The sequence below is a fragment of the Brassica napus genome, chromosome C5, assembly GCF_020379485.1.
Source record: "Brassica napus cultivar Da-Ae chromosome C5, Da-Ae, whole genome shotgun sequence".
In the NCBI taxonomy this organism is placed as follows: Eukaryota; Viridiplantae; Streptophyta; class Magnoliopsida; order Brassicales; family Brassicaceae; genus Brassica; species Brassica napus.
In genome coordinates, this window is record NC_063448.1 from 25,148,913 (window position 1) to 25,221,001 (window position 72,089).

Below are 72,089 nucleotides of genomic sequence, written 5' to 3' on the forward strand. Positions count from 1 at the left end.
GACTGAATTTACACGGGGGAAAGTGTAGTTTAAGTCTGGGGGGAGGTTTATTGATATTAGTTTCATGAGTCTTATTTAAAATGTTTTCAAATAAGTTTTATCGAGTCAATAAAGGGACAATGAACTTATTGATTTTGCTTGTTATCTAACCACACCATTCTAGACTTACTAATGCAGATAGCACTAAGATACTAAAGTGGATCAACCTGTCAACTATTGTTGGGGTCAAAATCGGTCACGACGGAATCAAAGTTTAAAACTCCCCGAAAAATATTTCTCGATTTGTGAATTTCGTATAATTTTTATTGAAAATATTATACGACGAGTTATTAATATTGTTGGGGTCAAAAACGGACACGACGAAGTTAACATCCAAATATCCGTAAAAATCAGCAAGAACTTTTTTACGAAAAGTAATCTTCGTAAAGAAATCTTTACGAAGAACTTTGCGGTGAAATTTTGCACTAATCTCGGTTGATTCATCGAAACTAAACACCCATAGTCCAAGAACACGTTCATAAAACGTCAGAAAAGGATCCAAACAGATTGCCACATAGCGACCGGTCCGTGAACGAGCTGGTCGCTACGTAGCGACCGACCAAACCCCACGGTCGGTTGCTACGTAGCGACCGACCAAACCTTTCGTACGTAGCGCCCGATCCAGCGCGGACCAGGTCGCTACGTAGCGACCGAACTGTCTCGGACATCGATCAACGGGTACGACCCAAATCTGTGCATTCTCGCTTGTTCCTCAATGCTAGCTCCCATGTACCGCATCCATATCATTTCTCACATCATTCCGATCAAAGTTACCGTTGAAACTTTACGATAAAAACCGCGAGAACTTGTTTTTGTCGAAAAGAAAATCGTAACAAACGCGACTACAAGCCCACTTACGATTCTTTAAGAATGAGCTCGTAGATACTATGACGGTTTATGTTTTTATTTTATTAAAACAAATATAAAGATAAGTTTCCGCGGATAAACATGAAGATCGGAAAAAATGGAATATCTCCGTTTTTCACTTAAGACGGCTTAAGGGCAGGAAGAAGAAAGTTAAAACCGACCTTGGAGGAGTATATAAGGAGTCCTAGGCGAGAGGCACAAGGGAGAGAACTCTCGGCACTTAGAAACTTTGAGGCATTATTCTCGACATGCTCTGTTTTTATGACTGGCACCCGATTACCAGACGAACGCGCACAAGCAGTTCGATCTCTTGGTTCACTCTTGAACTACGTTCGGTTTGATCCTCGAAAGGGGTACGTAGGCAGCCTTTCATAAGGTTCAGTCAGAAATCAATCAAGATCTAGCTGCGACTCAACTAGGTTTAAGGTTTTAGGTTGCTAGAAATAGGTAATTCGCTGACAGCTCTTGCGGCCAAAGCTTTTATAATCTCTTGTAATGATCGCAACGCTTTTACGCGGATTCGAAATAAGATCTACCTTTTCTATAAATTTGTTTTGTTATCTTTTCATATTTTCCGCATTTATTTGGTCACTTGTCGTTGGCTCTCGCAGAGAATCCATGACCTCAGGGAAAGTTAGGGTTTCCTAACTTTCCTCCGATTATGGAGATCGACGGTGTGAATTTTGGTTCCCACAGTTTGGCGCTAGAAGGAGGGGGAGGGGTACGGATTACTCTAACTCATAGCCGCAAAACGCTTGATCAAAACAATATCTGGAAATACGAAAGATAAAAACGCAGTTCGCAACAACGCTGGTAAGACAACTCCAGCTGCCACTGCGCCTATGGCCAACGCTTACACAAACGCCATAGTTCTTGAGAAAATCGAAAAACTTGCTGCGACTTTTCGCCACAGGAAGTGCAATGAAACGAGCTCACAATTTCTCTTTCTAAACATAAAGGGAAACGATAAATCTTATCAAACCCCGTAAGTTTGGCTCATTACCGAACTAAAGAAATCTCAACATATAAGGGTTTTACCAAAACACGTTTTCCAAAAACCTTTTGGAAAATTAAAACTTCCTCTCCCCAAAACGGCAGAAAAACCCTAAGTTAATCGCGGAAAAAGGAAGCACAGCAAATCGGGTACATAACTCGCCGCTGTATTTCTTCCGACTATCTTGTGGAAAAACCCTAGGTTAGTCGCGGAAAAAAAGGAAGAACAGCAGATCAGGTACATAACTCACTGCTGTACTTCTTCCGAATATCTTTTTGAAAAACCTTAGATTAGTAGTAGAAAAAGTAAGCGCAGCAAATCGGTTACGAAACTCCCGCGGCTGTACTGCTTCCAAATAACTTACGAAAAAACGAAGTTGATTTCTATAGAATCACTCGAAACCTAAAACGGCTGACGAAGACTAAATAAAGCAAAACGGGAGATCGTATCCCCACCGCTAAAATGTTTTCCGAAGCCTAAGATTTCGTAAGAATTCAAGTATCACTTTCATAGTAACAAACTCCGCGAGTTGTTGATGTTTGTCACCTAAATCTTACTTCGGAGAAAACTACTCGAAACTTCCACGGATCAATCCCACAGATAAGAGAAAAACTTCTGACTAAGTTTGGTTGCAATAATTAACCTCGTGACGGCTCTCGTACAACCAAAACTTGAAAACCTCTTTACGGAACAAATCCCGTAAAAATTATGCTCGACAACATCTTGCGAAATAACCTTCGTAAAAATTAAGCTCGACAACATTTTACGAAACAACTTTCGTAAAATTAAAATCGATAACATTTTGCGGAATAATTGTCGTAAAATTAAACTCGATATTATTTTTTCGGAAAAACTTTCGTAAAACTAGAATTGGCAACATATGGCAACCTTCGAAAATCTAACAACGATCATAGAAAAAGAGTCTTGGATAAGGAAAGAGATGGAGCGAAATTCGAGAATCAAAATTCGCCCAACCGCCTGTCTTCACGGTCTCACCATCCTTCCTCTCACGCCTTGATATGTGGCCAAAACCTCATCACCTGGCGAGTCTTCCTGATCATCCTTGGCATCTCTCGATCATCCCTGCAGCCAAACGCGGCCAGGAAATCAGAGAAGTCCAGGAAGAATTAATATTCTTGCTATTCGAAGTGGGCAGACAGAGACAAAATGAGAAGGGCAAATGAGCAAGTAAAACGGAGAAGAGGCTAACCCGAATCTTCGAGAGAACTAAGGTATTTCCGACTTGAAATTTTTGAAATCAGAATTGGAATTTTCGTAGGAAATTACTAAGAAATAAAAACGCCTTTGAGCTGCTATAGAACTTTAGGGAACTTAAAACCTAGGTGGATAGTATAGCGAACTAAGTCATAGGCAATTTTCCTGTCTCGATATATCATTCCATAACTATTCAGCCAGATCTTGCAAACTGATCTAAACTCTCCAAAAATCGAGAAACGATCGCCACGCATATCCAGCTCGCTTCCTAAAGAGAAAAAAACTAGAGACACGAACGTCGTCTTAAAACCGATTCGTTTCTAGCGATTTTCTTAAAACCGACATATTCCAAGTCGTCAACCTGGAAACAACCAAATCACAGTCCCAGTGTCGTCTTTAAATCGTCCCGGATTATCGATCATTCCAAACCTCGGAAGAAGAAACGTACACAACCCTTCAAAGTATCGGTTCAACCGTTTTCTTTCGTAAAAAAAAGGGGAGTAGGTATCTATACTATACTCGTATACTCCCAAACTTCAAAAGCTTTTGCAAATCGTCAAGAAAACGCTTTCGTCAAAGCAAATCGTCCCAAGTAGGCAAACAACAATCTAAAATTCGTCTAAACGCTAGCAACATATCCAGACGATCATGAACATAATCTCAAAGACTATACAGCATTTCTTGTCGCAATCATGCGTATAGAAAACCTGTACCAATATCAAACTGAAACTCGACGATTAGCCAAAGTCTTTAAGCCCTTTCCGGCTTTATAAAGCCAGTTTCGTTTAAAAAATTTCTACGAGAAATCTTTAAGCACCAAAGCATTTCTTTCAGTTTCCGTTGTACCAAGTGAGTCACGGAAAAGCATCGAAAACATTTGCGATGAAGAAAACTCGAGAATAGATGTAGCATCGTGCACATTAAAAGGAACACTTTCTTCCCGATCGTTGGCTAGATCTACCTCTGGTTGACCAATTCTTTCCAGAAACGAATGTGTCATGAGAATCCTCTCAAAAAACCTATGAAAAACGTTATGCAACTATATCGTAATGAAATAAACTTTGGTAACACTCCATGAGTAACTCCAAGCAACTTTCACCTAAGATCGAAATCACAGCAGAAACGTTTCTCGTAAAATCCGCAGAAACAACGCTACTTTGACATATATATACATATCACCGATTTACAACCTTCGTAAAACCGGTCCCCATTACTTACGCGAAAAATCCTTCGTACAATCAGACCAAGTCTTACGAAGAAACTTTCGAACGTTAACATAACAGGTTTTATGAAGAAGTATGTTTTGTAAAGCAAACACAAACCTGTAAGATCTGATTTTCGATGATCAATCTAAACTTTATCTCTTCGCATTACGATCTAATAGATCTCATTTTTAGCCATGCGGCCCGCTGGCTTCTGCCTTTCTTTTCCCTCGGTCACATCCGAGAAGGCAGTCATCCCGCCGCTGACTCCACACTGGTTATGTAGCAAACCTCTTGGGCTTCGTCTTCCTCAGACAAAACAACTTGATTTTCATAAAACTATAGGTCACATTATACAAAATATTCATCTTATAACTGAAACCTAGAGCGGAGAATCGTTTCCTATGACTATCGGCCATATTAACACGGATAACCCCGGCAAACTTGGCCTATCAATCTCGACAAGCGCTCTTTGGCCCTCGGTCAATTACGCCTTCCAGTAAAAATCCGAACTAGAATTCGGCATCCCCTTTAAAGACAATCGTAAACTAACATGACCTAAATGTTAACACGAATGTACCACGGTCTGATGCATGACCTACAACGTCCTTGGCTATCGGAGTGAAGACATCCTTCACGCCAAGCCAAAGTATTTGAGAAACCATCACTCCATCACTTAACGGCTAAACGACTATCCGCGATTTGTCTAAAAAAGTCATGTGACTATCAAGAAAATAATTATCGTATAATCCATAGTCGGAAATCATATGATAAATTCTTCGTAACAAAACTTAGTCCTAACAACCAAACGGTTAACGGAAAACCTAAACTTGTCGACAATCGACCAAGTTCAATACGTTCCACCGATAACTTTATAGTCCGCTATGTTTTACCCGTAAAATGCGGCATGTAAGGAAAACTCGTAACAGAGCTCCTAGAGCTCTACGAAACATCCTCAAATGTACAAGAAAAATATCTCGGAAAGCCAACACCGCACAAAGCACTACAAAGGAAAACACTTCTTCCTAGGGACAAATTTACGGGACCCCTCGGTCCAAATTCCTCGATCGCAAATAAAATTATTAGCATCGAATAGGAACAACAATTTTGGCTGCGAACATCTGTGGACAAACCTGAATGTTTCTCAAACGCAGGGTTAAGACTAAAACATTGCAATATCGCGAAACATCTTCAAGCCCACTCGAGCACAAAACGCGGCATACGAAAGAAAAATCAATCTTCAGCATTGCGAGACGTCGCAGACGCCTGAAAAACCATTTTTCGACAAAATTACCTTTCTTGATAAAGGCACCTTCTTGGAAGACCAAACAGTCATACATACTAACATCTTTTCAAACACGTATTATTCATGGAGACTCAAAAACGGTAATATCTACCGATAAGTTTGTTGCTGATCACAACAGCAAACTCTTAACGTCCTAAACAGACTTAGCCATCTCGTAGAGATAGCTCTCGTACACCCGACACAAGGGTAATAGCGCTATATAAAAAAAATCCAAAATTTTGGTCAGCACTTTCGGGAGACTTAAAAATTGTCCTCGAAGAGATGCTCGATTCCTACCACACAAGTCATGTAAGCCGAGAACATATCGCGGACTTTAAATCGGGATGGAATCAGGTCGAAAACGATACAGGAAACGTAAGCCGAAGTAGTCATCACACCCCCTAAAGCCGTGATTAGACCTAGGTCTTCCCCTAAACCCAGAACACTGGTCTCTAACATCTCTAGGAATAGTATCAAACACCCTGGTAATATTCGAGCATCTTCAGAAATCCCTCAAGTTTATGCACTGCGGAAAACTCTCGAAACAGATCACGAATATAACAGTTCACACAGAGTTAGATTACGAGATGACAACTCGTAGTCTTCCCTCTACACCAATATCAAATTCCATTTTCAGCAACATGCCTGATAACCTCTACACGACATATAAACTGGACCGTAAAGGTCTCACTGGAAAACAGGTCTTAAGAATCTCAACTCCAAGCCGAATTACGAAAGGCTTGATCCCTTCGACAAGGGTACGTAGTCAGCCTTCACAAGGCGCAGCCCCAATCTTATCGCATTCTACTCTCGGAGGAATGAGAAGACCACTTACGACAGATCTTTTCAACCATTAATTCCGCCTAACTTTCCTAACATGCCTAACTTGCCAAGCCACTCGCTAGAACCTCACACTAAAAGATCACAATTCTAACGAGCTGGAGGGCTAACTATTGGGGTCAAAATCGGTCACGACGGAATCAATGTCTAAAACTCCCCGAAAAATATTTCTCGATTTGTGAATTTCGTATAATTTTTATTGAAAAGATTATACGACGAGTTATTAATATTGTTGGGGTAAAAAACGGACACGACGAAGTTAACATCCAAATATCCGTAAAATCAGCATGAACGTTTTTACGAAAAATAATCTTCCAAAAGAAATCTTTACGAAGAACTTTGCGGTGAAATTTTGCACTAATCACGGTTGATTCATCGAAGCTAAACACCCATAGTCCAAGAACACGTTCATAAAACGTCAGAAAATGATCCAAACAAGGTCGCCAAGTAGCGACCGGTCCGCGAACAAGCCGGTCGCTACGTAGTGACCGACCAAGCCATTCGGTCGGTCGCTACGTAGTAGCGACTGACCCGCGAACGAGTCGGCGACCGACCCGCGAACGAAGCGACCGACCAAGCTACTCGGTCGGTCGCTACGTAGGGACCGACCAAGCCATTCGGTCGGTCGCTATGTAGCGACCGGCCCACGAACGACCAAGCCAGTCGGTCGGTCGCTACGTAGCGACCGACCAAACCTTTCGTTCGGTCGCTACGTAGCGACCGATCCAGCGCAGACCAGGTCGCTACGTAGCGACTGAAGTGTCTCGGACATCGATCAACAGGTACGACCCAAATCCGTGAATTCTCGTCTGTTCCTCAATGCTAGCTCCCATGTACCGCAGCCATATCATTTCTCACATCATTCCGATCAAAGTTACCATTAAAACTTTACGATAAAAATCACGAGAACTTATTTTTGTCGAAATGAAAATCGTAACAAACGTTTCATGTCGAAAGACGGCCGAATGAGGTCTAAAACGCGACTATAAACCCACTTACGATTCTTTAAGAATGAGCTCGTAGATACTATGACGGTTTATGTTTTTATTTGATAAAAACAGATATAAAGATAAGTTTCCGCAGGAAAAATGTTAAGTTTCCGCGGATAAACATGAAGGTCGGAAAAAATGGAATATCTCCATTTTTCACTTAAGATGGCTTAAGGGCAGGAAGGGAAAAACTAAAACCAACCTTGGAGGAGTATATACGGAGTCCTAGGCGAGAGGCACAAGGGAGAAAACTCTCGGCACTTAGAAACTTTGAGGTATTATTCTCGACATGCTCTGTTTCTATGACTGACACCCAATTACCAGACGAACGCACACAAGCAGTTCGATCTCTTGGTTCACTCTTGAACTACGTTCGGCTTGATCCTCGAAAGGGGTACGTAGGAAACCTTTCATAAGGTTCAGTTTGAAATCAATCAAAACCATTTTCATATCTTTTCCGTCTTCTGTTATCGAGCTGCGACTCAACTAGGTTTAAGGTTTTAGGTTGCTAGAACTAGGTAATTCGCTGACAGCTCTTGCGGCCAAAGCTTTTATAATCTCTTGTAATGATCGCAACGCTCTTACGCGGATTCGAAATAAGATCTACCTTTTTTATAAATTTGTTTTGTTATCTTTTCATATTTTCCGCATTTATTTGGTCACTTGTCGTTGGCTCTCGCAGAGAATCCGAGACCTTAGGGAAAGTTAGGGTTTCCTGACTTTCCTCTGATTACGACGGTGTGAATTTCGGTTCCCACAACTATGTTACACTTGCTGAGAATGTTTGAAAGAACCAAAGCTAACCTCCAACCTAACTGAGCTCAACTTTGCTTGTCTTGGGGCTTGGTATACATGAGATCGGATTCTTCAAACAGGTCTGGAAGGTAAAGCCTTGTGTAGATATATCACCCTCACTCTCTCTATTTCGAAATTTAGTATTTACAAAAAATATATATATATATACATATATATATAGTTATAGATAATAATTTAGGAAAAAGAATTCGAACAGGACTTAGTGGCTACAACCATTAAGGTTTGATTGATAAGAATTCTATAGGTAAATGATTAGAACAGGACTTGGTGTCTACAACCATTAAGGCTTGATTCACAAATAATCCTAGGATATAGGTCAAAAAGAAGTGAACAGGATTTGGTGGCTAAAACCATTAAAGCTTGATTCATGGAAGCATGTCCAATCTTGGTCAATGATTTTGCAATAAATCAGATTTTGACTGAGAGAGAAATTAGTAGAGAGAGATGAAAGAAAACTCATATTTACCTGCAGGTCCAGACACTTGTTTGAGCATCCTTGCATCATGTGATCGATACTCCCAAGGTAAAGCTTACACTTTTATTTATGCAAGAAATGAGGTTGGTAGAAGGGATTGTCAAACATGATTTGCTAAGTTGTTGACTAGGTGAATTTAGTTGCTAGACTAGGATATGGTATGGTGTGCTTCTGAGACTAGGATTTCCTAAGGTGATGATTTTGAGTTTTAAATTTTAAATCTGTGAGTCTCTGCTGTTTTCAAACCTCTTTTAGAGAGACTGCCTGTATGTTTTGCTTGAGGACAAACAAAAAAGTAAGTCTTGGAGAGTTGATAGGCCATGAATTTTACCCACTTTAGACATGGTTTATAAGTGTTTTAATAACTAATTACTATATTCTAGAGTCTATTTAGTATATTTATAGGTTCATGAGTGTTTTGGAAGAAAGTGAAGATTTTGGAGATAAAAGGAGAAAGCGTCTGAGCTGACCGTCGAGCAAGACCAGCGGTCGACATTTAGAAGAAAATCGATCGATGCACACCATGTGACATCGATTGACATCGAAGCGCAGAAGCCCATTTTGGTCCAAGCCGACTTAGAGCCCAAGACTTCATCAATTTACAAGATTACCCCTGACGAGTTTTAACCTAATATTTATAGCTTGCCAACATGTTAGAGGCAAAGTGTGCTTTCTTGTTTTCTTATTTTCACAGCAAAGGTTTTCTATGATTTTAGTAGAGTTGGAGAGAAGATCCAAAGAGATTTGTGATTGGAACTCCATTATTATCTATCTATCTATGCAGTTTTCTTACTTTATCATTGATGTTATGAATTGCTTAGCTATGTCTGAGTAGCTCTATTATTAGGTTTCGGGTTTAAATAGGTTACGAGGGATTAGACCCAACTATAGATTGCTAGTTGTGATATTCATCAGTTGGATTGTCGTTAATGCATGTTTCTAGTTTAGCTAGCTAGAACTTGACCTAGGAGTTGTAGACTCAAGTTATCACTTGCATCTCACCCTGAATCCGTCTTAATTGAGCTAGGATTGCTAGAGTAAGGCGAAAGCTGATCTAGGAAGCCTAGTGAGCATTATTCAACCCGTGCGTAAAACTTGACTAATGCTCGTTGATTGATATTCTTATAGAATAATCGATCGACGGTGCGAAAGGTGTATCTGTCGATATTCCTCTAGAATCATCAATCGACACTTCATCTGGTCAATAGAACAAACCTAGAAAGCGAAAGTCGATCGGTTTGTTATAAAGAGCTTGATCTCTATAATATAATGCATACAACTATTAAGCATCTATAGGATTATAATCCTGATTACATGAATAGAAATCCTAAGTCTAGCTACTTTATTTAATTGTCAAAACCCAATCAAATCAACCGAGCAACTACCTTGCTCACAACCTGTTTATTTACATTTAAAGATAATCAACCTAGCTTAATCACTCTGATTAGATTTATTAGGTTCCCTAGCTCCTTGTGGATTTGATCCCTAAGGACTACAATTAAACCTCTTCTTTGAGAGAGTAATTCACTCCCTAGGGTAATTTGAGTGAGATCAATAGAGAACAGTCAAATGCGAGCTTGAGTAAATCAGTGTAAGTACTGGCACATCGCGGATGTTCCATTAGTGGTAAATGTTTGGATGCTGGAATCTGCTTTCTACCCTCTGGACTTATCTGCAATGTTGTTGTGGGTTGATATTCGAGGAATACCAAACTATCTCTATTCGCATAAGAGCTTGAAATGTCTGTCTAGAGCGGTGGGTCATTTTGTGAAACTGCACCCAAACACATAACGATGTATCAGACTGGATGTTGCTCGGGTTCTAGTTGAAGTGGATCTTAATAAGCTATTTGTGGAAAAGATTTCCTTTAAGAATAAGAGAGGGAAATCGAAGCTAGGGGCATAAGGGAGTGGAGTGTAAGGGAAAAGGAATACATATTATGAAGAAGATGATAGAGGAGGAAATGTGTATGAATTTTACTTTGGTTCATGTGGAGGTTATGAAGGAATCTAAGCTAGTGGCCAATGAAACTTTTGACTTGATTCCTGAACTCAATGCTATAACCCCAGTTCAAGCAGATCCTAAGGAACCGACGAGGGAGGGTTCCCGAGGATACAACTCTCTGAGCCTACTACAGAGGTATTTCTAGCTGTAAAGGTAGAGCATTGGTCTACAGTGTATGGTAAAGTTTATCTGTCTATAGTCAGTGTTCATGACTTTAATCAGGCTGAGGGATCGAAGACCATTGGATCTCCGCCACGTTTCAATCCGTTGATTGGGATCGAGGAGGATAATGAGGATATAGTATGTGCTCAAAATTAACCTTCAAGCTACTCTCTCAAATAAGAGGTTTGATGTAGTACTTGAGGATCATACCCACATAGACTATATCTTTTACACGATAGACTATTGGTTTCAGACTAAGCTAGATCAATAATAAAAAACGGTAAATAAAGCAATAAATAAATAGAACAGTTGTAAACGATAAGGAGGAAATGCTAGATCTAAGGATTTATTAATCAATAGATTCAAAACACAAATCAAGCATGCTAAAGGTTTTATATGTTTAATTCTAGAAATCAAATTCAATTGTAAGATATCCAACTCTCGCTGTGAGTCTACATGCTTAAATCTATATTCATACTCTCGCATGTAAATACTGAAAGAATGTTGATCGATACACTTATAAAGTGTCGATCGATACCTCTTTCAAACAAGCGTTAAGCTCAAATCGATCTTATTCAACTAAATTCCTAGACCAAATCTCTATTTCTCCTAGGTAATCCATCAGAGTCCGAGTTCGGTTAATTTATTGCACTCTCGTGCTTCTCAATTGTCCTATGATTATAGGTTCAAGCAATTAGTCACAATCTCTTGTTATTCCAATTATTTTAGATCCTAGTATTACAAGCCACCCTGGTGTAGAAATCTATAACAACCATAGCAATCCTAGCAGATTATCATTTTGACATTAAGCTCATGAAATCCCTAAATATAACAGGAATTCTACTCAGACATGAAAGCGGAAACATAAATAAAAAATTGAAATAGAAATCATATATAAAACCAGTGGAGTACCAATTAATCTCTAAAGGAGAGTTGATATTCTCTCCAAACCTTAGAGAAAACCTAAAGTAAGACAATAGAATAAAGCTTAGCTGTCAACAATGGATTAGAAAACTATAAAAATAGGTATCAAGTCGTCCATGAGCATTCGGGTAATTTGTGGTGACTTCTGGGCCCATGTCGGCCATGAAAAGAATTGGCCCGTCTTCTGGCATCATTGTCGTTCAACACCAAGGTATTAGTGTCGACCGACACTTCTTAATATCTTCGACAGCTTCCTCTCGCGAGTTAGACAGATCACTCTTCAGTAAAATGGGCATAACTTCAGATCTAACCGTCGAATGGAATTCAAACTTGAAAATCTAACTCAAAGCTCTATATTGTGTCCAAATATGAGCTCAATCGCACCATGGAAAGGCTTCCATCCATAGCTAAACTTCTAATGCATATGTGCAGTCATGCACCAATAATAGCTCCAAAATCACAAAAATTCTCCAAAACGTACATAAACCTAAAAATACTCTAAAACAGACTCCAAACACATATAATAGACTCAATAATGGACTTATATCATGGTATAAAAATGGTGAAAACTTTAGTATATCAGACAGTAGAGGAGGAATGCCAGGACATAGAATAAGGGGAGATAACAGAGGAATGAGTGACTGCGACCCTTTGTTCTGCCTAAGTGTGACAAAGAAGAAGAACAAAGGAAAGTGGGAGGTAGCCATGGGAATTTGGTTATAGGTTTGGTTTTTTCGTTTCTTCAGGTTTAGGATATATTTGGATATTTAGAAAATTTGGTTCGGTTATTTTGATTTTCCGTTTGGATAACAAAGTTGAGAACCAGTTAATATCCCAAGTAATTTAGGATCCCACTTGGTTCGGATTCGGATCTGATTTTCGGTTAATTCGGATTAAAATAGAAAAATTGATTTTTTTTAGATTAGATATCAATTTTCGGGTTTTCAGATAAAAAAATTGGATAATTTGAAGAATTTTTAATTATTTTAAATAAAAATATTCTAATAATTTATTTTTTGCGTATTTCGATATATAAATATTATTTTAAATTATTTAATTATTTTAAAATTAAATATAGTTAATATTTATACAAACTATATTATTAAAATTCGGATAACCATTTGATATTTGATTTAGTTCTGGTCCTTTTTTTTTTGGTTCTAAGAATATAGGCTCCGATCGGATAATTAATAGGGTCCAAACCAAACAGAAATTTATTTTTTGGTTAGGTTCGGTTCTTCGGGATATATGTGTCCATGCCTAGTGGAAAGATATGTTCATTGAACCCTCCATAGCGAAAGCAATATCTCAGCTTCGGGTTTAAGGTTCGGTTTTAGGTTCGGGAGCAGTCGACTTGTGCGGATAAGAACGCTTCTTCGTTCTTGATTTTACACGCGCATCTTTTTCTCTCTCCTCTGCTCTTGCCTTGCTTCTGCCACTCTCTCTCCTCTACAAACTGGGGATCGAAGAGAATCAGCAAGCTACTACTGTCAGAGAAAAGCAAACCCACGAGCAAAAGAAATGATCATGGTAATTATAATAATAATCCATTTCTTTCCTCAAACGGGTTCTCTTCATTTTGGTTATAAATGCTCTGCTTTTATCTTTACTTCAGAGATCGATTCAAATTTTTCTTTATCAGCTCTAATCAATCTTTCTTTTTCCCGAATTGGGTTCTTTAAAGTTCGAATGTTTTTCACCCAAATTGATTCTGTTAAAAACCTATACCCTGTCCTGATAAGGACATGTATCTATCCAGTATGTCTCAATTTCTGGTATTTTTTTTCTTTAAATTCTGATCCTCTTTTTCATAACAGGGAGCTGAAGAAGAAAAAAACAAGAAGTGGCCTCCATGGCTTAAACCTCTGCTTCGAGAGAAGTTCTTCGTACAATGCAAATTACACGCAGATTCACACAAGAGTGAGTGTAACATGTACTGTTTAGACTGTACCAGTGGCCCTCTCTGTTCTCTCTGCCTCTCTTTCCACAAGGATCATCACGCCATTCAGGTTCGTAATTATTCTCTTGACGCTCTCTTGTTAGATTCTTTCCAGTTAATTAAACCAGAAAGTTTATATCTTTTTTTTTACTGGGAGAAAAAGAAAAAAGCATCTTGTTGGTTTTTTGTTAGTTTTGTTGGTGATCTACTAAATTGTTTTCATTCATTTTCTTGGTGATGTATTTCTCCCAGATAAGGAGATCATCATATCACGATGTGATCAGAGTATCAGAGATTCAGAAATTTCTGGACATTACAGGAGTTCAGACATATGTGATTAACAGTGCTAAGGTTGTCTTCTTGAACGAGAGACCTCAGCCTCGACCAGGCAAAGGTGTCGTCAACACCTGCGAAGTCTGTTATCGGAGCCTCGTTGATTCTTTCAGATTCTGCTCTCTTGGCTGCAAGGTAACGAGAAAAAGAAAACATTTTTTGTATATTTTCTCGAGAAAAATATGCTTAGGAGAAACTAGGCCTGGGCATTTTAACCCGGACCCGAAGACCCGAAGACCCGAACCGGAACCGACCCAAAAATACTCGATTCGGAACCGGACCGAAAATTTACAAGTACTTTTTGGGTCTAAATTTTTTTTACCCGAAAGAACCGGAACCGAAAAAACCGATCCGAAAAAACCGATCCGAATAGACCCGTACCCGAAAAGAACCGACCCGAATAAACCCGACCCGATAAGACCCGATTTGTACCCGACTTAAAATTATGTATATCTAAAACTATGATGTTTTTGTGTTCTATTTTATATATATTATTTTATGATTTAGTTGAATTATCTTTTGTTAACAACATTTGTTATTATTTTTTAATATTTTTAAGTAATATAAAGCTTTAAAATGTAAAATTTAGAGTTTAAAAATGTTTTATTTAAATTATTAATAGTTTCATTTAACTTATTTTGTAAAATTTTAGATATATATGACAAATATCAACTAAATTTGATGCACTTGGGTATGTCATGTCCTTTTCAGATCCTAAATACCCGAACCCGACTCGGACCCGATATGGACCCGAAAAATTACGGGTACTTTATGAGTATTTTAATTATAGACCCGAACCGATCCGGACCCGAGAAGAACCGACCCGAATCCGAACCGAAAATTTTTAAGTACCTATTGGGTCTAAATATTTAGGACCCGAAAGATCCGGATCCGAAAGGAACCGGACCGAACCCGACCCAAAGATCTGAATGCCCATGCCTAGGAGAAACGAAATTACAGTTAAAATGGGTGAAAAACAGAGTCAAAAGTGTTAATATCTTTGAACTTAAATGCTTTAAGGGTTAGTTGGATGTTGTTTGGTTGATGAAGTTGAGAAAATAACAAGAGATTCTCTGTATTTTGGGTTTGGGAATATAATATATATATATATATATATATATATATATATATATATATATATATTTACTTGTGGAGAAAGTTAACTGATGGAGTCAATATCCTGAACCAAAGGCTATTTTAGGTAGGAGAATATTAGAATAAGTATAAACTTGGTTGAATAGGTAAGCTAACTACTATTCAATCATTTATTTATTAATATTGATTTTGTACTTAAACCTTATTTTATTCGGTAATCCTTCTTTGATGGGAATTGAGAAAAGGACACAAATAAAAAAAAAGATTTGCTTGTTGGGTGGGCGAGAAAATGTGGGGACAATGATAGCAACTTCAAGAAATTGTGGAGTTTTGAAAAAATATAATACTAGTCTACTAGCATTTGGGTTGACGAGGAGAAAAATCTTTAGTCAATCTAAAGCTTCGTCCTTAAGCAATGGTCGTTTCATTCTCATACGTTCTTTTCATGGCTTTCTACATTCATTTTCCTCCTTCTCGGAAATAACTATTATGATAACCGTAATCCTAACATTGTAAATAATTATATTGACTTTCTTTACTAGATCTCTGGAATATCCAAGAGTTTCGACAAGAAAAGAAAGGATTGGACAAACAATCTTTCAGATTCTAATGATTCGTATAGCAGTTCTACTAGTATAGGGAGGCTCAAGAAGAATGATGACATGATTCATAATAGTTTCACCCCATCAACACCACCTCTATCTGCTGTGTATCGTCGAATTGCAAAACGAAGGAAGGGAATACCGCACCGTGCTCCTTTTGGGGGACTAATCATAGAATACTAAGAAAATGGTAATGTATAGTCTTATGCATTAACCATCACTAGTAGTTTGTGGGGTATGTATAAGTATACATATATGTCTATAATGGTCTAAAGCAATGTAAAAATAGAAGCTTAACATCATAGTGTCAAGTTAGATATGAAAATGTAAAACAAGAGGGAAAAGATAATAGAATGAAGTATGAAAGGAATACTTGTGCCTGTATATTTTGGGCTCAAAGAGTGGATATGTAAATGAAAAAAGACAATATATAGTAATAAAAGCATGTGATGGAATGCAAATCTGAATGAAATAAAGGCACTTTTCATTCGATGTACTTATTTCTTGTTTTTTTGTTCATAATAATCTCATTTATCAGCTTTCTAAAATATGATATCAGCAACGGTTTTCTGAAAGGTATGTGCATAGCCAAAATTATTCATTGCAAGAGACCCGAGAATAGGGAGGAAGATAAGTTATTTCACTTGATTCTCTACATAGGTTTTTTTTCCTATAGAGTCATCTTCCTAATTAAAAGTTGCAAATTGCCATTCCTAAAATAATTTCTTCTTTTTGAGAAAAAATATATATGATTATGTCATTTGGAAGAGAAAAGGAAAAACAAAAGTAATACTTGGCATCTAGAAAGTGATTTCTTTTGTTGAAGTGCTAATCCTTTGTTTAGGACTATAATTGTTTCTATAAATTTGAAGGTGGAGTACTGATTCCAGTAATTTTATGACTTGCTTTGATTTTCCCCTAACATTTGTTTTGCAAGTAAAGTTTATATTAATCACGTTAACTATGCGAATATGCAACTGTGGGGTTATGATACCCACTTGCTGCAGAATAAAAGCTCATAGTACCTCTGTCCCTTTCACTACTCATACGATTCATCCTTGTTTATGACTCAAGAATTGTTCATCCAGTTCACGACCGCAGTGCGCTACATCTGGGGTGGATCCAGGATCCACAACATCCACTATGAAGTATCGAAAAACACCTCTGATGTGATTTACAAGATCATTACTCTCTCTGTCGTGGGTATACAAACCCTAGAGAGTATAAAGAAATTACAAGAGAAGTACATGGCTAATAGCTAAGCATATGATTACATATCAATCACTAGCTTACTTTATCTCTCCAAGAGACGCCATGGAAGCTCTCGCCTCCTAGAGGCTCACTTGAGCTTGGAGATCCCTGTCGTAATCTCTCCTTCTTTGTATTGTCAGCACTTAACCTAATGGGCTTCAACGATTAGGCTCATATGTTGTCCGCGCGTAACTTGTACAAGCCGGCCCAACATTGAACATGTCTGATGGACTTTGACCAAACCTCACAAAACTCCACCTGTTTGGTCCAAGTCCATAACCCTTCCTTTGTGCCGACCCTTCTTGATGCTTGAGCAAGCCTGCTCATCTTCTGCATCTCCTTGTTTTCTCTTTTCTCTTCTCACTTCTCTCAGCTCCACCTTGAGCAAAGCTTGAAGTCTCTTCATGATCTTCTTGAAACCTGCATAAGCTTACACTTATACACCACGACCGCTTAAGTAGATTAAACACTTAAATCCACTGGCCCCATCAATGAACATAGACATCACGCCTGATGAAAGGTATGTGACAATCCCATTGTCATTCTGAATTTTCATCACCTTCATCTAGTGTCTTGAGTTGCGAACCCAGCTGCTACACTCCAAGTGTCAAGCTCAACTCCTCATTGACATCGTGTTACTTCATATCTTGTTACTCCTCGTGAACTTATCAACCACACAACCTTGTTGTCAAAATCACGAACTTGTTCAAGTGCTTGAACAGAAACCTGAACATCTTTCTGCAAGTTGATTTCCTCCTTGGCCTTTCGATTCCACTCATGCGCATTGAGCCTTGAATCAAAGTCTTTCAATTCTGTAAAAGATCCTTCGAACCATATATGCTTCAGTCCTGAAACAACTTCTGATTCTCTACTTGTTTAAACCACTTCAGCCTTGAACACCTTTTGTACCGCCATTATTTCTAACAGAACCTGCCATCCAGCTAAACACCTTGCTGAACAGCCTTTCGACACAATCCTGGTGAAACCCTCATGCTGTAGTAGAACCTTGATGTCACACTGAACCCTTTAGAACCAACCGCAAACCTTGAAGTCACTCACGCTCCATATCTCTGGAACAGTCTTTGACTTAACTTTGATGTTCTTGAACATACTGCACTTGAGCATCACTTTGTACCGCTGCACGCTTAAACATGACATGCCGCCTAAAACCACATCATTAGGAAGACTATCGACACAAATATCTTTGCTCCACCATCTGATCAAACTGTTCTGCAATAACAGAGCCTCCACTAACAGATTTAGACCCCACTACTAGTTGAATGAACTGAGCCTCATACCATCGAATCCATGATACGCCTTGGCTCTCCTCACGAGCTGCCTGTGATATCTTTATCTAGAATCCCTGATATCCCTCTTTTTCCCAGCTGTGAATTCATTATCTCAATACCCTTCTTGTATTAAGATGTCTCCAAACACCGAAACATGTGCATCACCATCAACGACTTGAACACGCCAATTAGTCATTGAATCCGCCATTAGCCTGATGAGTACCTGGCCATCGATGAGTATCTGGCCATTTGCTAATGGACTTTCCTGAGGACATTGCCTCAATATTCCCCTGTGATGCGACCATATATCCAGAACTCCACCTGTTCTGATCCATAAATGCAATCGGATTTTCCTGCACTTATACTTTCATGAAACTTCTTTCAGTTCCATGACCTAAGCTTAAGATGAGCCTGCTTGTGGAGAACAAGTCTTACTCTTCCTGAGATGGACAAACTGTAAGACAATTCCCTGCAGTCCATGCAATGTCTTCTAACAGTTTCTTACTTTGCTTCATCTCACCATTCTTCATCTTCACTGCTCAATATTTCAGTATCTCTTGATACTTACTTCCCAAGTACCTCACCATGTGTTATCTTGCATCATACTTGGCTCTGAATTCGTGGTCCTCTGTATCAACCTCACTGCAGTGTACTTATGATACATATGCTGATTTACTTGTCTCGCCGACAAGTTCCCTTATGTAAGACTCCTCTTACAAATCTCCTGATGATGCGCCTTGTACTTGTTAACTGATCTTGACACTCCTGGCCTTGACACTCTGAACATATCCACGACCCTCTAGTCATGGAATAACCTTTCTTTTCAGCTCTTGCTCCCTTGAGCTGACCATGTTGCTAACCGAAACTTTTACCATTCAGCTGAACCAATTAAGACATCTTCTAACCAATGACTCACTCCACCTGAAATCAGATTATATATATCCCTGATGCATCAATCCTTATATAATCTCAGTGGCTCCACCTGAATCAAATAACCCTTTAGAAGTACCATGTCTCTGTAACTAAGTTTCTGCAACTGTTCATTTTTCATGTCGGCCTTTCACTGTATCTCTCATCATCCAACCCTGTGATGCTCCTGAGACACTCATTTACAGCTTCTCTCGTGTCAAAACTCGAACCCATGACGAGTTTCTCAAGCTATAACTAAACCTAAACTCTGATTGTTCAAGCATGAAGTTCCGACGCGGTCAAGTCTGCAAATTTCTCCTTTTGCTTGTGAGCTCCAATTTTTTCCTGAGAGCTCCACCTTGAGACCTATAGTCGTGACACCAGACCGGCGTCCCTTACTTCTCTTCTAAGTCTATTCATCTTGAATTTCCAACTCAGGCATCCTTGACGATTTCTCTAAGGTATAACTCACACACGCTTCTACTAGATGTGTTAACGATTTTCTGCTTCTTGAACAAGTGTTGATGACTGTTCTCTCATACCATTTCTTCCTTAGGATTACAACTAGTCGTAACAATCTGTCCAACCTGATTCCGCCTGCGCATTTTTTTCTGCATTTGACCAGAATCTTCAAACTAAGTCTAACCTTGAATCGCCTTTCTCTTTAGTTTCCTGTCACTCACACGACCTTACTAAACTACTACATGATGTTACCACAAATAGTCATCTGCTCCAACATACCCTTGTGTAGGCTTTTACACACTTTGTCCTTGCTTTAGTTGCTTCTTCGTGGAGGTACAACCTATCCTGCCACACTGACTTGGTGACTATTTTGGCTTTCTTCTTACAGCCAGAAACTTTCCGTGTCTCTCTCACGACCTCGCTAAAGCTGCTACATGCTGTTACCAAAAATAGCCATTTGCTCTATCATATACTTGTGTAGGCTTTTACACACTTTTCTCTTGCTCTAGTTTCCTCTTCGTGGAGGTACACATTGTTTCAGTCACACTAACTTGGTGACTCTTCTGGCTTTCTTCTTACAGCCAGAAACCTTTCCTCTCATGCACACACGAGCCTGACTTGAACTGACCCAAAACAAATCATCTCTGTTTCGTCATATAGTTTTCACACGACAACTAACCTGTGCAGCTGCAAGATCCGTTGATCATCTTTCGCAAAGATAACCTGCATTCCTTGTGATCTCTAAAAAACCTTCAGTCCCTGTGAGATTGACGACCTTTGATTCCACCTCCTTAAGTCTAGCTTTGACTTAATGTGAGTCTGTCTTCCCTTGAGATATCCTCCATCCCAGACGACTCAAATCAATCTCCAACACTGATCACGAATACGCCCACCTATGCAACTGTTTTTTTTTTTGCTGCTTACGCGGGTCTTCTTTTTCTTGCAAACATCGCTGCATCCCTTGCAAGTCTCTCATCATGATTTCACCAACTTGAAACCATCACGTGCATTGAGAGATCATCCTCTGTGAATGTTTCTTCCTCTGTCTCTGACGCCGTTGTTGTCTACCACAACCGAACGCCATCTGCTTTCTCTGACGCTACCTGTTCAACGTCATCTTTGGTTTGTCACACTTACTGCGATCGTGACTACAATCTATTGATTCTTCTTCTCCAAAATTTCCAGCTTATGTCGATGTTAACTTGAAGCTCCGGCAGAACCTGAATCACCACTGCCTCAAACCAGAAGCCCTTTGACTCAATCCTTATCCAACCTCAATAGCCCGTAGACACCAAACTCCTCATCCTGAGAATTTCCTTTGTAACAATCTGAATGAGCACCTTGCCTTGAACATCACTCTGAACCGCTGTTGTTGCCAACAGATCCCGCCGCTTAACACAACTTGCTAAGAAGACTTTCGACGCAAAGAATCTCTGCTCAACCTCTGCTCAAACAAATCATTACCTCTGCAACTGTGATACCTTGTAGACCCATTTGTTTCCTCTCATATGCCTGAGAAGCCAAAACAAACTACTACTGAATCCCATGCAGAAAATCCGAAACATACATGTTTCCATCCTGAATCAATCTCGATTTGACACTGCCACCTGTTCAGCCGAATTCTGCTTTGAACAAGTAACTCCTCGTTCTCGCAGATCCATTCCAGCAAAAAACTATGTGTTACGCCAAACACATATCTGCTTAGAAAACCACACTGCGTTCCCTATGAAAATAGCAGCCTTGTAGTATCTTGTTCTCTGAACATCTACCCGATTGTAGACTCCCATAATCACACATAGACAAACCCACATGAGTCGATCTTCTTCAACCCTCTGCAACACCCTTCACGCTGACTAAAGAATACCATCGGAAACAGCCATGAAACACTCATATCATTCAAGGTTCTAAGGCGTCCCCTAGCTCCAAGAATTCCATGAGATACCGAGCTGAAATACCCACATAGATTAGAACACCACCTGCGACTGATATACCATGTAGATTCAATCCAAGAACACCGTGAAAACCCTCACTGAATCTTCAGACAATCCCATAGAAAAACCAGTCCGAAAACCCCTTGTGCTCCACTATGCTTTCAGTTCTAATAACTTGCAGAACATGAAGAAATCCGAAACTCCAATGCATATAGTCACACACACCTTGTGACTGTCACACACTCCTTGTGACTGCAGATCAAAGACAGCTCTGAAACCTTTCTTCCTTATGCTAGCAGCCTGCCACCATCTTATCTTGTGAGTAACCCGAAGTCCTTCTCACACAGTAGCAGATTCTTGCACCCTTGGAGAACTCTAGAGAAAACATGATTTCATAACTAGAAATCATCTCAACTGATTCAACTGACTCGTGAATCCTTCCTCCATAAACTTGTTCAGCTGCAGCGAACAACGCCCAACAGTTTTTCTTCTTCTCTTGTAAACCGAAAATCTCTTTAACCTGATCTTGTAACTCGGTTTATCCTCTGATTATTAACATAATCAGAATTCCACGTGTGTAGAACCACGTGACCACCAGCTTCCATTAAACCTTGCGAGTTTCTTCTGTCTCGCTTGGAAGCTTCTTCATATGTCTCTCCTCCTCGAGACGTGGACTCCATGAATCAATGAGCCTAAGCTCTGATACCACTTGTGGGGTATTCATACGCTCTGATAGCACTTGTGGGGGTTTTGATACCCACTTGTTGCGGAATACAAGCTCATAGTACCCCTGTCCCTTTCACTACTCATACGATTCATCCTTGTTCATGACTCAAGAATTGTTCACGCAGTTTACGGCCGCAGCGCGCTACATCTGGGGTGGATCCAGGATCCACAACATCTACTATGAAGTATCGGAAAACACCTCCGATGTGGTTTACAAGATCATTGCTCTCTCTGTCGTGGGTATACAAACCCTAGAGAGTATAAAAAGATTACAAGAGAAGTACATAGCTAATAGCTAAGCCTATGATTACATATCTATTACTAGCTTACTCTATCTCTCCAAGAGACGCCATGGAAGCTCCCGCCTCCTAGAGGCTCAGCTTGAGCTTGGAGATCTCTGTCGTGATCTCTCCTTCTTTGTATTGTCAGCACTTAACCTAATGGACTTCACCGATTAGGCTCATATGTTGTCCGCGCGTAATTTGTACAAACCGTCCCAACATTGAACATGTTTGATGGGCTTTGACCAAACCTCACAGCAACTCTAATCAATAAGAACGTGTATGTGAATCTATAAAGGTATTTTTAAAACGTATGTGTATAGATATCTAAGCGACATATTTTAAGAACATTTGTTACCATGCATGTATGATATCAATGCCAAAAGATATCCAAAGAGGATTTTTAGATGAACGGAAAGATAAATAATTTGATCAAAATAGTTTAAAGAGAAATGTAAAGAGAGGCTGCAAGTAATAAAGAAAAAAACATGGTTTCAAGATTTTTAACATTAGAGTTGAGTTTTGCACGTGCAGGGATGCTATTATTGACAGAGAGAATGGGAGGCGAAGCTACGATGCATTTTCAGGAATAAAGAAATAGAATGGCAGAGGCAAGAGAGAGTCCAAACGGCATCTCTCTGCACTGAGAGTGGGCTTTTCACTGCTTTAAATGGGTATTTTTATCAAAGCATTATCGCCATCTTCTTTTTTGCCCATCCGATCGCTCAAACGCCATTGTTTTGGCGATGGTGTGATCTCGGCCGTTGGACTCTCCCGAACTTGTTAGAAAGTAGAAACGTGACGCAAAACATAATCCACACTGTTTTTCGTCATTTCATTATTTATTTAATTACTGTAACCTATCATTTTAAGTACTATACTATAAAAGAACTATTCTCAAACAGGCATGTGTTATGATGCTGCCAAACCCACTCACACCACGTAAATTGTTTCGTCCGATTGTCCAACATAATTAAATGTAATAAAATATTTAAAATGTGATATATAGCTTTATCGACTATCAGCTTACAGTGTTCATCCTAAGCCAAGTGGTACGTGAGATGTGGTTCACCTACTTTTTAACACTCAGACGATTAATAAATATGACAAATCTACATGATACCGGAGAGAGTGAGCTTTTTTTATTTCTAACTTATTTGCAACCGGGAGTTTTAATACTTAAATATTTTTGCATATAATTATTTTTAAATGAATCATTGAGTGCATAAACTCAGAAACGGAATAATCAACCATCACTGAATGAACAAAAAAAACTAATGACTAGCATTTTTTTTTTTTTTTTGGTCAAAAAATGACTAGCATTTAAAACTAACGACTTCTGTACACTTTTAAGTTTTAACTATTGATTATTTTAACTTAAATTTTGCACAATCAAAACAAATAAATTTGCGTATACAATATTTGAGTATTAGATATGCCGATTGGAAATACTTGTAATACAAAAAAAAAACTCACTATCATAATCCATATAAAGTTTTAAGTCAAAAATACCAATCAACTTTCTATAAATCCGAGTTAAAAAGATGTTTCGGCTTGGAAAAATTAATATATTAGATGGTGTAACCGGTGACGAAAGAATGAAAGGGAATAATGCATTCCTTACAATTCCTAAATTTTTTTTTACCATTTACAAGGAATTGTTTTTCCTTTGCATTTTTTCTCATTTCTTTTATTTTAAAGGAATATAGAACAGATTTGTTCCTCAGTAAAATTGATAAGGAATCATTTTCCTTTTCATTCTTCTAATATTATTCCTCTGCATTTTTTCTCTATTCATTCTTAATGTTTCTTTAATGGTAACCAATTAGAATGTTTATCCTCTCAAAGTTGTTCAACATTTCTCTTTAGATGAGTCTTTATAAGCTTTTCATACTAATTACTTAAGATGATAAAGATGCAAATGAAAGAAGAATTAGATATCATTTAAGGTTCAAACAAATAGAAATGACGCATTGATGTTGCAGGGACGATCTAATGGTATTTTTATGGAAAAATTCTAACAGAGGGTTCATCGTTCCACAAAACCAACGATATGAGAACGAACATCATATATATAAAATACAAATTCTCTGAAAAAATCGTAAAAACGTTTGAGTCGTAAAACGGCCCAAGCAGTGTAAAAAACGATAAAAGCCCACTTATGATTTAAAATCCGAGAATTGACCCAACAACAATGACGGTCTATTTAGTTTCGAAGAGAAATAAAAGGGAAAGAGGATAAATGTTAACTTTCCAAGATAAACATGAAAATCGAGAAGATAAGGAAATTTCCACAAAGGGATAAACTAGAATCGAGGGAAAAACGGAAAAGCTCGCCGACCTTGGAGGCATATATAAGGAGAGCGAAGACGGAGTGCGCAAGGGATCCAAAAATTTAGACCTTAGGAAATTTTTGTTAGCTTTAGGAGAACTTAGGGCTTAGGCGGCTAGACTAGAGAGTTCCATACTTAGAGCGTTTTACAGCTTCGTTCTCTTGTTCTCCATTGTTGACGATTTCCTGTTCATCTTGTTTTCGGTGAACTTTGTAACTTTACTCATATTAATCAATAAAACGCCTATGTACAAGTTCTTGTTCCTCTTATTTGTCTTCTTTTACGTATTTGTGTGTTTTCGCAAGGAATCCGGGTTCTCAAGGAAAGTTGAGAATCTTGGCTTTCCTTCGTTCACTAAAATCGATTGTGCGAATTTCGGTTCCCACAGTTTGACGCTAGAAGGAGGGGGTGTCGGATTCTCTAACTCTAAATCGCCAAACGATCAAAGGACAATATGCATGGCAAAGCAGGTAGAACATCGTGTCTTTCAAAAATTGGCCACATCCGATCTGGACAAACACCGCAACGACCTCCTGGTCATTGCATTTAAGATCTGAGACATCGATGTCGCAAGAATACTAGTCGACAAATGAAGCTCGACTGATATCATCTTCAAAAACACCTTTGAGAGAATGAAAATCGCACTATCCAAAATCGCAGAAAGTTCGACCCCAATAGTGGAATTCTCAAGGGAAACTACCATGACCCTTTGCAATTAACCTCGAGGTTAAAGCTAGGAGCATTACCAAAGTCGTGGAATTTTTGGTCATTGACCGCCCAACATCAGACAATGCGATCACGGCCACTCCTTCGCTAAACTCCATGCAAGCTATTCCGTCAGCATACCACTTGTGCCTTAAGTTTCCGACTCCAGAGTGAGTCGAAACAATATGGGGAGATTGAAAAGTATCGCAAATTTGTTTCACCGCGGAATTAAAACGAAAGTAGTCAGCGATGGAAACTACTTTGAAAAAGAAAAGGAAATCGGCTTCTGACGAAATTTCTCAAGAACAAGACGAAACAAAAATATTTTGGCAATTACGGAAAGTCGAGGCCCTAGAAGAAAAACGTAAGCCGACCATCGAGCATGTGATTTCGGTATGCCTCGACGATGAGATTCCTGAATGCTGCGACGAGATCGGAGCTAATATCCGCGAACCATTAAAAACATAGCTCATAGTCTGACTCAAGAAGAACCTACACACGTTTGCCTAGGCTACAGAGGACATGTCAGGTATTGACATCAACATAACGTGTCTGATATCACTCAAATTACCCTAAGGAGTGATTTTACTCTCTCAAATAAGAGGTTCAATTGTAGTACTTAGGGATCGAATCCACAAGGAGCTATGGAACCTAATAAATCTAATTGGATTTGTTAAGTAAGGTGGTTTAATGATTTAAATGTAAAGTTACAGTTGTTTGACCAAGTAATTGCTCGATTGATAGGTTGAGGTTTTGGTGCTTAAAAGGAAATAGCTAGACTTAGGGTTTTTATTCAGGAAATTTGAAATTATAATCCTATAGATGCCTAACAAGTTGCATGCATGATATTGTAGAGCTCAACACTTATAAACGAACCACTAGGCTCTCGCTTTCTAGGTTCGTCTATTGACCAGTGTCGATCGATGATTCTATATGAATATCGATCAATGCACTATTCAAAACGTCAACCGATTATTCTATTTGAATATCGAACGACGCTATTGGTCAAGCGTTAATGCGCGGGTTGAATGTGCTCACTAAGCTCACTAGATCAGCTCTCGCCTTTCTCTAGTAAGAAACTTAGCTCAATTAGAATGGTTTCAGGATGAGATTAAAGCTATCGCTTATATCTAACAATCTCAAGTCAAGTTCTAGGTAGCTAGTCTAGAATCAGGCATTAATGACAATCCTAATGATTAATATCACAACTTAACAATCTATAGTTGGGGCTAATCCCTCATAACCTATTTAAACCCTAAAATCTAACAAGGGAACTAATCAGACATGGCCAAGTAATTCATAACAACAATAAGGTATGAAAACTGCATTAGAATAGTAAAAAGATATCAATGGAGTTCCAATCACAAATATAACTTTGGATCTTCTCTCCAATCTATCAAATTCCTAGAAAACCTTTATTGTGAAAATAGTAAAACAAGAAAGCACACTTTTGCCTCTAACATGTTGGCAAAGCTTATATAATTAGGTTAAAACTCGTCAGGGGTAATCTTGTAAATTGGTGAAGACTTGGGCTTCAAGTCGGCTGTGACCAAATGGGCTTTCTGCGCGCTTCACTGTCGATCGATGTCAAGATGTGAACATCGATCGATTATTCCTCTTTAATATCGACCGATGGCTGAGCTCGATGGTCATCTCGGGTGCTTGCTCCAAATATCCCAAAAATACTCCAAAATTATCACTTATCTCCAAATCACTCTTGATCCTATAAATACTCTAAATAGACTCTATAATATAATAGTTAATAGTTAAAACACTTATAAACCATGGGTAAAAGTGGATCAAATCCATGGTCTATCAGTGTCCTGAACTTAATGTCAATCCGACTTTCAAACCAGTCAAACAAAAAAAAGATGAAAGTGGGGACCAGAGCGCGCCACTGCAGTCAACGATTAAGTCGAAAGACTTTGGAAGGTCGGATCCATAACATATGTCAGATATCCTGTCTGGCTCGCCAATTCGGTGATAGACAAAAAGAAAAATGAAAAATGGTGATTCTGCGTAGATTTTTACCGATCTCAAAGCACTAATCAAAATGGCCTCCCAAAAGAATAAACGGGAAGCACAAAGGCTAACCGGCAGAATCGCGGCTCTCAATCGCTTCATCTCAAGGTCTACTGATAAGTGTCTACCTTACTACAAATCACAATTACAATTAAGAAATTGAATCTACAGAAATCAAGACTACATTACAAATCTTTGAGAGAGTTGAGATGACAAAAAGTGTTTGTTTTGTTGTTTTCAAATGCAGGAAAGTAAATAATATTTTTTTTAAATGATTAAAGTTATGAATAAAAAAGTGTTAGGTCTCGGGTTATAAGGTGAATGCAAGAAGAACTATTATAGAATTCAAACTTCTTCGCTAAACTAGCATTCTCTTGAACAACTAACCCGTATGTTCAATATATGATGCCTACCTCGCATTAAATTCACCAACCTAAACATGCAATAATGATTGGTTTGGTCTGCTTGTGAAGCTAAGATGAAGGGCTCGAATTTGTTGTACCTCCGGCCACCGTTGACATCTACTACACCGAATTTGTTCAATCGAACACCTCTATTGACGACGGGGTCGAACCATTCACACTTGAAGAGGACGCATTTTAGCTTCAATATCCCTGGGAATTCGACTTCAATAATCTCCGTCAAGATTCCGTAGAAATCTGTTTCTCCTTTCACACAAATTCCATAGTTACTGGTTGCCCGCTGTTTACCATACTCATATGTGTGAAAAGTATAGCCTCGTGTGAAATACATCTGTGATGTGGTGACCTTTACAAGTGGAGATTGAATTACTTCGTGTAACCACTTAGGATAATCTGCATCGTCGTCATAATCAACCTATTTAAAAATAAAAAGAACGTTGAAATACAAATCATTCATGTATGAAAATTTTAAAAGTATTTGATTAATACCTGATTCTTCAACCACTTAACAAAGTGTTGATCTTTTCTTTTGTCTACGTCACTTGTGGATATACCAGGAAATGTTTCTTCGACTTGTGAAACAAACATGCTGTAAATTCACATTTTACATGAATTAATCTCTCTCAATTATATAATGTATACTCAATTTAAGTTACCTTTCAAAATAACGCATCAATGGATCCTCGCAATTGAGTAGAATATAGGTGTGTGCACTATGAGCGTCTTCTTCACTCGACCACCAAACCTGTTTTGATTTCCCACCAAGTCGTCCAATCTGGCTAAAGATTTCTGGAACACCAACAACTGCATATGTGGGCGCAACGCCACCATCATCATATCTTCTTGGAGCTCTTCTTCGTGTACGTACTTTTGACGCAAAGTAGTACGATGTGAAGTGAGAAACTTCTTCTGTCAAACTTCCAGCAATTATAGAACCTTCAACTTTGGCGAGGTTCTTTGCTTTTCCCTTCAAATATTTCATGGCTCGCTCGTACTGATACATCCATCCGTAATGTACCGGTCCACGAAGCAATGCCTCATATGGGAGGTGGATAGCTAGATGCTCCATCACGTCAAAAAAGCCTGGAGGAAATATCTTCTCCAAGTTGCACAATAAGATAGGAATGTTCTCCTGAAGCTGTTCTACGACTTCTTCTTTAAGAGTGCGTGTGCTCAAATCCCTGAAAAATGCTCCAATGCCTATTCCAAAAACAATTAAACACATTGTTAGTCAAATACTATTATTGTAAACTAAACCAATTTAATATTATTGTCCTATTGTAAACTACCTGCAAGTGGTTCATGTACGTTTGTTGGAAGTAGCTCCGCAAATGCAAATGGCAGAAGTCGTTGCATAAAGACATGACAATCATGACTCTTCATCCCGGAGAACTTTTGACCCTTTTCAACACATCTTGAAAGATTTGAAACATACCCATCAGGGAACTTCACTTCTGATGCCACCCAATTGAACAAAACCGACTTTTTTTCTGAAGACAATCTAAAAATTGGAACGGGAACTTGGCCATTGCTTTTTATATGTAACTCACTTCTTGAGAAAATATCCGGCAAGTCCAACCTCGATTTTATGTTGTCTTTTGTCTTCCCTGGGACATTCAATATTGTATTCATGATGTTCTCAAAGAAATTCTTCTCTATATGCATCACATCAAGGTTGTGGCGCAGAAGGAGATCCTTCCAATATGGTAACTCCCAAAATATACTCTTCTTGTGCCAGTTGTGATGAACACCGTAAGAATCAGGCATACTACGAGGGACATGCCAATTACCACCCCAGCGAACTGTTTCGTTAGCTCCGTAGTAGTCGATTTGCGCTTCAATTTGTTCTCCAGTTAGATATGGAGGAGGAGTGTCTCTCACAACCTTTTTGTGTCTAAACAAATTCTTGTTTCTTCGGTACGGATGGCCAACTGGAAGAAATCGACGGTGACAATCGAACCAACTTGTCTTTCTACCATTCTTCAGTTGAAATGCATCTGTCGTTCCATTACAATATGGACAAGCTAATCTCCCATGTGTAGTCCATCCAGACAACATCCCATAGGCAGGAAAGTCACTTATGGTCCACAAAAGCATAGCTCGCATCGTAAAATTCTTCTTCGTTGAGCAGTCATACGTCCTCACCCCTGTTGACCACAAATCCTTCAACTCTTTTATCAGTGGTTGTAGGAAAACATCAAGTGACCTTTTTGGATGCTTCGGACCGGGTATTAATATGGTCAAGAATAAAAACTCCCGTTGCATGCACATCTCCGGTGGCAGGTTGTATGGCGTAAGAAAGACAGGCCACAATGAATATTGTCTCCCTGACATTCCAAATGGACTAAATCCATCTATGCATAATCCGAGGTACACATTCCGGCTATTGCTAGCGAAATTCAGATGTACTTTGTTAAAATGTTTCCAGGCTCTTGCATCTGATGGATGAGTCATCTCACCATCCGTCTGAGTATGCTCGGCATGCCACCTCATCTTTCCAGCAGTCTGCTCCGATTGGTACAATCTTTTCAATCTATCTGTAATTGGTAGGTACCACATCCTTTGGTACGGTACCCTATTACGTCCCCTTCCTTGCGGCTTGAATCGTGGTTTCTTGCAGAATCGACATTCTTCCAACTTCTCATCATCTCCCCAGTAGATCATGCAGTTGTCGATGCAAACATCTATCATCTCCGAAGGCAACCCAAGACTATAAACCAGTTTCTGAATCTCATAATAAGAATCAGCAGACTCATTGTCTTCCGGCAAATACTCTTTAAATAAATCTGCACATTCGTTCATGCAACTTTCAGGTAGATTGTGATCAGTTTTAATATTCATCATTCTAGCAGCCAATGACAATTTAGAGAGACCTTCTCTACAACCACTGTAAAGTGGTTGATTTGCCGCATCTAACATTTCATAAAACTTTTTTGAATCTATGTTAGGTTCTTCATCTTCATCATCATGAGCTACGAATGCATCAGTTACCATATCATGAACCCTATCATAATCTACCATCGGCTGATCCTCCTGATGGTAACTATGTGCATTATGCAATTGATGATCAACCGGTTCTTCTTGAAAGTTGTTATTACTACTACTAGCTTCATTCTGATCATAACTATAACCTTCTCCATGTTGAAACCAGATATAATAATTTGGCGTGAAACCTCTATTTACTAAATGCTTCCAAACATTTTCACGATTTGCCAACTTTGAATTGTTACATTTCCTACAAGGACAGAATATTTTACTGCTTTCTTGGGCGAGCGGTGTAGAATCTGCTTGATGCATAAAACGCTCCGACCCAGCAAGATATTCTTTCGTCACTCTCCCGTTAGCATCTCTATGCATATACATCCACCTCCGCAACTCGAAAATATTTCCCAAGCCCGACATTTTTTTCACTTTTTTTTTTCTTGTTGGTGTGCTTAAAATTATGTTCAAACCTCCATATATATAGAAAATTTTCGAATCTGGTAGTTGAATTTTGCTAGGAATTTACGACGAAAAATTAGGTTGGTGGCAAAAAAAACGTGTTAAGTTGGTGGATTTCTCGTTCTTTCCTCGTAAGTTATTTCCTCGTAAAAATCATGCTAAAATTACGACGAATTTGCGACGAAACACATTTTTCTCGGAAAAACCACGTTAACTTACGACGATTTTACAAGGAAAATCTTTACTCGGTATTTTACAAGGCCATTACGACGAAACTTTATTTCCTCGCAATTTCATCGTTAAGTCATCGTAATTTCACGAGGAATAGTTTTCCTCGTTAAATTTCCTTGCTAAAACTGTGTTTTCTTGTAGTGGGTGTACCTCGACAAGCTTTCATAGTATGGTTGACTTTCAAGGATAGATTATCTACGGGTGTTCGTATGAGACAGTGGGGGATCACTCAGGGGTGTATGTTTTGTGGGGAGAGGGATGAAAGTAGGGAGCATTTGTACTTTGCCTGCCCTGTCACGCTCACTATATGGATCACCTTAACGGCTAATCGGATTGGTCTTCTACGGTGACATCTTTGCTACGACCGCGTCGAAATAAGCTGGGCACTATCCTTTTGAAGCTCGTCTTCCAGACTGTTATATATTTCACTTCGAGAGAAAGGAATTCTAGACGACATCAAGGAGCTTGACTGAGGACAGAGACAATAGTTAAGCGCATGGACAAACTCATCCATAATAGGACTCTGTCACTGAACTACAAGGGTAGTCATACGTTGGCAGGGCTTCTTCATCGATGGCTAGAAGTTTATACATGCTAAGAGATTTGCGAGATCGGATTTCTTACCCCTTTTTAAGTAGTTAGTTTTACAAACTATCCTTGTAAATGTCCATTCATTCTTTGATTAATTAATATAAAATTTTATCAAAAAAAAAAAGAAATACTCTAAAACGCACTTAAAGAACAAACCATGATTCACTAAATGCCACAGATCACAGATAAAGAACCGGTAAAAATGTAGTTATCAAAGTTAAAGTACATTCGTGTGCTTTGAACGTTTGGTGAGCCAATCTTTCGTTAAAATTACTTGCGTATTAATTAAGACTCAAGAAGAAGAATAATAATTATTAGAAAAAATAATAGCTACCTGAAATATTGGCCACCACATGGCTGACCATGTAAAGTAAAGAAATACACATTAAACTACACAAAGTATATGGTATGCATGCTAACATCCCTGAACTTTATGTTGTTATGTAGCCAACATTATTAGCTTAATTTAATTAGTAGGAAATCGTCACATGGACGTCGGAGATGGTAACACCGTGTGATTAGCCATTTGGTTAGTTGAAAACCGACCCACATGACCCAAATTAAAATAAAACTCAGCCCATTTTTAAGAGAAGAGTGTTTTTGAGCCACAATTAAAACCCGACATCAACCCAAATTTTTTGAAAAAAAATCCGATACAACCCAATCAAATATGATCTGAACCGGTTGCTTCATTCTTCTTCATCCTCAACATCGAAGAAAACCAGAGACCCAAAATCAAAACAAATCAAAGTAAAGAGACACCATTCCATAGAGCTAAACTGGTAAGATTCACTGAACCCATTAGAGAGATGTTTTGTTTTTGCTCGATTGTGAGATGAGATGTGAGTAATTGACCGGTTGTTTGATAAATAGATCTAAAATCGGGGTCATCAAGAAACAGTAGGAACAAAGGTTATGGTGGTCACAAATTTTGTGCTTGTCGGTTGCCATAAAATGTTTTCACAGCTTGGACATAAAAGAATTTAGGCCGAAGGTTCTTTGGGTGCGAATTATAGAAGGTTATATCGAACAAATGGTTTTTGGGATGTTTTACCAGTAATGGGATGGGTTGTTGATATACCATGAATTTTACTCATTTTTAGCCATGGTATATATGTGTTTTTAAATACTTTACAGTTGTTTGGAGTCTTTTCAGTATTTTTTCAGGTTTTGGAGTGATTTGGAGAGCCGTGGTGATTTTTTTGCATTTTGGAGATAAAATGATAAGGAATCGTAGCTGACCATCGACCAGCCTAGCGATCGATGATAGAGGATGATAATCGATCGACACAGAGATTGCTTAGTCATGTCTGAGTAGTTCTCCTTGTTAGATATTTTAGATATTCATGAGGGATTAGCCCAAAATATAGAATTGCTAAGTATTAAGATATCCATCAATTAAACTGTTCTTAATGCATGTGTTCTCTAACTAGAACCTTGCCTATAGATATTAGGGCGCAAGCGGAAGTTTAGTTCTCTGTTTGAATTAGTTTAGATTGTGCTAGGATTGTTAGAAACAAGCGGAAGCTGATTTAGTTAAACCTAGTGAACACGTCAAGTCCGTGCGTAACGCTCCCTGGAAGGTTCATCGATCGACAACTTATTAGTGTTGGGGTCAAAAACGGTTATCTCAAAATCAACGTCTAAAATCACATTTTCTCGCGGAAACCTTCTCGACACATTCTCGGTAAAAGCTCTTGAACGAAAGTTTCAAGGAAAGACGAACCCCGGACCAGTCCAATTCGGCGAACGGCCGAGCTGGACTCAGCACAGATTCAGCTCGGCGAACGGCCGAGCTGGACCCAAGACGGATTCAGCTCGGCCGTTCGCCGAGCTGGACCAGCCCAGTACGGCGAACGGCTGAGCTGGATCAACCGAAACCCGTCTTCGCCTCGTCCTCGTAACTCCTCTCCCAAAACTGCATCGAACTCATCTTTTCTCGGAGGCATCATTGGAACTTTAGGATTTATAAACCGCGGGAACTCGTCTTTTCTCGAAGGACATTCAGATTGATCATATAAAACGGCAACGGTCAACTAAACACCTTGAATTGCCTACGCTATACGAGGAATTGGAATGTTCCTTGAATTCGACGTCGTTTCGGAAGCGCTCTCTATATAAAATCGTAAAAACGACTAAGTCAGAAAACGGCCCATAAGGGGCCAGAACCCGACTAAGATCCCACTTACGATTTTATAGAAATCAATCCCAATCGTTATGATGGTTTATCTTTTGTTATGCATGAAAAGATAAATGTCAAGTTTCCGAAGATAAATACCAAGATCGAAGGGAAATGAAATATTTCAGCGAAGCGATAAACTCGACCGGGGACAGTAAGGGAAAAAGGTAAACCTCCTTAGAGGAAGTATATAAGGAGATCGAGGCTTAAGGGGGGAGAAAAACAAGAATTATCACCCAGAGCAATACTTAGAGCAATTTAGGCATTTTTTTCGTTTTTGTTATTCGAGCTGCGACTCAACTAGGTTTTCAAGTCTTAAGTTGCTAGAACTAGGAATATCGCCGACAGCTCTCGTGGCCGAAGGCTCGTACCTTGTTGTTACGCTCAAACCCGAATTCGGAATAAAAATCTTTCTTGCTCTCTTTTCGATTCCATATATTTATTTGTCGTTTAAACTTTCGTGTTCTGATTGCTTGGCGTGTGGTTTAGCAGATATCCGGGACCTTTGGGAAATTTAGGGTTTCCTATCTTTCCTAATTTAAACGGAAATCGACAGTGCGAATTTTGGTTCCCACAGTTTGGCGCTAGAAGGAAGGGGAAACAAATTATCTAACTCAAAAAACCACTAGACGACTTACGCACGGCATGTCCGATCGAACAAGGAGCGATGTTATCTCCTTCATGGAGAGAGCAATGGCCGATCCGGTCAAACCTCCCAATGATCTCCTTTTCGTTGAGCTGACAATCCAGAATATCGATATCACGAGGATATTGGTCGACACTGGAAGCTCGGCCGATATCATCTTCAAAAGCACCCTCGAAAGAATGGGAATCTGCCCATCTGAAAATGCGGAAGATCCGAACCCAGTAGTAGGACTTTCAGGGGAGGCAACCATGACTCTCGGCACAATCAGCCTCTCGGTTAAAGCCGGCAGCATGACGAAAATCGTGGAGTTCTTGATCATCGATCGACCTGCTTCGTATAACGCGATCGTAGGAACTCCATGGCTGAATTCAATGCAAGCAGTCCCGTTGACATACCACATGTGTCTCAACCCCTCGCGGAATTGAGACCATCTGGGGAGATCGGAGAATCTCGCAAGTATGCTTTGCCGCAGAATTAAAGCGAAAGAACCCCTTAGCGGAGGAAACACCTAAAAAAAAAGAAATCATCCGCCGTGGACAACTCACTATAAAAGGGGAAACTGAGGTCTTTTGGCAATCACGAGTAGCCGAAGTCTTGGAGGGAAAAAGCGAACCAACCTGGGAGCTTGTTGTCTCGGTATGCTTAGACGAAGTATTCCCAGATCGCTGTGTCAAAATCGGCGCGAACCTGAGCGAATATCTGAAAATTGTGCTTATAGTCTGTCTGAAAAAGAATTTGAACACGTTCGCGTCGGCCGCAGAGGATATGCCGGGGATTGATATAAACATCACGTGCCACGAACTCAATGTCGACCCAACTTTCAAACTTATCAAGCAAAAGAGACGAAAGCTGGGACCCGAGCGCGATGGCGTAGTCAACGACGAAGTCGAAAAACTTCTCAAAGTCGGATCCATAACGGAAGTTAGGTATCCTAACTGGCTCGCTAACCCAGTCGTTGTAAAAAAGATAAACAGAAAGTTGCGAGTATGCGTCGATTTAACGGACCTCAATAAGGCGTGTCCAAATGACAGCTTCCTATTGCCGCACATCGATCGCTTGGGCGAAGCAACGACAGGGAACAAACTCCTATCCTTCATGGACGCGTTCTCCGGGTATAATCAGATCATGATGAACCCCGACGACCAGGAAAAAACCGCATTCATAACCGACCGCGGAACCTACTGCTATAGGGTGATGCCATTCGGTCTTAAGAATGCCGGCGTGACTTATCAATGACTCGTCAATCGTATGTTCTCTGAACAACTCGGAAAGACAATGGAGGTGTACATTGATGACATGCTCGTCAAATCCCTCGAAGAACGGGATCATATCACTCACCTCTAAGAGTGCTTCGAAAGGTTAAACCTGCACAACATGAAACTTAACCCCGCTAAGTGTCGGTTCGCGGTAGCATCTGGAGAATTCCTGGGGTACCTCGTCACCTTCCATGGGATCGAGGCCAACCCTAAACAGATCACCGTACTGATCGAAATGGTATCCCCACGAACAAAGCGGGAGGTACAAAGATTGACCGGAAGGGTCGCAGCGCTCAACCGCTTTATCTCACGATCAACGGATAAGTGTTTTCCTTTCTATGACACCTTGAAGGGAAATAAGAAATTCGAGTGGACCGAAGAGTGCGAAAAAGCTTTCTAGTAGCTGAAACACTACTTGGCCACTCCCCCGGTGCTCGCAAAACCAGTAGAAGGAAAACCACTGTTCATGTACATTGCGGTATCAGTCACGGCTGTAAGCGGCGTCCTCATCCGAGAAGAATGTAGCGAACAAAAACCCATCTTTTACGTAAGCAAAAATTTACTCGACGCAGAAACACGTTATCCAATGATGGAAAAACTCGGGCTCGCAGTCTTAATGTCCGTACGAAAGCTAAGGCCGTATTTCCAGTCCCATACGATTGTAGTACTTACTTCGTTCCCACTACGGATAATCCAGCATAGCCCCAGTCAATCTGGAAGGTTAGCAAAATGGGCAATCGAGCTAAGCGAGTACGACATCGAGTACCGAGAAAAATCTTGCGCGAAACCGCAGGTGCTCGCCGACTTCCTGGTAGAACTCCCTACATGGTGCACGACTAACCAGGAGCCCGATTCAACATGGATCCTCCACGTCGACGGATCCTCTTCCAAACAAGGGTCCGGAGTTGGGGTCAGACTCACGTCACCAACGGGAGAAGTACTGGAACAATCGTTCTGACTGATTTTCCATGCTTCGAACAACGAAGCCGAGTACGAAGCCCTAATCGCGAGTTTACGATTGGCTCACGGTCTAAAAATACGTAATATTCACGCCTACTGCGATTCCCAGCTAATTGCAAGTCAATACAGCGTGGAATACGAAGCAAGGGACGAGAGAATGGATGCCTACTTAAAACTCATTCAAAACTTGGCTCAAGGCTTCGACCAGTTTGCTCTAACCCGGATCCCTCGTGTCGAAAACGCACCGGCTGATGCCCTAGCCGCCTTGGCATCTAGTTCGGACCCAGGCCTGAGCAGGGTGATTCCCGTCGAATTTATAGAACACCCTAGCATCGGGCCACCCGTCATAATAAACTTTATCGAGTCACCCGACGGCGATCCAGACGAAGTCAATGTCCAGACAACGAAGGATCTAGAACAATCTAAGTATGGATTCGACAAACCTTGGACATAAACAATCCTCGCATACCTCGCCGACGGGAAACTCCCAGCGGAAAAATGGGCAGCCCGAAAGATTAAAACCCAATCCGCGCAATACGTCTTGGTGGAAGGAGAACTCTACAAGTGGAGATTTTCCGGGCCACTCATGACCTGCGTAGAAGGGGAGAAACCACAAGGGATAATGGAAGAAGTCCACTCTAGATCATGCGGAAACCATTCGGGAAGAAGATCGCTCGCGATCAAAATCAAACGCCACAGACACTTTTGGCCGACAATGCTCAAAGATTGCGAGAATTTTCCTTAAAAATGGGAGAAGTGCCAGAGGCATGCTCCTACCATTCATCAGACGGCAGAAGTTCTCTCATCGATTTCTGCCCCATATCTATTCATGCGATGGTCGATGGACATAGTCGGACCCATGCACATGTCAAAGCAAAAACGATTCTTGTTAGTTTTGACAGATTTTTTCTCAAAATGGGTCGAAGCCGATTCCTACACAAGCATCAAAGACGCCCAAGTCGAAAGCTTCATGTGGAGAAACATCCTCTGTAGACATGGCATCCCGTACGAAATCGTAACCGACAACGGATCCCAATTTATTTCGACCAGGTTCGAGGCCTTCTGCGAAAAATGGAAGATACAACTGACCAAATCGACTCCCAGATACCCGCAATGCAACAGCCAAGCCGAAACGATTAACAAGACCATCCTCGATGGGCTTAAGAAACGATTGGACGCTAAAAAGGGTAGATGGGCCGAAGAACTCGAAAGAGTCTTATGGTCACATCGCACGACTCCAAGACATGCCACGGGAGAAACTCCATTTGCTCTTGTCTACGAAAGCGAATGTATGATCCCAGCAGAAGTAGAATTCCCTGGGGTACGCAGAAGATTACTCCCGGAACGAGAAGATTCGAACAATCTAATGTTACTGGACGAACTCGATCTAATCAATGAACTACGGGACCAAAACTATCAACAAGCGGCCGTAAAGTACTACAACACTAACGTACGCAGACGCAAATTAAAAAAAGGCGACTTAGTCTTACGAAAAGTTTTCCAAAACACCGCCGAGCGAAATGCGGGAAAACTCGGAACCAACTAGGAAGGGCCTTACAAAATCATAAAAGTAGTCCGACCAGGCGCGTACGAAATTGCAAATATGCAGGACGTCAAAATTCCAAGAACTTGGAACGCTATGCACCTTAAGAAATACTACCACTAAGCAGCACTTTGCACTGAACTACGAGACGGCTTGATCCCTGAAGAGGGTACGTAGGCAATTCGTCATACGACGAGCTCAGCTATCCCCCCTCATTAAAAATGGGGGGGGGGGAGGGGGAGTAGGTACGTATATGTATACTCGCATACCTCCAAAAACAAGATTTTTGTTTTGAAATGTCCAATCCCAGACTCGACATTTTTGAAACTCCTTTTTAACATAGCGGAAAACATCTTGAAATCCTAAATGTCATCACAACACTCCATCACTTGAAAAAAACAACGACCTTCGGCAAAGCGAGACGTCGCTAACGCCCGAGGGACCTTTTATCCAAGAACTCTCCGAAAGGGAACCCTCGCTCTTAAAACAGTCCATCCACGATTATAAAACACACACTCCTTAACACGAATCCTTCGCAAAGAATATAAAACCACAATATCTACAGATAAGTTTGTTGCTGATCACAACAAATTCTCAACGTCCTAAGCAAACTAAGCCATCTCGTAGAGATAGCTCTCGAACACCCAACACAAAGGTAATAGCGCTATATAAAAAATCTGAAATTTTGGTCAGCACTTTCGGGAGACTTAAAAATTGTCCTCGATGAGATGCTCGATTCCTACCATACAAGTAACGTAAGCCGAAAACATATCGCAGACTTTAAAGTGGGACGAAATTAGGTCGAAAACGATACAGGAAACGTAAGTCGAAGTAGTCATCGCACCACCTAAAGCCGTGATTAGACTTAGGTCTTACCCTAAACCCAGCACACTGGTCTCTAACATCTCTTGGCATAGTATCAAACACCCTGATACGAGATCCCAAAATTTGCCTCTTGGTTAATATTCGAGCGTCTTCAGAAATCCCGCAAGTTCACGCACTGCGGAAAACTCTCGAAAATGATCACGAATATAGCAGTTCACACAGAGTTAGCCTTCGAGATGACAACTCGTAGTCTTCCCTCTACACCCATATAAATACTCCATAAAGATCTTAAAAACGCAAAAACTAAGTTTCATTTAAAAGTTGCAGAAGCGACGGGGATTCAAAGCCACAAGCGGCCAGTCCCAAAATAAAAACACGGCCACACTTGGCCGGAACAAAAAACATAAGACAAAAGTCCCACTCGAGATTGCAAGCTCAATCATCCTCCGCACGCGGAGCCTCATCTTCGCCAACCACCCCTTCCGGGTTCAGAGCCACGCTTCCTCCTGCGTACCCGACAACGAGATCCTGACCAACGGGCTCACTTGAGCAGGAGGGAAGAACATACTCGGACTTCAGGTCTGCGAGGATCAGATCAAAGTCTCCTTCCGCACCTACCAGCTCTCCTCTACGAACGGGATGCATGGCCCCTTCGACTCGTGGAGACTGAGGCGCTTCACCGACCTCGTTCGTCCCTCCCTTGACTCCTGCCAAGGCCAAATCCCTAACGTAAACGTCTGCCAAGGAATCAAGGAAACCGGAGATCCTCAACAGGCGGATCTGGAACTTGGCACGCATGGCCTCCTTGGCCTCTCCAATCGCACTAACCGACGATTCCTCTCCGCTCTTGATCTTACGCTTCAGCTGACGCAGCTTCGAGGACTTAGCCGTCTTCGCCTCCTTTGCCTTGAGCAAGTAACTCGCAGTCTTTCCAAGATCCCGCTCAAGCTCGCCGATCCGAGACTTGAACCGAGCTGCCTCGAGGAAATGAGCGTCCTCGATCACCTTCAACTTCCCTTCAAGCTGCGATGACTTTTCTCGCGACTCCTCTAACTCCTTAGCAGGACGCTCAACCTCCAACCCACACTCGCTGATCATCCCGTCAATCAACGAGACGAACTAAAAGACAAAAAAGGTGATCAAAAAACGATCGACTCGTACGTGTTAAGAAAGAGAGAAGTTTTCGCTCAAAACAAACCTTAGCGCGATGACGAGACGCCGAACCCAAACCAGACGCCCTTGTAGGCAAAGGGCCGGCCTCAACGCATTTCCTCTTCTTAGCCGCATCCAGGTTAGCGCTCGGCCTCTTGCAACTCTTGGGCATGACAGCCGGAGCAGCGCTTGGAGCAGAGAGTCCTACAACGATCGATCTCTTGGCTGGAGGAGGCATCGACTCCGGAGCTGGTTTGCCCTCGACAACACGAACCGAACTCATGGAGGAGCCCGACGGCTGGACTTTAGCATCGGGCGCCAGCATGTTCTCGGCGACCGCCTCACCGGCAGGGACAGCGTCACTCACGGGGAGGGCATCGAAAGTCGGGGCCTCGACAGGAACCTCAGGTCTTGGCGATACGTCGCATGTGGGGATCGCCGTCTTCTCAGCCTCGCAGCGGGCCATCTCGCTTTGGAAAGAGAGAAACTCCGCAATGTGAGCTGGAACCGCCCTGGCGACGGGAAGAACCGACGGACTTGCAACGGTGGCGTCGCTCATCTCGACATCACCGTCCATCTGGACATTGCTGGAAGAAGACATCTTGGTGGAGAAAGTTTTTTGAGAGAAAGTGCAAAGGGGACTTGAGAAATTGAGAGAATGTGGAGAGAATGAAGAAGAGAGAACACTACTTATAGGAAATCAAGAGTTGAAGTGATTTTTCCGCATTAAAATAATCAGAAGAAATCTTTCGGGAAAAAGCAATTCTAACCGCAGATTCCGATTAACGCCATCACTCACCCGTAAGATTCAAACTCGAAGCTTACGAGCTGGGAGGATAACTGTTGGGGTCAAAAACAGTTATCTCGAAACCAACGTCTAAAATCACATTTTCTCGCGGAAACCTTCTCGACAAATTCTCGGTAAAAGCTCATGAACGAAAGTTTCAAAGAAAGACGAACCCTGGACCAGTCCAGTTCGGCGAACGGTCGAGCTGGATCAACCGTGGATACAGCTCGGCCGTTCGCCGAGCTGGACCCGAGACGGATTCAGCTGGGCTGTTCGCCGATCTGGATCAACTGCGGATTCAGCTCGGCCATTCGCCGAGCTGGACCTAAGATGGATTCAGCTCGACCAGTCTAGTTCGGCGAATGGCCGAGCTGGACCCAAGACGGATTCAGCTCGGCCAGTCTAGTTCGGCGAACGGCCAAGCTGGATCAGCCGAAACCCGTCTTCGCCTCGTCCTCGTAACTCCTCCCCCGAAACTGCATCGAAATCATTCTTGTTTCGTTTCGATCGGAGGCATCGTTTGAACTTTACGATTTAAAAACCGCGGGAACTCGTCTTTTCTCGAAGGACATTCGGATTGATCGTATAAAACGGCAACGGTTAACTAAACACCTCGAATTGCCTATGCTATATGAGGAATTGGAATGTTCCTTGAATTCGACGTCGTTTCAGAAGCTCTCTCTGTATAAAATCGTAAAAACGACTAAGTCGGAAAACGGCCCAAAAGGGGCCAGAACGCGGCTAAGAGCTCATAACGATTTTATAGAAATCAAGCCCAATCGTTATGACGGTTTATCTTTTGTTATGCAGGAAAAGATAAATGTCAAGTTTCCGAAGATAAATGTCAAGTTTCCGAAGATAAATACCAAGATCGAAGGGAAATGGAATATTTCTGCGAAGCGATAAACTCGACCGGGGACAGAAAGGGAAAAAGGTAAACCGCCTTAGAGGAGGTATATAAGGTGATCGAGGCTGAAGGGGGGAGAAAAACAAGAATTATTACCCAGAGCAATACTTAGAGCAATTTAGGTATTTTTTCGTTTTTGTTATTCGAGCTGCGACTCAACTAGGTTTTCAAGTTCTAGGTTGCTAGAACTAGGAATCTCGCTGACAGCTCTCGTGGCCGAAGGCTCTTACGTTGTTGTTACGCTCAAACGCGAATTCGGAATAAAAATCTTTCTTGCTCTCTTTTCGATTCCATATATTTATTTATCATCTAAACGTTCGTGTTCTGATTGCTTGGCATGTGGTTTAGCTGATATACGAGACCTCTGGGAAATTTAGGGTTTCCTATCTTTCCTAATTTAAGCGGAAATCGACAGTGCGAATTTCGGTTCCCACAATTAGTTGTATCGAATTTGAGTGATATCAGTTGTAACATGTTTTGTTGTTTCATAAGGAAGAAGGGAATAAGCATTGTTCTTACTGCGAGTGACTTGATGAAGAAGAAGTTAATGGTTGGCCAAAGAGGGCTTTGCTTGAAGCAAGAGATGAAACCCATGAAAACAAGAAACAGATAAGTGAACTAATTGTCACTGTCAATTTCCTTCATATGGAATTGAAGCAGCAGAAGGTGGGAAAATGGGGCTGTAGTAATGGAGATGAAGAGAACAAACGACTGGGTCGGTTTTTATTTTAATTTGGGTCAGGTAGGTCAGTTTTAGAACTAACCAAACAGCTAATCATACGGTGTTACCATCTTTGACGTCCACGTGGCGATTTCTTACTAATTAAATTAAACTAATGATGTTGGCTACATAACAACATAAAGTTCAGAGATGAAAGTATGCATAACATTTACTTCGTAAAGTTGAGTGGGCATTTCTTTACTTTGCATGGTCAACCATGTGGTGACCGATACTTTAGGTAGTTGGCTATCATTTTTCCTAATTAATATTAGGTGATGATTGTTTTCTTAGTTTTTAGATTTTGGATTTTGTGTTTTTTTTGTTTCCGGTTTTTAGCTATTTGGTTTTTAATTTTTGATTTGCAGTATTTCTTTTGTTTTTTGAGAAACATGAATAGTTGTTTAAGATTTTGGTTTTAGTTTTTAATTTTTGATATAAAATTAATAAAATGAAAATATCATTGATAATAAAATGGTTATTCTGAAAAATTTAAAAATAAAATACTATCATCAAAACACGTACACATAAACTTATTTAATAAAATTGTTTTAAATAAAAACTGCAAATATAAAATAAAATTATCGTGAATCCCATAAAGATGCAGAAATTTGATTTTGAATGACTTCCATATAGTGTGCATGACTTTTATATGTTCTTCGTCTTCATCTGAATCAGAGTCTTAAGTTGGTGCATTACCATCTGTATAGTCTGAATCAAAATCAATATCCCCTAAATTTGATAGTCTTATAAAATTATGTAGCGTAATTATTACTGCAATAACTCTTCTTTGAATATGTATGTTGTACCTTGGCTTCGCTCTTAAAACCTGTCATTTTCCCTTCCACACACCAATAGTCATTTCAATAACAGATCGGAGTGAAGAATGTTGTTTGTTCAAATTTATTTATAGCTACTAGGCTGAATAGCTCCATCTTATTGGCTAGGATGATATCCTTGCCCTATATATGGAGTAAGAAATCCAGGTCGAAGAGGATAACATGTGTTCTGTTGATTGCACTGTTCTGTTGGATTGTAACTTTTGATGAGTGTGAGCTCATCTGGACCAGGTCTAAGAAAATGAACTGCCATTTTTTCGAGAGCACTTAACACTTCATGGAATTTTCTGCTTATGGTTTCTTGTGAATGGACAAATATCTTCCCAACATACCTCTGAGTTGTATTTTGAGAAAATATGTTAAGGAATATTGCAACAATTTCCTGGATTCTTACATTATCGGCCTCTTTCAACTGATAATCATCCCTAAGCTTTTCACAATACTGAATGTATACCCATGTATACATTCGAGTTAAATTGTAGCATTGTACCTTGTGACCATGAATTAATTCATATACGTATCTTCGTCTGCGTTCTAGACCCAAGTTCATATGTTTCCTTTCTATACTCACGGAATAAGGATCGATGAATGATTCTCCAAAATTGATGCTTCCATCTTCTGCTTCATCATCTTCAAGAATTCGGTAAAATGCTTCCTTTTTAACAAAACAAATTTTAAGAAGAAACTAATATTGTTTAATAAATAAATAACATCATTTTTTTTTTCAAAAAGAGATATTTATTAAAATACAACAAAAGAAAATTATTCAAGTGGAATACTTTTTAAATTTTATTATTCAGCTTCTCGGTCTATTCTTTTCATCCTTTAGAGATACTTAATTCGAGCATCGTCATCGGGTAGTGTAAGATAAACACGTACATGTTTCTCATTAGTTTGAAGCATAGTAACTGCTCCCCAATATAATGAAGAGTCATATTGAAGACTAGGGAGTGTTTGCAATGAGGCAACTGCACATTCAAGCTTGTTATCTTTGGCTCATTCATAAAGTTCTGTTCTTTTCATGTAGGATTTATTTGTCACAAAGTCATAAGAAACATTTGTTGTTCTCTTTTTACATGTTGAAGATGAACTACGCAAAGTGTTTCCATACACCCGTTTGGAACGATGATTGTAGGAAGACGGTGAATCGTTTTGGTTTCTTGAAGGTGCATCAGAATCATCTTCCTGATTCACATTGTCATAATTATTCTCAGTAACCGTCTCAGATTCGATATTCTGATCTAGTCTAGAACCTGGATAGTAGCCATCATCGGTTGAAATGTGTCTGCCTCCAAAAGTCGATCCAGTCTGTCGAGATCAGTGAGGGGGTGTGTTCGGAGCTTTAAAGCATCAGGTATTTCCAAAATTAAAAATTTATATTAATTTATCATACTTTTAAAATAAAAACTGACGGGCTATGATATTCAAAGATTACATGAATACAATCATTCCACCATTCATCATCCATTTGAATAGCTTTTGCGGTCTCGTGAAATCAAACTCTAGTGATACGGTCCAATTGGCGATAATTTATTTTTTAACGGAAGCCATTCTTGATTTTGACCTGTTGCTTCTCGAAATTTGTTTCTATTTCTTGTTTTTATATCTTTTTTAAAGGGACCAGTACACCAATTTATTTTTTCCATTTCATTTTCATATATTTCAAGAAATATTGCACCATGCTATTGTTCCATTTTTTTTCTTTTAATATTAATATCATACATTTGTTAGTCAATGAGAAATATTTATTTAGTAAATAAATATCTCTTTGCCATTTGATGATTGTCCTTGGTTAAATTTATGTAATTTAATATTATAAATAAATACCAATAGCTATAGAGTTAAAGTCTTATGTACTGTTATTTTAATTTTGAAGCTAGAGTTTGATCCTCACGTCCGTGCGAGTGTTGGTTTTTACGATTTTATAAATTGTTTATTGACATTTTTAAATATATAGGTTATTTAGATATTTTTAGATTCCTAAAAACTCACCCAGAAGATATAGGTTATTTAGATTTTTTTAGGTTTGAACCCTGTCCAAAAATTTCTAATATCCGAACATAGTTTAGTTTTAAAATCCAAAAACCTAATACCTGTAAAAACTGATTTATATCTGAATGCCCATGTCTAACTGATTATGTAAACAAATAAAAACAATTTTGTTAACCGGTTTGAATTCTTTTTACTAATGGATCAATTTTTTTAAATGATACATGAAATTATTATGGTTAAAACGTAAAATAAATGACATTTGAATTATTATGGTAAATATAATTAATGAAGTAATTTGGAAGAGTGAAAAAGAAACGTAAAAAAATGTAATAAAACACTTAAACGAAAATAATAAATGATAAGCATTATTTTGTACTTTAGTTTTAATAGAATAGATAATGCATACTTATGCCGTAACTATATTTTAGAATAAAACACTGAAGCCAATCTTCAGATTTTGTTTTAGAGTTATTTACATAGAAAGGCAGTTTCCAAGTTATTGTAACATGGAAAGGCAGTTATTGCTAGTGGGGCAGTTGTTGTGGGTAATTACTCAACTTGCCCTCAACGAAACCGTAACTAGGGGGCTTGGATTCTGTTTTTCTGTTTCGATGTTTAGTTGGGCTTTTGAATTTTGAATTTAAAAATTCGCAGGCGGGCCCGGTGGGAAGCAAAAATATAATATTGCAGTTAATTTGTTAAATATTTAGTTTTACTCTTTCTGTCTCTTTAACCGAGGAGAAACCCTAAAGGCGATTGAAAGAGCGATTTTCGGCGGAAACAGTTAACGGTGGGCGCGATGTCGATGCGGCGGGGTCGACGTGGGCAAGACAAGGGTGAGGCAAGCGTGAGCGCAAGACAACGTAGTCTCAATTATCTCCTCCGCTGTTTCGCCGTTTTCTGGTTTGGATCTCCGGTTTTACTGAGCACTCTTATTTTGCACGTGAAAGATCTGGCACAGGTGTAGGATGTGAAGGAAAGTCTACCTGAGAGGCTTTTTGAAACAGACCGCTTCCCTAGTGAGAGTGTTAACACATAGTCAACCACAGACCATTTGCTCTGTGTTAGGGACGCGCTGAACGAGAAGGTGGAGATGGCGCAATTACTGGACTCTTGCTTCGGGAGGCTTTTTAGTTTGCCCGTCCGGCGGTTGTTAGCGGGGAAAGTGGTTCATGGGATGTTGACCAGGCAAGTTGTAATGAAGAAGAAGTACGAAATGTGGCCTGTCTTTGGAGGGAAACCATTAAGGTTCTCGTTGGTGGAGTTTGGTGAAGTAACAGGTTTGCCCTGTGGTGAGTTTGAAGAAGGCTATAGCATCGACTACGAGTTGTCTCCTACGGAGGAGAACTACGCGTACTGGGAGAAATTGATTGGTACGGACCGCGATGTCCTAGTTGAAGATCTTGTGAGGATGGTCTTAGAAGATGCGCTGATGCCTGGTTGGCGCAAACTGAGGTTGTGTTTGATTATTATTGTTGATGGAGTGCTGGTACCAACGTCGCAAAAACCAAAGCCTAGTCTCAAGCATGTGAATTTGGGGAAGAATCTGAAGAAGTTTTTTGCTTTCCAGTGGGGGAGGGAGTCATTTCTGTGGGCAATCCGGCCGATGAAACAAGGCCCGAAGGAAATGGGAAAGTGTGAGGACCCCAATGGAGAGTTTTGTAAGAAGCTACGACAAAAGAGTATCAGGTTATTGGGTTTCCCCCAGGCACTGCAGTTGGTGGCTTTCGAGGCAATCCCGCAACTTCCTATCCAGGCTGGTGGCGATGATAGTGTCACGCTGTTGAATTATCCGGGGAAGTTCTTGCCTCAGCACGCAGGATTGACTGTCTATGATTTGCGGAAAGCTGAACATGATCCTGGGGTAAGCGTAAACACTGACGCGCTCATTCTTTTTGTTTTTGGTTTGGACATTTGCTGCAGTTATTTTTTGTTTGTGGGTAGTTAGGCAGTTTTGTGGACGTGTCTTCTGATGTACATGTGCTTGTGTACAATGTATTAGTTGCATACACGTGGACAAATAGTTGACTAATTCGGATAATGTTAATTTTGCAGCTGCTCGTACAGCACATGATGGAGATTACTGGGACACATGAGGAGCAGTGGGGAGTTTGGGATGACGAGAAATATGACAAGAAGGTGGACTATTTGAATGGCCTGATTAGGGAAGGGCATGTTTTTAGCAAGTCTGACTGGGGCGGTGGCGATGCTGGCGAACCTTTTTTTGTTTACCGCGTGAAAAATGACAAAAAGCGAAAGGGGAAAGCTGTTGGTGGGGTTACAGCAGGACCAGTTCTAAAACAGAGACAGCTCAGTGGCTATTTTACGCGTGGAAGCCTGGTGGATGCGGAAGAACACTCTAGGATGGTAGCGCGGGTGGAAGAACTGGGCACAGAGGTGTTGAGGCTGAAAGTGGTGGTTGAAAAACAGGGAGGCAGTTGGAGAAGTGGAAGACTTTCGTGAAAGGGAAGAATGGTGCGAAAAATTTAGGGAGTGTTAGAAGGAGAGAGAAGAGAACACTCGCCGACCGTGGTGAAGGCTTGGATTTAGGTAGCGAGGACGAAGGGGCTAGGGCTGACATGGATGAGTTAAACAGTGATGGGGGCGTTGTTGGTGACCCTGTTAAAAACAACAGTAGGGTGGTTGAACAACGCGAGGTTTCACCACAACAAAGTGGGAGGACATCATCGGAGGAGCGCCCGACTTTGTTAGTAAGGTTGAAAGAAGGCGATGGGGTGCTGTTGCAGTGGGTCGAACCAGAAAGTGGTGATAATTTTTTGTATCGTGCCTTGACCTCGCAAACTTACTTCGTCACTGAGGAGGAGGTATGTTTTGGGTAGTCAGTTGATCTTGTAGTTATTTGATTAGTATTTAGGCTTGTAGCAAGATGTTAATGGTTTTGTATTTGTGTTGAACTCGATGATCAGGGAAGCAGCGTTGATGGAGAGAGAAAGGATTATGGAGGATCAGGCGAGGGGTTAGACCCTAATGTAAGTAGACGAAACATAGTGCATAATTAACCTATACGATGGAAGCTGACTGAAAGTGTACATGTAGGGACTTGCAAATTTAAATGCATTGGTTGGGGAGGTTGTGAAAGATGTCGGTGTTGATGGTGGCCACAACCAAGCTGAGGTAGGTTGCTGCTAACCTGCCTTATTGCAGTTATATAGTGGTGAGTAAACATGTTTGTGTTTTGACAGGAAACGACAAATGTGCATGAGGGACAGCATGGCGAAACCGAAGGAAAGGGTATTTCCGAGGGAGTGGGTTTTGAAGGCACAGACGTCGAGGTATGCGGTTTTGTACAAGGTTATATAGATGTCGACGTGGATACCCACCGTTAGGTGTGTATGCATGTTTTTTTTTGGTGAAGTTGGGTGAACTGTGTGTGTGGCTAACTGGTGTGCAGGCGGCGAAGACTGAGGGGGTAGATGTTCAAAGCAGCGACGGGGATGAAACAGAGGACGAGGTTTGGTGACGTGGACATCATTTATTGTGTCCATATGGACGAGTTTCCATGGGTGCTAACATGTGAACAAACATTTGCTATTGTGCAGGAGGGCAGGCCTGGTGAGAGTGAGGGTGGGCTGGGTGATCCTACGATAGAGGAGGACGCTAGAAACACTGAGGTATGTTAACGTTGACACGTGGAGAAAGTTTTGCCTTACGTACATGTGGACAAAATTTTTGAACATGTGGACCAAGTTTTGAATGTGGTGTGAATGGACTATTGATTTTGTGCAGGACGGCAAGCCTGGAGAGACTGAGGGTGGGGGGGGGGGGATCCGAAAGAAGAGGAGGACGAAAGAAAAACCGAGGTATGTTAACGTGAACAAGTGGACAAAGTTATGTTTCACGTACACGTGGACAAAGTTATGTTTTACGTACACGTGGACAAAACTATGCTTTACGTATAAATGTGTGCGTTGTGAACTTGTTTGTTTTAAGCGGGTGTGGTGTACATGTTTATTGATGCTCAGGTTGATGTATTTGATGGTTTCGGTGAAGACCTAACAGATGAGGAGCCGTCGACTGGGAAGACTGTATTGGATGTAAGTCACAAATCCGATGGTGGCGTTACAGCTAGACACGAGCCAGTGGAACAGGAAGGGGAGTTGGCGGCGGTGTTGTTGGCTAAGGATCAATACATGGTACCTGAAATCATTCCATTGGTTGAGGATTGCGATTATGCCTTCTTTGAACGAGTGCTAATGGCGAACTTAAAAGTGTAAGCGTATAGTAGTTTATGATGGTCAGTGTAGATATGTCGAAGCTAAGGTGTTTTGTTTTTGCTAGGTTGCATATAAATGCACGTGGATATGATTTGGAGAACGAGTTTTTCATTAACCTTGCCACAACATGCAAATGGGTGACTAGCATGGTATGTGTTTTTGGTCCTTTAATTGTGAATTGGGACGATGTACATTTTTATTTGGCTTGCTATGTGTGTTGAAATCTCTGTGTGCCTCAGCATATGGATATACTGATAGAGTACCTGGGTAGTCTACATGCGAAGACGCTGAGAACGAACCGGGCGATGTTCGTTGCCCCATGGTTTTCGGCCCATTTGCAAGGGAAGGGGCGGTCTTTTAGAGCGGCGAGACGCAAAACCCTCGTTGCGACTGATTCACGGGTAACAAAGTTCCTAACAACGGAGGGGAAGCAGTGGGGTGTCGATGTAGACACACTTTACGCCCCGATGATTTGGGACGGAAATCACTGGGTGGGGCTTTGCATAAGGCTGACAACATGGGATGTTCTTGTCCTGGATCCGAGGCCAGGTTTGAAATCTGTCGAGGAAGTTGCTATATTATTGGCACCAGTTGCGGAAATGCTTCCTTATCTTGCGAAGAAGGTGTGTCCTCCCCATGCTATTGTGGAGCATCAGCTGGTGCCTTTCCATGTAGAGAGGGTAGTTGGATTGTACGAGAACCTCTGCAGTGGGAACTGTGGCCCAGTGGCGGCCAAGTTCATGGAAATTCATGCAACGAGGGAGGCTATACCAAGAATGGCTGGGCTGACGGATGACCTTGTCGATATATATAGGAAGCAATATGCGATGGAGATTTACAGGTATTGGGTCTTGCCTTTGTACATGTGATGATTGTGGTGACTTGTTGTTTTGGTTATGAATGGATAGGGTATTTTGTGGTGTGGTTGTATTGTATTAAAAAATGCTTATTTTGTATTTTGTAAGGTCAAATATTTTAGATGTGGTGTTTAACTGAACGGATTATTATTTATAAGGATGTTGTGTTTTATTTTATTCTGTATGCGTTGTTTGGATTGTTTACAAAACATTAAAATAACTTGTGTTCATATAACTTGAGAGTGAATATGTCGTCCAAGATTGATGTTGTGTTGTATGGTTGTAATATATATGTACATGTGGACGGACAGATGATGTAGAAGGAGAGGGTTGTTAATTTATTGATGTTGTAATATATATGTCCATGTGGACGGACAGATGATGTACAAGGAGAGGGGTGTTAATTTGTGTAAGTATGGACGGTGACATGTGGACGTACGGTCGGGTGTGTGTACATATAGACTCAAAGTGATAGTACATGGGCCTAACCGGTGCGCGGACAACGAATTGGTGTACAAGTAACGCAGGAGTTGATATGCATGACAGATGATAGTCGAAGTGGACATAAAAACATGAGAACAAAAATTGAGAGTCAAACATTAAAGCGTCTTCAGAAACAGCTCATATATGTTTACAAAAGTTTGAACATGCAAAAATTCTCAATAATCCAAAAAAAGTCAAAGTGAGCTGATGAGAGGTGAAGGCGCTATCCAAAAGTAGAAATTTCTGGATATAGAATTCACCAGTCTTTAGATAGGGACAGTGCAGTTGGTTTTATTGTGGCAAGAAACACCACAACGTCCGCACCTGTTAATTTTGGTTTTCTTTGGGACCTGAAAAGTTTTAATTTGCATCAGGGGTCAGAGGTAGGAGAATATGACAGAAGTAAGTTGTGTTTGTTTACCTGAAGCTCTCCTGTTAAAGGGATTCGGTTTTCTTTGGGACGGCCAGAGGGCCTACGGGTCTTGGGAGGCTGCAGGGCAAGACTCTCGATGGCAAGAGGAATATTGAAAGTCTCCGACCCGGTTTTCCTTACTGCCGGTTCGTCCTCAGTTTGCATGCCCCGTCCCAAACAGGCCCTTTACGAAATATTCCCTTTACTTACGATTTTTAACCAGCTTTCCTCTAAGAGGTTCAGTTCAGTACACAGGGTTCGCTAAGTCTAATCCAGCAACTTAGCAATCTACTAGTAATTGCGGCATAATAAACATGTACCTTACTGCCTCTGTGCTTTGTTATATGATAATCCATCCATACACGCCTTCCTTGTTGTCTTCCTGCTTCCCGTCCGTCTTATCCAGCCAGCTCGATCAGATACTTAACGAATCCACTTGTTCCTTAGTCACTCAGCCAACCATCCCCACGTGACCCAAGTAAACAAATAGAGACAGCATGGTCTCCAACCAGCCATCCGGAACAGACAGTACGCTAGCCATGCTTAACTCCCCAGAACCAGTCCCTGATCACCCCCGGATCAGTCAGTACATACTCGGCTCCACAGCCCCGTAACCAGTCAGTAACACCATGCCTCCATCCAGTACAAGTCTCGGTCCAGTCATGACCGATCCATCTACACTCGGCTCTATACCATAGCCGGTACAGAACGCTGAGACTCGATCCGAGTCCTAACCGCCAGTATCACGTTCCAGCACTATACATCCGTTAACCGCCTCAGATAACTCTTGTCGTCTGATCCGCATCATCAGTACAGACGCCTTCCATCAGAAACCATCAAGCAGTCCGCAGAACCCGCCGAAACAGTCGCGTCAGTACTCGCCGGCCATCAGGCAGGATCCGCACGATCAAGCCATCGCTCTCCGGTACCATCTCTCGATATCCTACCCGCGATCCATTCGTGTAGGGATCAGAACCAATCGCATCAGAACAAGAAGGACTCGCGTCCACCAAAGGAGGCTTGTAACGGCCGTCTGGCCTAATAGCCCTGTTTGGATCCGTCTCTCTCTCCCTCAGTTCCTTTCCCTCTGTTCTCTCCCTCCAGTGTCATTAGTACGATCTGATCAACGTTCTGATCAGACAGAGTCGCAGTGAACAGACAGACCTGCGGTCTCTAACTGAGACTCCGATCGATCCTCCGGCCAACGCTCTCTCTCTTTCCGATCAGGATTGATCTCACTCGGTCTCTTTCTGTGTTTTTTATCTGTCTTTCTGTCCAGGAACCCGTGTCCCTCTCTCTAATCCGCGAAATCCCCCTTAAGGGAAACAGATGGGCGGTTTCTCCACCAACCTAACCGCTCCGCGCAGAATCCTGCCTGTAACTGCCCTCGGCAGTTCCTTTCTCTCGGCCAACTGCCTTTGACGGTTTCCCGATCCAATAACTGTCTGTGTAAGTTAAGAAAACCAACCATGAAACCGTTCTTGGCAACTGATCTGATAACCGTTCCGAACTGCTATGCTAACCGCTCTAGCAACTGCTCAGTAACTGCTCCCGGTAACCGCCAGATAACTGATCCCATCATTTTGCTTAGCTTCCTGTACACGTTCAGCTCAGTACCGGTTCCCATCAGAACGTATATTCAGTCAGTTCGTATATAGACTATCTAATCTCGGAAGAAAAGTCTAACTACCTTGTCTGAAACTCGACCAGTTCAGTCCGACAAGCTCAACTGTTATGTCCGGACTCGGCATCATTGTCCTAACTGACCAACACTGTCCTAGACGACTAGTCTAATCCTGACTAAGTCATCTGATCGGTCTATCTGACTCGTCCTTAGACTGATCCAGCTCAGACAGCGGGACGGGGATGCTACACATATCCTGGTCCCCTAGAGGGGCCTCAGGGTAGATGACACCAGAGTAGGTTTCTATCCATGACTGTGTTTTGTAGCAGTCTCCAATAGTTGGGAATATTGGAGACCTATCGAGTCAGCCGCTAACAAAGCGTGGCCGCATGGAATTTTGAGATTTTGAAAAACCTGGCATGTGCAAACTTTATTATCAAGAGAAACATTGTTGGTGTGCCCGAAAACCCCCTTCACTTGATAGCTCCAGCTAGTAATGTTTGATATATTGCTCCCTTTTGTAAGCCTGATGTGTGTCTGCATAACAGCTTCTACCTCTGGTGTAGCAGACCCCCTGTGTTTTGCTGATTTTGTTCTCCTTGCTGAGAACCAACGAGTCAACATCCTTTGGATGAACATGAACAACTCAACAATTGGTGAAGGCCTTGCTTTACGTAATGCATTGTTGAGCTGCTCGGCTACGTTGCTAGTGAGGAGGTTGTATCGGTTCCCTGGGAAATATGTCCGCGCCCACTTTGCAGTCCCTATGTCTTCAAGATATTTTGCACATGCCCCATTAGCTTGCTTGAGTTTACCGAAGTGGTCGTTGAAATCTTTACGTCTATAAGAAAAAGCGGATGCGCATACCATCTTAGCTAACCCTTTGTTCTTGTAATGGGAGACAACGTTCCGAATAATGTGAACAATACATGCCCCATGGTGTGCTTGGGAAATACGATCTGCTTGGCTTTGAGAAGGGAGGCATGACGGTCAGAGATGATTGTGAGGGCGTTAGAATCAGCAATTATCCTTTCCACTTTAGTAAGAAACCAGTGCCAAGCCCCGTCGGTCTCCCCGTCAACGACAACGAAAGCCAAGGGGAAAACCTGGAAAGGTGTGCACAAATCAGGTGTGTTGATAAAATGTACATGGGGACGTGGTACATTTTGTACAGAAACGCAGCATGGTGTGTACGTCTTGGTCGTGTGGACAATAAAAAAACAGAAAAGTGGAACATCGACATAGTGAATACCTGGAAGTTGCCTTCTTGGCCACTAGCTGTGAGGAGAACACCTTTGTATTTTCCGGAGAGATGTGTCCCATCGACGATGAGAACAGGTCGGACTCGGCGGAAACCATGGATGGAAGCTCCAAAAGAAAGGAAAGCATAAAGGAAACGAGTCTGCTTTAGGTCATCTAATTCGGTTTCAATGGCCGTGACTGTGACAGGGTTAGTGGCTTTCAGTCTTTCAAAGTATGAAGCAAACTGGAGATAGGAATCCTCGGCATTACCGATGGTGTCTTCTATGGCTTTGCCTTTGGCCCGGTGGCATTTCATATATGAAGCAGAAACCCGAAGGTCTTCCAAGACCATCTGCTGGAGCTGGGCTGATTTGGGTCCAGCATTTGGTTCTCCATAGCGGGAACGATACACGTGGGCGATCACTTTGGAGGTGGCTTATTTTTTGTAAAGGTCACGAGATTCGAAGGGGGAAATGTGTGCAAGGTTTGCCTTTTTGATAGTGTAGTACCCACGAGTGGTGAGCTCTTGTGCTAATATCCGCCAGTCGCACTGAGTGTCGTGGCAACTAAGAACAAATGAATGCCTTGTGGTGCGAGTTTGCCTGAAGTGGAAACGTTCCTTAATTGTGTAGATAGCTAAGGCAATTTGACAGTCCTGCTTAGATGCATATAGCTTCCCCACTGTTGGTTCTCCGTCAGGGTCGTCGAAGTTCAGGTCAGGGACATCATCAGCTTCGTATGAGATGTCGTCAAAAAGAGGGGGTACGTCGAATTCCTCATCGCTGATTTCAGAGAGTGGGTGTGTCTCGCGCACTGGCGGTATGGGGGGCTTTGTTGGGTAAGATTCATGTACATGGAATTAGGTGTACGTGTGGACGAGTCGGAATGCAGTGTGGCTGTGGACTTTGACGAAGATTGTTCACGTGTATGTTCCCTCTGGTGTACACCGTGGAAGTTTAGATCTTTCTTCCACTCAGTAGGCTCATCGCCAGATAAAAGGACTGTATGATCGAAAGCATTGCCAGTGGTGCAGTGTATGAGGTGGGGGGCTGTTTTGGAAACTTTAATCCCAGCTATTACCTCAGCAGCATCTAATCCGCCGAGGTGTTCTTCTAACAAAGGATCCCAAAAATCATGATCATACGCTGCGGGAGAAACGCTTTGGGTGTCGGGGTTTGAGAGCTTTCTGAGGCAGTCTCCTCGTTGTCGTCAACTAACCAACTATCGGGGATGTTCTCAGGGTCTTCCTTGAACATTTGTTCCAACTTTTCATCTCCACATGAAAGAGTCTCGTCGTTAAGGGAAAATCGTAGGTTTTTGGGAGGACCAGGGTCGTCCAGAGAGGGATTGGGAAAATGATGGGGGTTGTTGTTAACAACAGGGTGCTGAATGGGCATGTCTTGAACGAGGTCGTCATCCTCAAATGGGGAGAAGGAGGGGATTTTGGAGGATGTGGTGGAAGGGGGACGAAAGGGGTTGAGGTTGTTTTTGATAGGTTGATTAGGTGTGGTAAAGGGTAAGGGATTCTCGGACACTTGACTACGTTGTTGGGTGACTGCTCTGGTTTCGAAAGTGACAAACAGATTCATTCCCCGGTGAGCTTCCAAGTGAAGAAAGAACTAGCCAAGAGCACCATCATTTGTCATAATAACTGGCGGTGTAGTTACCCCAGTGAGAAGCTCTTTGGTATTAGGAGGCCAGTAACTCAAGACAGGAGGAGCTCCGATCTCTGTTTCAATGAAGAACTCCTTCATAACGTTGGTTTTTAACTCAAACAAATTCATGCCGGGGCGTACAGGGACGATCCTAGACATCTTATCCTTGTCAATTATAAAATTCCAACGACCGTCGGCGGAGGACCATTCGCCGGGTATTACCATGCAGTGTGTCGACATGAGCGACACCTGAAACAGAGTAAGCAAACTTTTAAAATGTTAACTAACAGATTTAAATTGTAAATGACGTGTTAACAGACTAACCACCAAATTAGCGCTGATTGATTTTTTAAGGAATAGAGACAATAGTTTTTTAGAGACAAGGTTACGGACTCTGTTCTTTAGAAAAAAACATACAAAAAAGTGAAGATGATGGAAGGGAAACTGATGTGATAAATAGGGGCCATTGAAAAAAATGAAAAAGGTAAATCTAAAGGTGGGAATATTAGACAGATATAAGTCTTGTCATATGTGGCAGATAGGTCCTGGGCCGTCAGATGATGATGAGAGATGTGCGGTCGAAAGGTGTTCCCGCCAGTGAACTAGTTGGTAGTTTCAATGTAATAGTTACGGTTAGACTAAAACTAGTTAGGACAAAGTGGAAAAAAGTAAAGAAATTAGAGTAAAGTGTCCTAGTAGCTGAATGTGGCTCATTGTGTTAATATAAACATGGAAACTGCCTTTGGGTGTAATATTTTCTTTGTTTTATGTTTCTCAGTCCATCAATGATAATGAATCGCTTATATACTAAAGCACAAATCACTTAGCCACTAAAATTTTGACACATAGATAATATTGTACAAAAAAAAAATATCTAAATACTTAATTTGTCAATTTATCTTACTCCCACGTTCAAAACTAACCGTCAGAATTTCAAATGTTTTTTTCCTGGAATTTTTGATCTACGAATTTACTTATTTGACAAATCAAAGTGGAGCATATGGCTTTTGAATAAAATATCAATTAATGTTAAGATAATGCTTAAAAAGCAACCAATCAGATAATTAACAAAACAATTGTTAGCAAGAAATTGGCCCTAAACTCATTCGATGTTTTAGTTAAATCCCTATTTTTTCTCTGATTACCACTATCACGTGCATGTTATCTATAACTTCCAAATCGTGGCATGATTTTAAACTGTTTCGTCTTTTATATACTTTATAATCAATTCATTTCTTCTTTATTTGCTTTTCTTCTTTCTTCTTCTCTATTGTTTTATCTTCTTCATCAACTTTTTTTCTACAGTTTGTCTGTGTACCAATAAAAAATATAGATATTTGTGACTTTTGTATTCATATTCACTTTTTGTTTTCCTCAAATTAGTATCCTTGAAAAAAATTAGTGTAATTCAAACTGAAGATGTCACTTGAGCATACTGATGTTTCAAAACTTCATTCTTCAAAACATGAAAAATCATAGCACGTTTGCAATTGAGGTAACAATAAGTACGTTTGACTTTATTATAAAAAGCATTATATATTTACAACTCAGTTTTCTATGGCTTTTCCTTAGAATGCTAATCACATCAATTAAAAATTTATAATTTAAGAAATTATTAGACTGTTTGCATGTTTTGGTGATGATTCTATAGAAATGAGTAAACAGGTGATTGGTAGGAATCAATTCAAATCTTATGCAAATGTGAAGAGCCGAAATAAAACAAAAAGCAGACAAGGTTAACCATATGCAAAATAAGAAGGTGACTAGCCTTCCAAATTATGGAAGTTCGATGACGTTTGCAAGTTTTTTTGAGGCACTGTGTAATAAAGAAATGTTGTCTGGATAGAAAAGGTAATTAATACTGTAAACTCGGGAATTCCATTCTTGCTTCTTTTTTATAACCACGATTCAAATTTGTATTACAAACTATTTTTAAGTTGCATTGATCTTCATTGTAGGAATTGTAGTATTATAATGTGTTTACTATGACTTGATGATTTATGGTTACCAAGTTTCTTTTTTCAAAGTTGGTACTTTTCATGACCGAAAGTTTTCAAAATTTTATTTGGTGACTTGACTTCTTAAGATTTAGATACATGACATCAATAATTTTATCATAATGTGTCTTTGAACCCTTTTTGGGTCAAAAATTTCTCTGAACCTTATACTTTTTATTATCAAATTCTAATAAATAACGTTTTGGACCTAATTGATTTATATGGACAATGTTTTTTGATTCGATGGATAAATTTTTTCATTCCAATATTAGTTTAAACTTCCTATTTTCCTATTTTGTAGATTCAAAGATGAATGTGGTGTTACCGCGTTAGTACATTTTTAACCGTAAACACGTAGTGTTATTAAATTTTAAAATTAGATGATAGTTCTTATCTGAAAAAAGAAGAATTTTTTACATCTAGAGACATTTTCTCACATTCAATTTACACTACAAGACACTTATCACTTGAGACATACTTTTTTTTGTCAAAAAGACTCTTATGACCCTAAACTAAAGAGAATCTCTCTCCTCTTCTTATTTCATTTTATTATTTTTCTTATTCTACTTTATGTATTTATTTACTTTTATCTCAAGTTCTAAAATATATTAAACAAAAATAATTGTCATAATAAACTATATATAAAATTCTCTATCTTTTAAGATCCATGTTCATATATAATTATATTTATTAATGTGTAAATAAAATGTGGACGTGAACACGAAAGCAAGGATAAGAGAATTATAAATTAGTTGTGGACATGAACATCTTAACAGAATTATAAACTAGTTGTGGACATGGACAATATTCATTCGATTTCATTCATCATCTCGGGATCTAAATTCAATTCTAATCAAAATTACATTCATCCACATCATGACAAAGCACAAATTCCTTAGATCAGAAATCTCTGACATGCAAGATCTATTACTCTCCGACAAAAGGTAAACACTTTTTCGATTTTTCTCTCTGTTCATACTCACAATATCATCTCTTTCTCATCTTGATTGAAGTTTAACTGCAGATAATTTATCAATTGAGTTGAAGAAGTCAAGTGTTTGTATTGGAGATAACAGATTTCGTGTCCACGTTTTATGGTATAATTTTAGTAACATGAGTCCATGTCCACGTATTGTTGTATAGTTTTATAGAATCAAAATAGAGAGTTTGTCCACTTATGTACTATAAACACATTAACATCAGATATCCACACATTATCCATCACTCATCCACACATCACTCGTCCACAAATCACCCAACCACACATCACTCATCCACAAATCACCCATCCACGACTATCATTTCCATTAAGTGCAAAATTGTCCACAATCTGTTGATGGCCCACAACAAAGTGTGTCACATAGAGAGAGTTTTTAGAGAGATAAACTAGCAACCTCGACATTTATTCATTTAATGAGCTTAATTTGATAGTTGAGTTCGCATCGTATTTGTAACGCCTTTTTGAACCTGATTTACTTCTAAATTAACAAGACTTTCAACCTGCTTTACCCTAATTAATTAATTAAACACTTGATCACATGCCACTTTCAACATTTGGTGCATTTGTGGAAACAAATTAGGAACCTCTCTATGCAAGAAGTACCTTGAAGACGAACAAAATATCTCAGACCTTTCCAGCCAAGTGAGACCCTCTTCGATAGAAGCTTGACAAGAGCCACAACACCAGGATCGCCTCGAGTCAAAACCAGTATAACCATAAAAGCTGCAAAACTGACGAAGCAACACATGACAACCCTAAACAAATTGTCAAGAAAAAGTGAAGCTACTTACGACTAAACACCACTAGCCCTGTAACAACCCTTCATACTCTGAAAGGAACAATAATAGCAACATCGACCTTATCGCCCATTCTTCAGCAGAAAGACATCTCAACGCTATTGCAACTCTTGTTTGGAAAAGGGAAACCCCTGGTCCAAACCGTGAGCGAGCACTTCCAAGCCACCACGTTCCAAAATCTCGACAAAAATAAAATTCGAAGCGACCAACATGACAGCCGACTTGGGAACTCGCTATCAGTTCAGGCATGACACGAGTTCCACCCTGATTAACTCCAGGAGTATTGATAAGGACCGGGAATGTCTCATCCTCAAACAAAGTAATCCAATATCCTTTTTGGGGCCTAAAAAAAGAGAGAATTCGAACGTAAAACAAAACCACAAACTGGGAACGTTACCTTTCTTCCATCATTGCGGCTTTGGAAGAGGCTAATTCCAACTTGAGGAGCAAAACACAATATACAGTTAACTCTTTGCAGAAGAACTCGAAGGAGAAGCCCCCAACTGCTTCGTATGTCAAAGGCCAAGCTTGAGAGGAAGTTTAAAAGTTTTCTAAAACGACAAGCATGGATAAAAAAATGCCAAGACCAGAAAGGAAATCATGGAGGAAAAAGTTCAAACAGCCAAAACGAGGTCTCGACAACCTTCAAAAGAAGCCAAAAACTGTTCACTGTGCTCAAAGATGAAGCCATTTTGATGGCCCTATGGAGCGCTCTCTCACGCGAATCAGAACTTCAAAAAAGTAACAATAGGGGAACCATGACCAATCGAATGGATTTCAAGAAAAGTGACCCTTTTCCTCCAAGCAAACCAAAGAGAAGAGAGACCTCGAATACGCGTGTGATCATGGAAGAAGCGAACCACCACCAGGTGAAAATATCAATGCAGACCAAATCACATCAAAGGACGCTACGCAGGAAGTTGGGAAACTGAAATAGGCCCGCTCCAAATCGAAGAAGAGAAAACCCGGGGAGTTTATGCGAATATCAAAGATTCGTCCACCGCAAGATCCACGATGTCACTAAGCAAATACGAGGATACACACCCGAGGCACAACAATAAGTCAACAAATCTGAATCAAGAGCCACACATGATGAGAACAAAAATATAGATCAACTACTAGGACGAAGCCACAGAATGAAACACCAATGTCTAGAATTAGGACGCTAACACATGAAGGGCTCAAAGAAAGAAGGATCATATGAAGAAAATTTGTCAATAATCAAATTATTTGTAAGAAGAGCTCAAGTCTAATCAAATCAGAATGTTTTATTCATAAGGGAAAGAAATCCAAACGTGCATGATATGTACATATACATGTATATCAAAAAGTAAAATAATAATAATAATAATAACAACAACGCCATCAATGACCTCCTCTCCTCCCTCTCTGGTTCCTAGATGAGCGACACAAATGAGTGATGGTTGAGGCATCTCCCGTCCTATCTCTAGGAATGACCAGAGAAAAAGTTTGACTCTTCCAAAGACTCAAACAGTCCGGATTGGCCATAGTATAGCAGCCAATGCGATCCATGAACATTTTGTATCGCGGATCATTCCCCTCAGCAAGGGAAATATTCATGGGTAACGATGTCGTTAAGAAGCTGATCGTACTACACCCACAACAGACCATCAAGATTTATATGCAGATCAAAAGACGTCAATGTTAGAAAAGGAGACGACATTGGACGAGGAAGATCATCAACCAAGACCACGGAACCCTCCGGGTAAAAAGAGCCACATGATTCAGTATCCTCGAAAGACTCGATTGAACTCATACCTGCAGCAGGTAGAAAATAAAGGTCAAGTACAAATGAGGACCAGAAAGAACTCTACATATAGGAACAAACAAACACCAATTATGAAAAGACGCACCACCTTAAAGACACTTACAACGCCTAAAATATTGTTCGTTCAAAACGGCCTGTTCCCAAGGAAATAAATGGCCAATAAAAACTGGTCATGGACCCGATTCCCAATAAATCATTCCCGCAAACAAAAGAAAGAAAATTTAACAGTGCTTGAACCTAGGAACTCAGAATATACTTCACCAATTCTCAACTGCCCAAACAACATGTACAAATCGAGAACGTCTAGTAATATTTGTCTAAGTTCTTTGAATGCGTAAACAGTAGCCCAATTGAACCCTCACACCACGCTTCCCATGATGAACAAAGCAGAATGATCACCTGCATTAATTATTTCATTTAGAAAAAGATGCCCTCGCCTTGTCATATGGCAAAGCAACACAACTTAATCCAAAATTACGATAACTAGCTTAGTCGGCATATTTTTAACAACGAAAAGATATTCTATTACTCAAACTTGAGGTGGTCTGAGTAACCAAACCAGAATAGAAAAACAAACAAAATGAAGCTCTCTATGGAACGATCTTGCCGTCCTAGCTAAAGAATCAGAAATCCGATTTTCCTCTCGTGGGACATGAGTAATCTTGAAGTCCGGGAAGCATATCTGCAGAGTCTGTATCCTCTCCAATTCTTTCGCAATACTTGGCTAAGCTCGTGGCTCCTTAATCATGGCGATCAAATCCTTGCAGTCCGTTCCAAAGCTCTGGCATGTCGACTATTGCAGTATGCTCTCCATAGCCCATCTTAGTGCTTCTAGTTCTGAATGCAGAGGAGATTCCCGTCGGATGTAGTTTCGTGTTCCCATAAGTTGAACCTCCCCCAAGTTGTCCATCCAAGCCCATCCAACACCTGCTGAACTGTGATGTAGGTGTCCAAGAGCCATCAATCATACATATACTACCCAAGCTTAAGACTTGATCACTACTATGTTCTTGCTGAGATGATGGCACCATCTCATTTGTATTGAACCAGGCTTGGCACTCACTCTCTGTGTACTGAACTAGCTCCAAAGGATCTCGATCAATTCCCCTAAAAATCTTATCATCCTAAATTTCCCAGAAGTCCCGGATATCTGATAAACCACGCGCCAAGCAATCAGAACACGAAAGTATAGACGAAAATAAATATGAGAATCGAAAAGAGAGCAAGAAAGGTTTTATTCCGAATCTGCGTATGAGCGTTACAACAAGGTAAGAGCCTTGGCCACAAGAGCTGTTGGCAAGATCCCTAGTTCTAGCAACTTAAGACTGCGGAAACCTAGTTGAGTCGCAGCTCGAAAACAAAAAAAACGGAAAGTTGCCTAAATACCCTAAGTGCTAAGTTTTGCTCTGAGTAGAAAAATTGCGTCCCCCTGCATCTTCAACCTCGACATCCTTATATACTCCTCTAGAGGCGGTTTTCTCTTTCCCTTTCTGCCCTCGGTCAAGTTTATCACTAGGCGGAACTATTCCATTTTTCTTCAAACTTCGTATTTATCTTTGGAAACTTCACATTTATCTTCCGAACTTGACTTTTATCTTCTCTTTCGAAGTAAATGATATACCGTCATAACGATTGGGCTCGATAAAATCTTAAGCGGGCTTCTAGCCGCGTTGTAGACCCTTTCGCGCCGTTTTATGACTTGAGCGTTTTTACGATTTATCGAAGGAGCGCTTACGAAACAACGTCGATTCTAAAAAGGTTTGAATTTCTCGTATAGCGGAGGAAACTCGAGGTGTTTAGTTAACCGTTGTCGTTTCATACGATCAATTCGAACTTCATACGAGATAACGAGCTCTTGCGGTTTGTAAATCAAAAAGTCCCAACGACGACTCCGATCAAGATGAAACAAGAGCAAGTTCGATCCAATCCTGAAGGAGGGAGCCACGAGGACGGGACGAAGGCAGGCTAGTTGATCCAACTCGCCGAGCGGGCGAGTTGGACTGCACGTTCGGTCCAATTCACCCGTTCGACGAGTTGGACGGTGCGTTCGGTCCAACTCGCCCGTTCGGTGAGTTGGACGGTGCGTTGGATTTGGATGATAGAGCCTTATAGGTTTTTCGTTGTTCGGGATCCTTTGTCTGAGGCCTGGAGTAACCTTTCTCGAAGATTTATTGTGTGAATCATTTTCGGAGTTGTTACGAAACTCGATTTAGGTTCTCCCACTTCTCTTTTTTTTTAAATTTTATTATTATTTTTTTTAAAGAGGACATTTCTTCGGAAGTTTTTGATGTTGATTTCGTCGTAACCGATTTTGACCCCAACTGTATGATACCCAAAGCTCATTCATTTATGCATCAATTTATTTTTCTAGAGCAATCTTCGCAGTAGTCACGATTCGATTTTCTTGCACAACTATAATTTTTTATTTTCTGCTTTTTAAACTCTGTCTCATCAACCTCAGTGTCATGCATAACCTCCTCGAGTGAACTATCAGCCAATTAAAGTCTAATACTCGCTTCAGGAAGCTTATAAGTTAATGACACATTTCCTAACACTGCATTCTCTATTTCACACTCGGCCTTTTTTCAAACTTCTTGGCATTCACGATCCACCTGCTTCTCATAAACTTGTCTCTCATCCCAAAATATTTTAACTTGGCTATCATAATCGTGTGTAAGAAGCGTTTGACGAACGGCCAAATACAAAGGAAACATAGAATGAATAAGCAAAAGGAACTAGGAAATACCATGCACTAAAACAAGGAAACTCACGTGACAACATATCCTTGACAATACATCAAAGGTTTCCTCTAATATCAAACAACTCTCCTTGGCTAGACCCCCAAAGGGGGAGGGTTAATCATAGGATTCAACCTCGAACAAGAATTCGTATTCACATGAAAAACATACGGACATCAAAATGAAGCCTTTGGGTAAAGTCAGCGGTACGGTCAACCGCCTATGTGCTAACAAAGCCTCATTCTCTCCACGTAAGTAATGACATTCACAAGCATAATGCTCAACGCTCCAAAACCACCATTTTGAGGCATATAATTCATTTATGTAACGGAAACAACACTAACACTACAATTAATATCGGCCCCATCCAAACTCTAAGGTAATTGGCTGAATGATATTCTATATTGACAATGCAAGGTTTATATATTACAGAGCATGTAGGGCATTCACGTTAGTGATTAATACAGAATCTACTTTCTATATCTACACGCCTCCGCAAGATGGAGGCTGTTTACGGACTCCAATCTTGGAGAACAGTTCTTGGAAGCGAGCTCGGGAGAGGGGCTTCGTCAATGCATCCGCCAACTGGTCTTTTGTAGAGATGTGAGAAACGAGAAGAGCACCCGACTGTACGTTGTTGCGAATGAAGTGATAATCCAGAGCGACATGTTTCATGCGAGTATGGAACACGGGGTTGGCACAGAGATATGTTGCTCCGACATTATCGCAGTAAATAACCGGTGCTGCGTTGCACGGAATGTCGAGTTCCTGCATGAGAGAGAAAATCCACCTGAGTTCGGACGCAGTATTGGCAACAGACCGATACTCTGCTTCCATAAACGAACGAGCGACGCCTGATTGTTTCTTCGCTGTCCATGAAATCGGTGTTGATCCAATGTAGATAATAAAGGCATTGGTGGAGACATAGTCATCAGGATCACCCGTCCAGTCCGCGTCAGAGTAGGCATGTAGAGTCGGAGAGGAGTTTTTTCTTATCCAGATGCCATTCATGGGTGTTCCTGCAAGGTAGCGAAGAATTCTCTTTGCAGCTTGCCAATGATCTTCCGTCGGTTTATGCATGAATTGTGAGAGCTTCTTGACAGCATAAGCTATGTCCGGGCGCGTGAAGGATAAATATTGCAGGCTTCCCACAACTTGCCTATAATCTGTTGGATTAGCCAGAGGAGTACCAATGGAGAGAGTGAGCTTCTGATGTGTGGCCATCGGCGTTGATACATGCTTGGCGTCTTGCATATTTGTCTTCGCTAGGAGGTCGAGAATATATTTATTCTGCATAAGATGAAGACCGGCTGGAGTTCGCTGAGCCTCAATACCCAGAAAATAAGAGAGTTGCCCAAGATCTTTAAGCGCGAACCGAGTTGCCAGATTCTGAATGATCTTATCAACAAGTTGAAGACTGCTACCTGTGACCAAAATATCGTCAACATATACCAAGATGTAGACAATATGTTGACCTTGTCTCAAAGTGAAGAGCGACGTATCCGCAAGAGAATTTCGAAACCCTGCAGCGATCAGAGTGTGTTTGAGTTCTTCATACCATGCCCTAGGCGCTTGTTTAAGCCCATACAAAGCTTTCCGCAAACGACATACATGATGAGGTCTATCCTTGTCAACGAAGACTGGCGGTTGTGACACATAAACTTCATCATGCAGTGTTCCTTGGAGGAATGCATTATTGACGTTGAGTTGACGAATTGTCCAGTCGTTCCTGACCGCATGTTGCAACACCAATCGAACCATAGTCGACTTGATAACAGTACTGAAAGTTTCAGCATAATCAAGACCATATTTCTGATTGTACCCACGAGCCACAATCCGGGACTTGTGCCTGCGAATTTCACCATTAGGAGAATATTTTATAGTATGAATCCATTTAGTGTCAATCACATTCTGATTTGGATCTGGAGGGACCAAATCATAAGTATGATTGCGTGTAACCGCATTGAATTCTTCAGACATGGAGTTCCATCATTTACGATCTCGCAAGGCTTGGTTAAGGGTCGTGGGAATTATAGGTGTGGTCTTTATGGTTAAGGAGTATTTGGTTTTGGGTTTTGTGATGTTGTTTCTGGAACGGGTTTTCATGGAGTGTTGGGTTTTGCGGAACATGAGGTTGAGGGAGTGGGTCTGGAACGTCTGGTTCTGGTGAGGGTGGTATTGGAGACGATGGTGGATAGGGGTTTGGAGTTGAGTTTGGAGATGAGTTGAGAGATGGTGCGGGAGGCTGGTCAGGACAGGTTGTTTGAGTGTTTGTTGGTGTTGTATCTCAAGAAGAAAAATAAAAACGAAAAAGAAGAGGAAGTGGATGGCGGCCACAAAGATTTTAAGAGAAAATTTTAGGTTTCCTTAGCTCTGATACCATCGAAGGTAATTGGCTGAATGATATTCTATATTAACAATGCAAAGGTTTATATATTACAGACACTACAAGAAAACAGCGATATTCTGACGGACATTCCGACGGAAAATGAAATCCTCGGAATATACCGAGGAATTTCCGAGGAAATTCCGAGGAAACACAAAATTGGGTTTCCTCGGAATTTCCTCGGATTATACCGACGGAATTCCGAGGAAACTACAGTCCGTCGGAATATTCCGAGGAAATTCCGAGGAAAACTCTGTTCCTCGGAAAAAACCGATGAATTCCGAGGAAATATTATAGCCGTTGGAGAGCCGTTGGGGGATTTTACAAAATTCCGAGGAAATTCCGACGAACTAGTTTTGTCCGTCGGAATTCCGTCGGAATTTCCTCGGTATGTCGGCAGGATTTAAACTATAAATACAAGCACTCCTCTTCCTCTTCATTCACTTCATATCTTCATCCTCCCTCTTACTCTATTTACACACGAATTTGATTCATAAAAAATATGTCTTCTTCAAATTATTTTCGTTCTTGGATCGATCGACCTCATTTGGATCCGAACACGAGATTGCTTACGGAAGAATACCAACGAGGTATAACTGAATTCATGGGGTTAGTTCACCGACAACCGGAAGCAAAAACATGTATGTTAAGATGTCCTTGCTCTAATTGTAAAAATAGAAAGGTTATTAAAGAGTGGGATGTTTGGACTCATCTATATTTGAGTGGGTTTACACGAAGTTACAAAATTTGGTATCATCATGGGGAAACTGATTATGAACATGGTAGTACTAGTGAACCTCAGCCAGCGGTTAGATTAGAAGAACCAATTAGAACGGATGTAGATTATGGTGTAGGTACTGAGCAGATGGTAAATGATCATTTTAGAGGGGAAGATTTACCCAATGCAGAAGCTAGGAGATTTTATGATATGTTGGATGCTGGAAAGCAACCATTGTACGAAGGTTGCAGAGATGGTCATTCAGCTTTATCATCTGCTACAAGATTGATGGGCATTAAAACAGATTATAATTTGGCTGAAGACTGTGTGGATGCGATTGCTGATTTTGTAAAAGGTATTCTACCCGAGGATAATGTAGCTCCTGGTTCATACTACGAGGTTCAGAAACTCGTAGCTGGTCTTGGTTTATCGTATCAGGTAATAGATGTATGCAGCGACAACTGCATGATTTATTGGAGGGTGGATGAACAGCGGGTTACATGCAAATTTTGTGGAAAGCCTCGTTATAAAGATACAATTGGAAGAGTTCCAGTCCCATATAAAAGGATGTGGTATTTACCTTTGACCGAAAGGTTGCAGAGGTTGTATCTGTCTGAACGCACAGCGCAACCAATGAGATGGCATGCGGAGCACTCAACAGATGGTGAGATCAGACATCCTTCAGATGCAAAAGCGTGGAAGCATTTCCAATCAAAGTATCCCGACTTTGCGTATGAGAGAAGAAATGTCTACCTTGGATTATGTACTGATGGTTTCAGTCCGTTTGGCAAGAGTGGAAGACAGTATTCTCTATGGCCCGTCATTCTTACACCATACAACCTCCCCCCAAAATTGTGCTTGCGACGAGAGTTTTTGTTTCTCTCGATTCTCGTTCCCGGACCAGAGCATCCTAAGAGATCACTTGATGTGTTTCTTCAGCCACTAATATATGAGTTGCAACAACTATGGGCTCAAGGTGCTGAAACATACGATGTTTCGTGTAAAGAAAACTTTCAAATGCGGGCAAGACTAATGTGGACAATAAGTGATTTTCCAGCATATGGTATGTTGTCTGGATGGACAACGCATGGAAGGCTATCATGTCCATATTGTCAAGATAACACTGATGCTTTCCAACTAAAGCACGGAAGGAAAACGTGTTGGTTTGACTGTCACAGGAGATTCCTACCACCTGATCATCCATATCGTAGGAGTAGGAATTTGTTTACGAAGAACAAGAGGGTGTTTGACAGTCCACCTCCGGAAATTTGTGGGAAAGATTTGAAGATACAACTAAGAGATTTTGGTGCAGAAAGGACGCCAGAAGTCGGTGGACATGAGCGTTTTCCGGTAGATGCTGTTGGAGAACTACATAACTGGCACAAAAAAAGTATTTTCTGGGATCTGCCATACTGGGAGGATCATCTGCTAAGGCATAATTTAGATGTCATGCATATTGAGAAGAACTTTTTTGACAATCTCATGAATACGATCCTTAGAGCCCAAAATTGTTCAAATCGGATGATTATAGAGAGAGAAAGGGGGGGGCGAATTATAGGGGAAATCGGAGGGGATGAGAGTTCTAAGGTTTAGATCCAAAAAAGGTCGGGTTTTGCCTTATAATTCTGTTTTCCGAACACGCATCGATCGATGCGTTTTGTTTCTATAACGCATCGATCGATCACATTCTTACGGCCCGGGCCATCTTGGTAATCGATCGATGCGTTTTTGTTCTATAACGCATCGATCGATACGTTTTTAAAAAAACATACAAGATTTTCCGAGGAAATTCCGAGGAACAATTCAGATTGTCGATCGATCGATGGGATACTCTCATCGATCGATCACAATCTTACGGCCCGGTCCATCCTAGTAATCGATCGATGCGTTTGTGTTCTATAACGCATCGATCGATGCATTTTTAAAAAAACATACAAGATTTTCCGACGAAATTCCGAGGAACAATTCAGATTGTCGATAGATCGATGGGTTACTCTCATCGATCGATCACAATCTTACGGCCCCGTAAATCCTAGTAATCGATCGATGCGTTTTTGTTCTATAACGCATCGATCGATGCATTTTTAAAAAAACATACAAGATTTTCCGACGAAATTCCGAGGAACAATTCAGATTGTCGATAGATCGATGGGTTAATCTCATCGATCGATCACAATCTTACGGCCCGGTCCATCCTAGTAATCGATCGATGCGTTTTTGTTCTATAACGCATCGATCGATGCATTTTTAAAAAAACATACAAGATTTTCCGAGGAAATTCCGAGGAACAATTCAGATTGTCGATAGATCGATGGGATACTCTCATCGATCGATCACAATCTTACGGCCCGGGCCATCTTAGTAATCGATCGATTTGTTTTTGTTCAAAAACGCATCGATCGATGCGTTTTTTTTAAAAAAATTACGTTTTGAAACCCCAAACACTAGTTCGTCGGAATTTTCTCGGAATATTCCGAGGAAATTTCGAGGAAGAAGAGGGTTTCGTCGGAGTTCCCTCGGAATAATCCGAGGAAATTCCGAGGAAATAGGGTTTTTAAACCGAAAACAACGTTTTGCCGTTTGAATAACACCTATATAACCCTTATTAAGTGTCTTACGTTCATTATGAAGTCAAAAATTTGTTCCTTACCGTATAATTAACACTTTTCCGATTGTATGAACGAAATCTCGCAACATAAGAGAAACACTTATACCTTTTAACGAACGGTAGAGGGAATACTTTCAATTAGTTTTGAAATTTGTTATTTCATGGTTTATGCTCATGTATACAAAGAATCCTCAATGGTATGCATTACAATTGTATAAGAAATGAAATACGGCAAAAAAAATTGATGTTTTGAAACCCCAAACACTAGTTCCTCGGTATTTCCTCGGAATATTCCGAGGAAATTCCGACGGATATTTTACTATCTGTCGGAATTTCCTCGGAATATTTTCATTTTACCGGGCAAATATTTCGCGAAAATTGAAATTAGAATTCCGACGGAATTCCGACGGATAATGTCCGTCGGACCCTAGGTTTTATAACCACGAGCCCCTTCTTCTTCCCCATTTCTCTCTTCTTCCTCTACGCGACTCCTCTCTTTCTCTCCGGCGATTTCCCCCTGAAATCCGACGATATCTCCGGCGATCTCCCTCTTCTCTTACACAAATCATGTAAGGACCCTATCCCACTCTCTTAGGTTCTATTTGTTAGGTTTTTGTGTAGTTTTGATAGATTTTTGTTAGGGTGATTGGTTAGGATTGTGATTTGGTTGTATAATAGGTTTAGAATTGTGATTTGGTTGAATAATTTGTTTTGTTGAATTGATTTAGAATTTTTTTATAATTTTTTTATTTTTTGTATTTATAAAATCGATTTTTGTATATAAAATCGATTTTTGTATTTTACAAAACGATTTTTCTATATAAATTCGATTTTTTGGATTTTACAAAACATTTTAATTATTAAACAATTTTTATTTATTAAAACTATTTTTGTTTATTAGAACTATTTTTATATATTTATTAAAAAAAATTAATATATATAAATCTTTTTCTGTGATTAAATTATTTGGGATTTTTTTTTTAATAAAAAAAATTAATTTATATATTTCTGTATTTATTAAATATATTTTTTTAATTTACAGGTCTCATGATGATCAGACCCGGCCTCGACAGCGTCGTGGTCGTGGTGGTACGGGGAGCCAGTCTCGGGATTCCAGCCATTTTCAGGATTCCCCTTCGCCCCACAGCTCCAACCATACATCTCCCTCAGCTGCACCCGCTCATGCTCCTCTCGCTCCCGCTGCTGCATCCGCTCCTGTTCCTCCGGGTCCTCCGGGAGTGATGAGGGTTGCGGAGTTGGTTCAACAGCCCGGTCGTGACCATCTTCCGTATCTCACTCCGTATCCACATGGACGGGGTCAAACATGGTAATTAAACATTTTTTTTTCTTTAAATTTGGATTCATTATT

At 40.6% G+C, this 72,089-nt stretch overlaps 5 protein-coding genes across 5 annotated transcripts in view; 4 read left to right on the forward strand and 1 right to left on the reverse strand.

The window, feature by feature from the left end:
* The first annotated feature begins 13,090 nt into the window (after positions 1-13,090).
* Positions 13,091-16,277, forward strand: LOC106347737 (protein RGF1 INDUCIBLE TRANSCRIPTION FACTOR 1). The gene is made up of 4 exons (XM_013787332.3): positions 13,091-13,342; positions 13,630-13,821; positions 14,004-14,219; positions 15,722-16,277. Exons 1-4 carry the CDS (start codon positions 13,334-13,336, stop codon positions 15,962-15,964), a joined length of 660 nt encoding a protein of 219 aa, XP_013642786.1. The 5' UTR covers positions 13,091-13,333; the 3' UTR covers positions 15,965-16,277.
* Positions 16,278-46,899: 30,622 nt separating this feature from the next.
* LOC106351776 lies at positions 46,900-48,642 on the forward strand. The gene is made up of 2 exons (XM_013791520.3): positions 46,900-48,043; positions 48,235-48,642. Exons 1-2 carry the CDS (start codon positions 47,273-47,275, stop codon positions 48,640-48,642), a joined length of 1,179 nt encoding a protein of 392 aa, XP_013646974.1. The 5' UTR covers positions 46,900-47,272.
* A 116-nt stretch (positions 48,643-48,758) lies between these two features.
* On the forward strand, positions 48,759-51,448 carry LOC111211225. Its single transcript, XM_022712189.2, has 10 exons — positions 48,759-49,004; positions 49,107-49,169; positions 49,237-49,314; positions 49,383-49,472; positions 49,592-49,651; positions 49,740-49,811; positions 49,927-50,000; positions 50,163-50,410; positions 50,479-50,563; positions 50,654-51,448. Exons 1-8 carry the CDS (start codon positions 48,759-48,761, stop codon positions 50,194-50,196), a joined length of 717 nt encoding a protein of 238 aa, XP_022567910.2. The 3' UTR covers positions 50,197-50,410; positions 50,479-50,563; positions 50,654-51,448.
* Positions 51,449-53,971: 2,523 nt separating this feature from the next.
* On the reverse strand, positions 53,972-55,384 carry LOC106350319. Its single transcript, XM_013790226.1, has 4 exons — positions 55,043-55,384; positions 54,724-54,896; positions 54,205-54,631; positions 53,972-54,103 (listed from the first exon to the last, which is right to left on the reverse strand). Exons 1-4 carry the CDS (start codon positions 55,382-55,384, stop codon positions 53,972-53,974), a joined length of 1,074 nt encoding a protein of 357 aa, XP_013645680.1.
* Positions 55,385-71,961: 16,577 nt separating this feature from the next.
* LOC125586849 overlaps positions 71,962-72,089 on the forward strand; it is a 6,151-nt gene continuing 6,023 nt past the window's right edge. Inside the window, exon 1 of the mRNA XM_048756601.1 lies at positions 71,962-72,047. Coding sequence (XP_048612558.1) covers positions 71,962-72,047 — 86 coding nt within the window. The remainder of the gene's footprint in view (positions 72,048-72,089) is intronic.

Excerpts from the sequence above, each read along its gene's own strand:
- LOC106351776 (XM_013791520.3), top strand. The coding sequence starts at position 47,273 with ATGGCGCAATTACTGGACTCTTGCTTCGGGAGGCTTTTTAGTTTGCCC. Across the intron at positions 48,044-48,234 it reads AAGCTGAACATGATCCTGGG|CTGCTCGTACAGCACATGAT; the intron begins GTAAGCGTAAAC and ends TTAATTTTGCAG.
- LOC106350319 (XM_013790226.1), bottom strand. The coding sequence starts at position 55,384 with ATGGTCTTGGAAGACCTTCGGGTTTCTGCTTCATATATGAAATGCCAC. Across the intron at positions 54,897-55,042 it reads GCCAAGAAGGCAACTTCCAG|GTTTTCCCCTTGGCTTTCGT; the intron begins GTATTCACTATG and ends ACACCTTTCCAG. Across the intron at positions 54,104-54,204 it reads ATAAAGTTTGCACATGCCAG|TCATGGATAGAAACCTACTC; the intron begins GTTTTTCAAAAT and ends TACAAAACACAG.
- LOC106347737 (XM_013787332.3), top strand. Across the intron at positions 13,822-14,003 it reads AGGATCATCACGCCATTCAG|ATAAGGAGATCATCATATCA; the intron begins GTTCGTAATTAT and ends TATTTCTCCCAG. Across the intron at positions 14,220-15,721 it reads TCTGCTCTCTTGGCTGCAAG|ATCTCTGGAATATCCAAGAG; the intron begins GTAACGAGAAAA and ends TTTCTTTACTAG.
- LOC111211225 (XM_022712189.2), top strand. The coding sequence starts at position 48,759 with ATGGATGAGTTAAACAGTGATGGGGGCGTTGTTGGTGACCCTGTTAAA. Across the intron at positions 49,170-49,236 it reads GCGAGGGGTTAGACCCTAAT|GGACTTGCAAATTTAAATGC; the intron begins GTAAGTAGACGA and ends GTGTACATGTAG. Across the intron at positions 50,001-50,162 it reads AGGACGAAAGAAAAACCGAG|GTTGATGTATTTGATGGTTT; the intron begins GTATGTTAACGT and ends ATTGATGCTCAG.